The sequence below is a fragment of the Rattus norvegicus genome, chromosome 7 (assembly GCF_036323735.1).
Source record: "Rattus norvegicus strain BN/NHsdMcwi chromosome 7, GRCr8, whole genome shotgun sequence".
NCBI classification, from domain to species: domain Eukaryota; kingdom Metazoa; phylum Chordata; class Mammalia; order Rodentia; family Muridae; genus Rattus; species Rattus norvegicus.
This window is the reverse complement of record NC_086025.1, coordinates 132504571-132575101: the sequence shown is the minus strand read 5'-3', so window position 1 is coordinate 132575101 and position 70531 is coordinate 132504571. Positions and strand designations below refer to the sequence as shown.

The following is a 70531-nucleotide window of genomic DNA, read 5'->3' as shown; positions in this document are numbered from 1 at the left end:
TCTCTGTGTCTGGACTCCAGAGCATTTTGTGAATGAGGAAGCATGTTGGCTACCAGCAAGCTAACAGGGGCAGCACTGGAGGGACCAGGACAGGGCCAGGGGAACAAGGATGGGACAGCATTGGAGAGGGCAGACAGCAGTGGGACAGACAGTGTAGAGAGTCTGGCCAGAGGCCAGAGTGGGCCTTCAGTAGGGCTCAGTGGCCCAGGGGAAGCCAGAAAGGCAGCCAGGTCTCTGGGCCCAGAGGACACTGATGGTGTAGTCGACCACTGGACAGACATGGCTGACAGGGAAGGGCTGGAAGGCTAGAGTGTTCCCGGTGAGACAGCATGGTGAGGTCCAAAAGTCTTGGGGTGTGAGGGACAGACAGATGGGATGTAGCTGGAGAACAGACTATGCACTTTGAGGGTCACAGGTCAGGTGAACCTCCAGGTGCAGGCTGGGAGGCTGACAGACAAGGGATAGATAGCCTTTGCAATGAAGCAGAGGCTAGACCCTCACCAGCTGACAGCAGAGTGAGCCCAACTGGAACATGGAGCGAGGACTCCGGGACTGTACTGAGGAAAAGGAAGGCTCATCCCGGGGTGCTGTGCCAGGAGTGGAAGTGGGGGCTGTGAGAAGCAGAGCAGGAAATGCTGACGGCCATAGGCCTCCACGTGGGTGGCGGTGGCTATACACACCGTTTCCAGAACAATCCCCTCTGCAGAGCCCAGCACAAGAGGGATTCCAGCCTCTCGGGGGATAGGGGTGGGGACAGCTGTAGCTGGGACTACTCTTGAGAAAGCTTCTACCCATTCTTTTCAATCAGGCCTTGGCATCCCTTGTTAAATTTGACGGATGTAAATGGCCGAGGCTGTTGGGCTGTAGCCTTGAGTGGTTGCAACAGTGAATTTTCAGTCGAAGGATCCCCTTTCTGACTGTCTTAGTTAGGGTTTTACTGCTGTGAACAGACACCATGACCAAGGCAAGTCTTTTTTTTTTTTTTTTTTTTTTTTGGTTCTTTTTTTAGGAGCTGGGGACCGATCCCAGGGCCTTGCGCTTCCTAGGTAAGCGCTCTACCACTGAGCTAAATCCCCAGCCCCCAAGGCAAGTCTTATAAGGACAACATTTAAGTGGGGCTGGCTCACAAGTTCAGAGGTTCAGTCCATCATCATCAAGGAGGAAACATGGCAGCATCCAGGCAGGCATGGTGCAGGAGCTGAGAGTTCTACATCTTCATCTGAAGGCTGCTAGTGGAAGACTGACTTTCAGACAGCTAGGGTGAGGGTCTTAAGCCCACGCCAAGTGACACACCTACTCCAACAAGGTCACACCTCCTAATAGTGCCACTCTCTGGGCTAAGCATATACAAACCCTCATATTCCACTCCCTGACCTCCACAAGTTTCAAACATAAGTCTACGGGGGCCATACCTAAACATAGCATAATGCAAAATACATTTAGTCCATCTTCAAAAGTTCCCATAGTCTATAGTAGTCTCAACAATGTTAAAAGTCCAAAGTTCAAAGTCTCTTCTCCTGGACTGGTTCCACTCCCTGTTATCAGCTTTCCTCAGCAGATAGCCCGTGGCTCTGCCATCTCGAACATTTTTGGGGTTTCCAAAGCAACTTTAATGTGACAGCTTCTTGTTTCATTGTCTGGGATCCACACATGGTCTTCTGGGCTCCTCCAAAGGGCTGGCGTCACTTCTCCAGCTCTGCCCTCTGTAGCACTCAGGTTGATCCACACTACACTGCTGCTGCTGTTCTTGGTGGTCATCCCATGGTCCTGGCATCTCCAATCCACTGGGGTCTTCTGCTGCAACTAGGCTTCACCAATAGCCTCTCATAGGCTCTCTTCATGGTGCCAACCTTCAGCTCCTTTGCATGATCCTTTCAGTCCTGGGCCATCAACTGCAACTGAGGCTGCACCTTCACCAATGGCCTTCCCTGGCCTCTCACAGTGCCCAGCCTCAGCTGCTCTTCCTGACCCCTTCATGCCTTCAAAACCAGTATCACTTGGGCGACTCTTACACATTACCAAGTCCAGCTGCAGCATGAGGTGCAACCTTGGCCAACTCTGAAACACTGTTTCTTTGTACTCTGAGAAAACACTTCCCAGAAAGATTTCACCTCAGTGATGCTGATCTCTTCTTAATAGCTTAGCTCCAGCTGACCACCAGCAGCAGCTGTCCCAGTCATCCCTTCTATTTTTCACATGGTTGAAGGTCACCTTCATTCCTCACTGCAACCTGAACACGACGAGATTGCGCTGTACACAACGCCGTGGGTTCACCGTGTACCCAGCTGTCTGACTCCCGCAGATGCAAGTATCCTATCCTGGCTTCTGTATGCCTGGACATCACTCCCTAGGTCCTCAGCAGCTGCATCTTCTCCCTTCCTCCAACCCCATCACCCCGCTTGCTACTGCATTCCTTCTGTGGGGACTCCTGGGTCTCTGCACAGCCATGTACTACCTCTCATGCTGTGTGGAGACTCCAAGATGCAGCTCGCCCACCTGCGCTGTCTCCTCCCCTTCTGCATGTTTCCCACACACTTTCTCTGACAAAGTTTGCCTCAGCTCCCTCCTTCCCTATGCCCTCTCTAGTTTTGACTCCCTATGTCCCTCAAGTGGATTTATGGTCATGGCAGAAATAGTTGCAGGGTCAGGAAGCAGAGGGCTCTAGAAGTCACGCCAGGTCATGCTAGGCACCCTGGGATTTTTCTGGACTGGTGGGAGATGCCTGGAGCTGGAGGAGACAGTGATCATGTTGTAGAAATCAGAGCCCTGTCAAGAGTTTCCATTGTCCCCTGGAGGGACACTGGCAGTCTCTACCCAGAGAACCGGCCCAACAGTGTGGACAGGGACCTGCTAGGTAGAGTAGAGAGTGGGGGTGGGGCTGGGGTGGAGCCTGCTGGAGGGGTTCACACCGTACAGCTCTGCAGTCAGTTCCAGGGTCCCCCAAGCTCTGAGGTTTTTTGGGGATGCAAGAAAAGTTAGAGGTAGTCCATCTCGCCAGCAGTCCAAGGCTAGGGGGAGGATTCACTCACAACCTCACAGAGAGAGCTTCAGGCTCTGAGGTTTGCTTTAACTTAAACACTGCAGTCAAGTATCCCTGAACCTCAGCTCCTGGTGGGAATTCTCTCAGTGTCGGGCTTGCTATCTGCTACAGAGCTGAGTCTGCCTCACAGTCTTCTACTTAGCAGGAAATAGGGAAACAAATTAATCATTACTTGCCCTGGATCTAGAGCAGCAGTTCTCAACCTTCCTAATGCCGCGGCCCTGATGTCTCGGTGCCCCCTCCAACCATACAATTAGTTTCACTGCTACTTTATAGCTGCAATTCTGCTACTGTTATGAGTTGTAAAAGTGTCTGCGGCTTCAACCCATGTGAAAGCTGTAATCAAAGAGCCCTGAGTCTCATTGAGAACCAGAGAGGCGGCTCAGTGGTTAAGGATGCTTACTGCTTCTTCAGAGGCTCCGGGTTTGTTTTCCAGCACCCACACCAGGTGCTCACAACTGGCGGTAAGCCCTTTGCCCTCCTTGGGCACCTGCACACACATGGTGCATATAAACACGCACGCACATATGTGTAAATAAAAATAATAAATCCTTCAAAAAAGAGTAAGGGTTGGGGTTGGGGATTTGGCTCAGTGGTAGAGCGCTTGCCTAGGAAGCGCAAGGTCCTGGGTTCGGTCCCCAGCCCCGAAAAAAAGAAAAAAAAAAGAGTAAGGGTTAAAGCTGGGGTGAGTGGGCAGTGCACACCTACTGTGCACCACCAGGCTGTGGGTGGGCAGTGCACACCTACTGTGTACCACCAGGTTGTGGGCAGTGCACACCTACTGTGCACCACCAGGCTGTGGGCAGTGCACACCTACTGTGGCACCAGGCTGTGGTTAATAGAGGCAGAAGGAAGTTCCAGGCCAGCGAGACCTTGTCTTCAAAGTAGAAAGTCAGGGGCTGTGGCGTAGGTCAGTCTCTTAAGTGCTTGCCTTGAAGACATGGAGACTTGAGTTTAACCCCAAGAATCTTACAAAGGAAACAAACAGAAGCCAGGCATGATGTTCCAGAGAAAGGAAGATTTCTAGTCAGCCAGTTTAACCTACTGGTGTACATTCCAGGACAGTGAGAGGACCTAGCTCAAAAGAGGAGGTGGGAGAGAGAGAGAGAGAGAGAGAGAGAGAGAGAGAGAGAGAGAGAGAGAGAGAGGTAAATATGGATCCGAGGAACCATATCTAAGGTTTTCTCTGACGTGCACTCACATAGGTATGAACACACACATACACTCACACACACTCACACACATACCACAGAAATCAATTCCAAAAGAATTTGTGTGTAAATACACACGAATACAAATCTCAATGAAACGATCTATTCTGCTACAAGACAGGAGAAGGTCCCCTTTGGGGGAGGCTGTGAATGGAAGGAGACCCAGACTCTAGGGTGCCACTCATGTTCTGTGTCTGGACAGGAGTTCTGGTTACAAGAGTGTATTCCGCTCGTAAAAAAAACAACAACAAAAAAACCGCATGAAGTTGCTCCCTGATGATATGCACATTTTAATGTATGTTTGAATACTTTAATTGCAAATTGACAATCCAAGTTGATCGATAAAGGCTTGGCGGATGGTAGAAAGCACAACTTCCAAGCAAGGCATTAAATCCAGGACAGCAGGGAGATGCCCTCCCTGCCTTCTTGGCCTGGCTCCTCAGCCAAAGGTCCCATGAGGCGGGTGGAAAATTCTTCGTGAATGCTTCACAGGACCTGCGGCCCGTGGCTTGCTTCGCTGGGTCTTCTGGGATTTGAGCTGCAGTGTGTCTGTGGTGCAAAAGGCTCCTGAAGGAAATGTGCAGACAGGCTGGCCAAGGAGCCTGCATGAGGGGACCTGGGCAAGGAGAGCAGATGTTCAATGCCCTCCTGAGGTACTGACAGAGGTAGACAGGCTGACAGCTTTCAGGAGAACGATTGCCTGGTTCTCAGCATTCTCAGCAGATGATCTACTGAGCGTGGGCGTGAGAGTCCAGCGTGTTCCTGTGAACTTCCCTTTCTCTGGGTGTTCCTTCTGCCAGGAACACCTTGCCCACTGCCCTTGACTACAGCCTCCAGGCCTCCATAAATCCTAGGCAGGCTCCAAGACCCAGTTGAACAGGACATTACCTCTCCCCACCTCCCTGTTCCCACCCTTCTCTGTCTAACACTTGCCAGCACAGACTCAAGAGGCTTTGAGCCATCCCCTCTAGGGCAGAGCGGAGACCCCAGCCCTCAGCAGGGGATTAAGGGACAAAGAAGTGCATGCATTCACACAGCAAGTGTCTGAAGTGACCAGGACCTTCCCCTCCAAACAAAGGAAACCCTTAGTAGATGAATGGAGAGTCCTGTTTGTAGTGCTAATTTGAAGGCTGATAATCTTTTGGCTTAAGCAAGATCCGATGCTTTGATAAGAGCCTTTATTGTGTTTCGGTATTGATCGGGGTGGGCCCTGGCAGCAGAAAGCCTGAGTGTGCAATTCATGCATAATTCCTTAAGTAAGTTGGGCACATTTTTCTCTTATTGATGGGCATTATAATGACTATAATAAACCAAGGAAACCTCAGGTGAAACAACGTATCATTACCCTTGTCAATAGAGGTGTAGCCGCGGCTTTAATGAGCGTGTTTGCTAAACCCTTCTTTGTTAAGGATGTCTGCCCAGGTTCTGATGAGAATATGAACTGTGTGACTCAGGACCATTCATTCATTCATTCATCCACTCATTCATTCATTTGGCATAGCCTCAGCCCCACCACAGCCCTAGGCCCCACGCCAGGGGCCAGGGAAATAATTTCAAATGAGTAATAATCCCTCCCCAGCCGAGCTCATCTTTCTGTGACAACAGTGGTCCCAGCATCTTCTTGTACATAGGAGCCCTTGTGAATTATTAGGAGATGACAAGAGAAATGTGTAGGCTACGGAGAGTCTAGAACACGCTTCCTAGAGGAGCTGACTCTTGGGGGGTTACATTGGATACAGAGCATTATGTTAATAGGTACCTGTATTTTTCCTATCCATCAAAGTAGTTTCAAGCTTCAGAATGGCCAACGAGACAACTCAGTGTAGCTCAATGGTAGAGTGCTTGCTTGCCTGGCGTGTGCATGGCCCTGGGTTTAATCCTCAGTGCTGCAGAAACAAAAGAATGAATACACAAAATAAGGTTGCCAAACGGCCAAAACAATTTTGAAAATGGACAGAGATATAGGAGTCATGTTTCCCGATTTTAAAATCAACCGCACTGGGATGGAAACAGTTGTGCTCAATTTAGCGCGGTGGGATCAGTCTGACAAGTCAGGGGATCGGGTAAATCGGGCAATTCAGACATCTAAGACACAAGAAAGAGGAGGAAGAATTAGATTTCGCAAAATGATAAAAATAAAAATGGGCTGAGGGTGTCATTAGGAGAGTACAAACCTAGAATGCGTAAAACCCTGGGCTTATCCCCAGCACCACAAAAACTAACAGACAAGAAAAGAACACTTTGGAGGATGGAGTAGGTTTCAGTGTTCCCAAGCAGACACTGCTCTTCCAGGGGACCTCAATTCAGTTCCCATTGTTAAAATAAGTCATGGCTACAGAGAAAGAGACTGCCACTCCAGTCGGAGAGTCTGCACGAGCAAAAGCTTGTTCCTAATCAAGGGGGTGGAACATCGAACAGAAGCAGAAAGAGCACTCAGTTTTTATTTCCTCTTGGTGGTGACTTTCCCCGCTATAGCTGGTGTCCCACTTCACTGGCTTGTTGGATTGGTTACTCTTAAAAGAACTGTCACACAAGAGAGAAAAGAGGTCACAGCTCCAGGCCATTAAATTCCTAGAGGTTATCGGGTGCTTTGTGTAAACAAAGATTTTACCAGGTGTGTGTGTGTGTGTGTGTGTGTGTGTGTGTGTGTCTGAGTGTCTGTGTGTGTGTGTGTGTCTGTATGTGTGTGTTGGTAGTTGAAACACTTGCATAAAAGTCTTAGAAAGTGAGGAAGATAAGAATATTTAAATTCCTTGCTGCAAACACAGGTTTGATAGTATCTGATAGAAGAGACTTACATTTGATATTTCTTATGCCAGAACCTACGTTGGATGGCTCAGGACTACCAGGAATTCCAGCTCCAGGGGATGCAACTCCCTCTTCAGGCCTCCTAGGGTACTGCATTTACGTGCATATACCCTCGAAGACAGACACAGACATGTGCATAACTAAAGATCATTTTAACTTTTCTTTATTAAAAGAGAGAAAACTTTTGTGATAAGTGTGAAAGGTACACACCTACAACCCAGGACTTTTGGAGGCGGAGGCAGAGGATCGGGAGTTAAGGCCAGCCTTAGCCTCATAGCAAGTTTGAAGCCAGCCTTTAATACATGAGATATTTTACCAAAAACAAAACAAAAGGGGTTGGGGATTTAGCTCAGTGGTAGAGCGCTTGCCTAGCAAGCGCAAGGCCCTGAGTTCGGTCCCCAGCTCCGAAAAAAAAGAAAAAAGAAAAAAAAATAAAAAACAAAATAAAAAAGCAAAACCCTCAAGAATGAAAGGCAGCATTGTCAAATCATATGGTTTTTTTTTTTTTTTGGTTTTTTTTTTTTTTTTTGAGCTGGGGACTGAACCCAGGGCCTTGCGCTTGCTAGGCAAGCGCTCTACCACTGAGCTAAATCCCCAACCCCTTAAATCATATGTTTAATATATTAAAATATATAAGAACACTTATAACTCAACTCAAGGATTTGAAGAGATGTTTCTCTAAAATACTTATACAAATGGTTAATGGAACCACACTCATCAGGAAATTGCAAAGCAAAACCACCGGAGGACACTGCTATACATCTACCCAAATGGCTACTAAAAACAAAACCAAAAACCAAAACCAAACAAACCCTACCTATAACAAGTGGTGGCAAGGTGTAGAAAAATGGTGATCTTTGTTCATTGCTGATGGCAATGCAAAGTGGTTCAGAGAGTGTTATGATCTTTTAAGAACTACCAACCAAACAACCAAACAAACAACCAATAACCAGACAACAACCAACCAACCAACCAAACAAGCAACCATCAACCAAACAAGCAACCATCAACCAAACAACCAAGCAAATAAACAACCAAACAACCAAACAAATAAACAATCAACCAAACAAACAAACAAGCAACCAAACAACCAATCAAACAACCAAACAACCAAGCAAACAACCAACCAACCAACCAACCAACCAACCAAACAAACAAACAAACAAACCAGCAATCAAACAACCAACCAACCAATCAACCAAACAAACAATCAAACAACTAAACAACCAAACAACCAAACAACCAAATAAGCAAAACCAGCCTTGTCATGTGGTCCAGCACGTCAACTGCTAGATGTATGCTTCGAGGAGCTGTAAGCAGGGACAGTGTGCCAAGGATCAGAGCCCCATTCTTCGTAATAGCCAAAATAGCCAGGCCCCATCGCTAGACACTGGTGAGCCCACATAGTGGACTAATCGACCTTAAAAAGGGAGGGAACTCTGGATCTGCTACGAGGCAGACGAATCCCGGTGACGGTGACGGCAGGCCAAAGCCAATCAGAAAGGGACGCAGATTCCACTTATATGGGAAATCCTAGGCAGGCAAACCCAGTAGGAAGCTGCTAGGAGACAGAGGAAGGGAGACCAGGGTGTGACTGCCAGCGGGTATAGAAGGCTTCTTAAGGTCAGGACAAATGTTCTGGAAGGAAAGTAATGGTTGCTTAGCTGTATAAAAAACCAAACCCCTCTAAATTATATAGTTTGTTTGTTGAGCAGGATTTTCTGTAGCCCAGGCCGTCCTCAAACTTGCTATGTAGCTGAGGTTATTAACCACGAACTCTTGATCTTCCTGTTCCTGCCTCCAAAAACACAAGTGCTACCCCACCCGGCCTCGAACTGTACAGGGCAATGTTTACATTGTTTAAATTTTATTTCGCTAAAAACAGACAAACAAAAAAGGACAATTCATGCCTAGCAGGTTCAGTTCGGAAATAATCGCTCAAAAAACAAAACAGAGAAAGCATTCCTTGGGCTCGCTCCTGGAAGATGCTTTGTGGGAGGGAGGATGGGGTGAGTGTAGCCAGTGCTGGGTAATGTGCAAACCTGTGGAGGGCCTAGGGGCTAGCCTGGGCCACGTGTAGGACAGGAAGAGCAGGCAAGAGTTCTAAGGTGATCCAGCTGGCATCGTCTAGAGGCATAACCATGGAAATACAAGCAAGACACAGCCCTGGCCCTGGCCAAGCTAGGACTTGACTTATGAGAAACCTATCTGTCCACAAGCAAAGTAACACTCCTGGGACAATGAGTAATCCCTAACACTTACTAAGTGCTCTCAGTGTGCCCTGTGTCAAGTGCTTTCCATGGGCGAGCCTGTCAGATCCTGTGAACCAGGCTCGCCTGTCTTTCCTCCATGGGATGCCGGTCTCAGAAGCCCTTGTCACAGCCATCTTTGTCAGCACAGCTCTGAGCCTCTTGTTTACCTCCTTGACACCCAGTGAGTTGTGGGTCAGGCCAGGAAGGTGACTAAGGGAGGGCTTGCCCTCCAGCCATGCACAGCTGGCAAGCAGCTGAGGGATGGAAGTCCTGTTGTCAATGTTACAGGAAGGGAGCTTTAAGAGGCTGAGGTTTACACCAGAGTATGTCAAGGCTCCAGACAACCCACACGAATAAGGCTGCAGCCGCTGAGTCCACAGTAACACAGCTGGCCTAGGAAATTCTGTGCTCCTTCCAAGAAGAGCCCCAGTGTGCAGGTCTGAAGTTTTTACGGTCTGAGGAGAGCTCTCGCAGACACAAACAACCAATGGCAAGGTTTACAAAACTCCATGACCGCGAGAATGCGGTTAAGGTCTCCTCAAGGTCCTAGAAGCCCCGATAAGCCAGGACTTCCCCTGTACAGAAGATTGGTGCCAGCCGCCTACTTCTGGGCTCTCTTCTGTGATGGGGGAAGCATCCTCGGGCTGCTAGTGGTGGGGGCTCTGTGTTCCATGGTACATACAGGAGCACTGCTTGGAAAACCAGACCAGACAGCCTCCCACTCTGACCCGTGCCCTGCCCTGTCACAAGCATGCTCACACTCACGAGACCAATGAAAGGGCCGAGGCTCAGGAAGCAGCATGGCCTAGAACCTGGGTATCTATTCCTGTGACCAACATCAGTCGGTACCCCAGCAGGGAGCTTCCCTACATCTCACAGGTGCCCAGAGTCCGTGCTTCCCTATATCCCTCAGTCCACGCTGTGGAGTCCCAGCACAGAAGGGGTGGTGTCTGGGAGTCTTGTTTCTGGGAGGCAGACGTGTGGAGCCAGGGAGGCTTTCTGACAAAAACACTCATTCCACTGGGCATGGTGAGGTGCGCCTGTAGTCCAGCTCCTCAGGAAGTTGAGACAGGAAGGCTTGCTTTAGCCCTGGAGCTCAGTGTGCAACCTGTGAGGCTGTGTCTTAAGAGGAGGAGGAGGCAGTCAGTGACAAAGACACTGAGGGACTGAGGATGGTTCAATCCACCAAGAATTTGGTGCGCGAGCAGAAAAGCCTGGCTCTCGGTCTCAGACTCCAGCCTCAAAGCAACAAAACCAGACCCAGGCAGACAGCAAGTGTTTACAATCCCCGAGCTGGTGAGCTGGGGAGAGACGTCCCCCAGGGTCTGCTGACCAGAAAGCTTAGGAGCTCAGGAGTTCTAAGTCAGTGAGAAACCACCGTGTCTCAAAGTACAAGGGGGATGGTGCCTGAGGAACAATACCCAAGGCTGCAAAACACACACACACACACACACACACACACACACACACGCACGCACGTGCACACACACAGACACACACGCATGCACACATGAAAACACACACATGCATGCGTGCACATGAATACACACATGCACACATGCATACTCACATACACACATACGCATACACATGCATAAGTGCACACATACATACATGCAGAGAGAGAGAGAGAGAGAGAGCACTTCAAGTGTGGCTAAAATCTAAACATCTAAAATCTAGAAATCTAGAAAGAAGACCAAGAGAGTAAACACAAAGAACGAGGACCCGAGGCTCAGGGAACGCGGTGGAAGACCGAGTGGAAGGACCGTAAGACCCAGAGGGTCAGGGAGTTGGATGTGAGATGGCTACACCCAAAAATTCTCACCAACGGTGCTGCCTAAATAGAAGCTGAACAAGGACTCAAGGACTACAACGATGGACAAAACAGACAGGGAGAGACCACGAGGCCTCAACCCTACACGGAGAATTCCAGGCAACCAAGGAATGCTGAGAGTGGAAGAAATGGCTTTCCTCAGAGAACACAGCAGTAGGAATTCTCCAACAGCCAATGGTCAGGCCCTGAAAGCATATAAGGAAGTAATATACACACTCCTTGGGTTATAGTCAGATGAGCGCGTGTGTGTGTGCATGTGCCTGTGTGTGAGTGTGTGTGTATGTGTGTGCATGTGCATGTGTGTGAGTGTGTGTGAGTGTGTGCATGTGCATGTGTGTGCATGTGTGTGAGTGTGTGTGCATGTGTGTGAGTGTGTGTGAGTGTGTGTGCATGTGTGTGAGTGTGTGTGCATGTGTGTGTGCATGTGTGTGAGTGTGTGCATGTGTGTGTGAGTGTGTGTGCATGTGTGTGAGTGTGTGTGCATGTGTGTGAGTGTGTGTGTGCATGTGTGTGCATGTGTGTGTGCATGTGTGTGAGTGTGTGTGTGTGCATGTGTGTGTGAGTGTGTGTGTGCATGTGTGTGTGCGTGTGTGTGTGAGTGCATGTGTGTGAGTGTGTGTGCATATGTGAGTGCATGTGTGTGTGCATGTGCATGTGTGTGTGTGAGTGCATGTGTGTGTGTGCGTGTGTGTGTGTAAGATGTAATTATATTATAGTCTCCAAAACAAAAGTAAAAATGATGGGGAAGGATGGAAGTGTGCAATGAACACATAAGGCATGAGAGGGGACGAGACTGGGGGTGGGGGAAGGGAAGTGGGGGTGGTGTGCAAAGAAGAAGCAGGAAATGCACCTTATTTGAAAAATGTCATAATGATATCTTATAGTTTATAAGCCAACTTTAAAAAAAAATTCTGGGGTTGGGGATTTAGCTCAGTGGTAGAGCGCTTGCCTAGGAAGCACAAGGCCCTGGGTTCGGTCCCCAGCTCCGGAAAAAAAAGAACCAAAAAAAAAAAAAATTCTGAAAAACAAAAGCGTGTGTCTAATTTATTTACACGACCAAGTCTTCCTCCCAGAAAGGGTAAGGGTCAGATTCCTTCCCACTGTAGCAAGTATCATTTCCTGGTTTGGACTGGCTCTAGCTGTGTGACGGTCAGAACGGCTTTCAAGAAGGGCACCTGTGACAACCAAGGGATTGTCACAGGATGATAGGTTTGTTTGTTTGTTTGTTTGTTTGTTTGTTTGTTTTTGAGGTCCTCAAACTCACAGTCCTTCTGCCGTTAGCCTTCCAAACACTGGGGTTACAGGCGTGGTTACCCACCCCTGGCTCAGGATAAGTTCTTCTAGCTCTTTTATTTCTATGTCCAGACCTAGCAGTTCTTCACAGTCCGCCCAGAAGCATTTCTCAAGTGTGGTCTACCTTTCTTGCAGTTGCTGGGCTCTTCCACAGAGATCTGAGAGTCAAAGCCACTTTCCGAATAATTCAAGAAAGCGTTTGCCCTTTAAACAGTAGTTGAGGAATGTACAGTGGAGTTTTCCAGACGTGGCTTGGCATGAGATGTCACTAGAGCGCTGATGACTAATTGAACATGTGCTTGCCTGTGGTTTTATTTCCGATGCTAGGGATTGAACTCAGGGCCTTGCCAATGCTAAGAATGTATTCTCCCCTGAGCCACACCTGATGTCCCCCTGTGTGCCTTAAGAGAGAGCAGTTTGAGGTGGGGATGTGGCTTTATTGAAAGAATTCTTGCCTAGCTTGCACGAAGCCCTGGTCTTGACCCCTACCACTGTGTAAACTGGGTGTAGGGCACCTGCAATCCTAGAACTCAGAGAGTGGAAGGAGCGGGGGTCAGGAATTTAAGGTCATCCTCAGCTATATGAGGAGTTGGAGACAGCCTGGGCTACATTAGTCCCCAGGTGATATATAATGCTCTTTGAAGACCTCAATAGATTTTAGAAGTCTAAAGTGGCCCAAACTACAAAAAAGTATGAGTACTACTCACCCACCCATGTACATATGTACTGCGCACTCATGTGTACATGTGTACATGTGTACCGCTCGCCCACACGTGTACATGTGTACCGCTCGCCCACACGTGTACATGTGTACCGCTCGCCCACATGTCTTCACCATCTACCATCTAGATATTGCTTTAGGAATCTTTAGTGCCGCTGGAGAGAAGGCTCAGAGGTTAAGAATCTTTAGTGCCCTTTTAAGTGATAGTTTGTAGCACTGAACAAGAGCATTTTAAAATCCCTTTTTTAAAATGACAGCAATAATTCATCAAATACCACTTGATTATTTTTGCTCATACATGATACACAAAATGCAGCGATTCTCTCTGTAACCTCGTATTACTTTGAGAAGTAAGTAGTCATAAAGTCAAATTCATAAAACCAAAGAACTGCCAAATTTGATGACCAGCAGGGCAAAATTATGTAAAAATCTTTGTTATAATGGAGCAGTTGGTGACTTTATTATGACAAAGGTGAGAAGAACACATCTCATTGAATAACAAACTTGTAATAGTCTATGAATTGTGTATGTGTTTACGACTTGAGTGAACATTGCCAGCCCAACACAGGCCATAGCAGTTTAATGGAGTCTTTTGGAGGTCTGCTGCCTCCCAGCTGCACGCAAACCCCAGCTCTAAACACTCTCAGGCCCTGTCGCTGTGGAAGTATGTTGTCAGACCTGGGAAGGTAGCCCAGAGGTAGAACACTTGTGCAGCAAGTACAAGGCTCTGGGTTTGATTGCCAGCACTGCAAAAAAAAAAAAAAAAAAAGAAAGAAAGAAAGAAATGAAAGGAAAGGAAAAGAAAAGAAAGGGAGGGAGGGAGGGAGGGAGGGAGGGAGGGAGGGAGGGAGGGAGGGAGGGAGGGAGGGAGGAAGGAAGAGCCAAGCATGATGGTGCTCAATGAAATCCTGGAGGCTGAAGCAGGAGGAACCTCTGAGGATAACCTGGGCTACATAGTGAGACCCTACCTCCAAAAATAAATTTAAAAAGAAAGAGAAAGGAAAAAAAAGGTACTGCAAGGTGGGGTGGCACACACTTTTGTGTTCCTTTAATCCCAGCACTGAGGAGGCAGAGGCAGGAGGATCTCTGGGAATTCGAGGCCAGCCTGGTCTACAGAGTGAGTTCCAGGATAGCCAGGTGATAGATACATAGTGAGACTCCATCTCAAGAAAGTAGGGGAGGAAAATATTTTGTTAGCGTGACTGCCAGTACTCAGTAGGGGACGGAGTCCGGGTTCTGCAGTAGTCAACACTGGGCTTGCCTGGTACTGTCCCTAGAGTCAACTTCTCACTCAAGCAGGATGAGTTTCTAGAACGTTTAGACCTCACGCTTTTAACCCAAGTTCTGCCACCAGGAGTTCTATGATGTGAGACTCGTCTCCCTTGAATCCCATCAATTTCTTGCCTCTTTGGTGAAAGTGGTGGACATGTGGGACCCCTGTGGCCCTCACAGTGTGTAAGGCAGACACTTCCGGTGCACAGAGGTCAGAGGCAGAGCCCGCATGGGACCATTGCCACTGTACCACAGCATTTCCTCAGAGGCTGCCCAGTGGACCTGAAAACCCTGTTAGAGGAAGGGCTCAGAGTCTCCCTGGAGTGTCCTGAGGGGCAGCTAACCCCATCTTTTCAGAAGATCTCCATTTTGACTCTCCCTAGCTCAGGAGAGCCCCAGGCCTGTGGTTCCCCTAGTTTGGCAGGTGTGGTCGTGAAGCTTGGCTTGCCCAGTCAGTTACTCAACCCAGTTGCCCAAAAGGCCATCAAATGCAGGTCAGAAGGGCCTTGCCCGGACGTCAGCTCTCCTAGAGGTTTCACAGATAAGAGGTAAGGTGGAGAGTTGGGGTGCAGGGGGCAGGGGTGAGAGTCTGTGGAAAGCAGTTCGTGGTTGGATGCCACAGAGAAAGAGGCACAAGCACGAAGCCAGGCCCCCTCTGCTGTGTCCAGCTTGACTTTAGCTTTGCCTTGCTCTTTCCTCTCCTAGCATGGAGACCGTCAGGACTGAAAGGCCAGCCTGAGCGACATAGCACGGCCCTATCTCAAAAGCCAGAAGGTTGAAGGAGAGTCAGAGAGGGTGGATCTCTCAGCCTCTGCTGTCCCTGCCCAGTCAGGAGCACACGGACTCTCAGTCAAAGGGTTAGAGGAGGAGACAGCCCAGCCGAGGTCCAACCCTGTATTGGTTACCACTAATGAGCAACCCTTATTTTGGGTAATGTTCAGGGGTCAAAAGGTGACATCATTCCCTACCCCCAGGCATCTCAGGGCCAGGAGAGCAAGTGTGTGGTCTCCACCCTGGGTGAAACTCTAAAACACTTGGAAACTGATTGGACAAAGTAAGAAGGTCAACTCGGAAGGGTGGAGACAAAGGCAGAGTGACTGTTCAGGCCTGGCCCTGAGAGTCCGGGCAATGGTGGTACCAGGGTGTGGTCAGAGAGACTAAGGTCATGTCCTGCTGCCTGCCAGACCTTGTTTCATGCTAAAGTGACCCTCACCTCATAGGTTACAATGTTCTAAACAATGTGCTTGTATTAAGAACCTACCACATGCCCAATCAGAGCTGGCTACTAGGGGCTTGTAGGATACGTGGTTCTACAGAGCTTACACTACAGTGGGGATCACTTGAACACGCTGATCAAGTACTAATTAACCAATGGACACAAGTCTTCTCACTTCCTGAGGGCTTGAGTTTCCCAAACAATAAAGTGAAGGTTGATGGGCTACTTATAACTTATGTCTTCCTACTTCCAGAAAACTTGTTTTAAAAAATGATTATCAAATGAAACACAGCAATTTTTGTTAAAGTAGAGTTGGGGGCGGGCAGGGAGAAAGAAACAAAGAAATCAACTGAAGGAGGGAACGGAGAAGAGGGCTGAGGATACCATGGGTTGACCAGTCAGATACCGTAACATCCATCCTGATGGTGTCGCTACCAATGTGACTCTGAGCTTCCTGGTGGCCAAGGAGAAAGGGAATCAGATGTGTTTATATAGTTACCATTATGAGACAACATGAAATATGTCAGGTCTTCCAGAGAAAAATTTGTCCCATTTTTTTTTTGGCACAGGGTCTCCAGTAGCTCAGGGTGACCTTGAAGCAGCTCTGTAGCTGAAGGTGACCTTGAATTTCTGGTATTTTGGCCTTTCCCACCTAAACTTTGGGGTTACAGGCACATGCTACCACATCCAGGGGTTCTCTTTCATAAAAATCATAAAAATAGCACAGATTACCATGTTAGATTATGCTCTGTGTGGTCATTCTTATTTTCTAAACAGATACTTTTTTATTTATGCTCACAGGTGTTTTCCTTTTTTGTTGGAATATGCACCAAGCTGTCTGTAGTTCTCACAGAGGCCAGAAGAGGGCGTCAGATTCCCAGGAGCTGGAGTTGCAGGCAATTGGGAGCTGCCAGATGTGGGTGTTGGTAATGGAACACCAACCCCCACCCCCGTCCTCTGCAAGAGCAGTGAATGTTCTAGCCCTTAGTGGTAGCTTTTTTCCAGGGAGTGTGTATACACACACACACACACACACACACACACACACACACACACACACACCCTTTGAAATCTCAAGCTAAAGCAAACCTTCTGTCTTTTTAAGTTGATCTATCTCAGACGTTCTGTCACAAACAAACAAACAAACAAAAACTGAACAGAGCTGCTAAGTAGACACGGTTCGCCTGACCATGTTTATGGTTATTTCTCCTGCCAGCCGCCAACATACGCCAAGGCTATAACACTAAATGTCACTTAGCAAGTGCATTCGTGCCTGGGTGTCTGGTGGAAGGCAGTGAAGTCATCTGACCCACGTTCTTGGAAGGCTTGCTAAGACCTTGGCTCTTCATTTTCTTTCCTTCTAATTGAAGTTTTGAAAATATTAGTTTTTTTAATACACGTGTGTGTGGGTGCCTGTAGAGGTCAGCAACAGTGTCCAGTGGCCAGGAGATAGAGTTACAGGGAAATCATGAAGCACTGTGTGGGTGCTGGGTTCCCTGCAAGGGCAGCAAGAACTCTTCAGCATTGAGAACCTTCTTCTTCACTTCCTGGCAGCGGTGGAGAGAGCAGTCTTCCTCTGCCAAACACTTCAGTCATGGTGTGCTGCCAGCTCAGAGCAGTGACACCACACAAGCATAGACTAAAAGCTCTGAAACCATGGGCCAAAGCAAACCTTTCTTCTTCTTAAGCTGATCTATCCCAGACATTTTGTCACAGCATCAGAAAGTTAATGTAGCTGCTTGTTTAGTGCCAGGAACTGATACTAAGATAGAACTCAGGAACAATTGTATTAGTGGGTTGTTTCCTCACCCCAACACTAGTCCTGGATATTGGGGGAGAGGTGTGTGTATGAGAGAGAGAGAGAGAGAGAGAGAGAGAGAGAGAGAGAGAGGCAAAGACAGAGGCAGAGGCAGAGGCAGAGGCAGAGGCAGAGGCAGAGGCAGAGGCAGAGGCAGAGGCAGAGGCAGAGGCAGAGGCAGAGGCAGAGGCAGAAAGACAGAGAGAAGGTGTCAAGGAGCTTAAATTAGACTTGAGTTATGTAGCCGAGACTGGTTTTGAACTCATGATCCTTCTGTCTCCACCTTCCAAATGACTGAGATCACAGTTATGCATCACCACCCTCAGGTCACTTTGCCTTTCTTAGGAAACATCTTCCTGTGTAAAGATTGGCTATCAATATTTATTTTATCAGCACCCTCATATGTAAAATGGGACAATAGTCTTTACCTCCTGGACCCCTTACTGTGAAATTACACAAAATGATCTTCAAAAAGTGTGTCGAGGGGTTGGGGATTTAGCTCAGCGGTAGAGCGCTTGCCTATCAAGCGCAAGGCCCTGAGTTCGGTCCCCAGCTCCCAAAAAAAAAAAAAAAAAAAAAAGTGTGTCAAAGCACTGTGATCCCAGAAGCTAGAAGACATTTTCCATCCTGGCTGGAAGAACCTCCCAGACCAGAATTATAAATCCCCTTGCCTATACTTGCTTTTAGAACGTATGTGGTTTTACTCCACTTAAGTCTTTGATCCACATGGGATTTGTTTTGGCTCCAGGGATTGTCGACCGCTCACTTTGCTCACTGAGTTAAATGGATGGGTTTGGATCTTTCTGTTCAGGTCCCCAGCCCATGACATAACTTTCTTTCCACGTCTTTGTGCTCTGATGTGTGAGATTTGATGCTGATCCCCTGGAAGACAGTTGCTGTAGATGGAGAAAGTCCCACCTCCCAGGGAGTGAGTCTTCTGGTCCATTTTTGCTTTCTGGGCCTTTGTCTCTCCTGTGCAAATGAAGACAAGGGTAGATGCTACTACCTTAGGCCCTTCTAGCTGTACACAATTTGGTCCTAGAAATTACAGAGCACGGATATGATGGAGGGCTCTGTCAGCAAAGATAGTTATCAGCCCTGCCCTAGCCCTAACCATGGCCGCCCTTTCTTATATAAGACCCAAGGGTCTGCAGACCAACTGCCTGCCATCCCAAGATCCCCTTGCACCCCAAAGGGAAGGCAAAGGGAAGCTGCTTGAGACACAGTGGGCAGGCGGCTCCACACCTGAGAATGTTCACCCTGTCTGAGTACTAACTCCTGGGCCCTGAACCCAGGACAGCAAGGTCTGGGGAGCACTGAACAGCCCTGCTCCATAGATAGGAGAGGGCTGTGGCCTGTGTGACCCCAGCCTCATGCGGATACACAAAGGAGGCCAAAATTAGGCTTTGAAGTGGTTGGACCTGGGTTCAAATCTCTGTCTTGCCGTTTAACCCTGAGCAACTTTGCCAGGATACTTGGCTTCCAGAGTTTCCCGGTGAGTGATGTTAGGAAGATTTTTATGACAAATGAAAGCATGCCAGGGAGTAGAATAATAGGAGTCCATTTGGGGACACTCCATGTTCACACTCACTGTCCTGGATGCTGGCTTAAATAAGCTAGGGCAGCATGCAACGGGAAGAGATTTTGGTGTGTGTGTGTGTGTGTGTGTGTGTGAAAGCTACCCATGCTGGTATCCCAGCCATATAACCATGTCCATTCCTACACTCAGGGCACTTAGCATGACCCCTGTGCAGTCAGCCCACAAGATGCTGTGAAATCACTGTCCTCCGAACACGAGTGGTGTTCCAGGAGACCGAGTCCCCGTAGCATGCATCAGAGCCTCGTGTTAAGCCCTGGGGGAAGAAGGCTCACATCTGCTGGATACACCAGCTTAACACATGTGGTAATGATCGCACGGCCCCAGCGGGAATCTTGCCACAACTCACTCTCGGTTCATTCGATTAGAGTCTAGACAGCAGCCTTCGAGGGGCCGTTTCCAGCCCTACAGCTGTGCCATCCCCAGCCAATCTATAAGTGCCATCAATAAGTACCAGATAAAATTTCAGGCAGTTAAGTTTGAATCTCAGATGAGTGTTTTTGTGGTGTACGTATATCCCGAATATTGCCTAGAACGTAAATTAAAACTTAAAACAAAAAAAATCAAAACAAAACTGTTGTTTGTCTGAAATTCAAGTTTAATTGAGCCCTGGGTGTTTGTTTGCTGAGGTTTGATCGCTGTTGCAATCAACACGCCGGTTTGTGAAACATTTTAAGTGGCCATTACATCAGCTCTGTGTGGTGCCCTCTGCTGATGATGTCACACCAGAAACACCAAATCACGATGCTCCCTTTGACGGGTGTGTCCCGGTGACATAGTTGGCACAGCAGAAGCTGTGTGGTGCTGCTGGGGGTGGGACAGTCCTGGGAGCAGAGTAGGGGGGATCGTTGCTGGAAGCTGGTCGGAGTCTGCCTCTGGGGACCCCTCGGTCAGTCATTGTTATTAACATGTGTATCCACATCTAACAGAGAATCTAACCAGGACTTTTCAAAGCTCCAGTGAAGGTGACCTGAGCCCCCCAGCTCACCTGTAGCAGCCAGTTCAACTCCACAACCTCGACAGGAGGAGGGGCACACGTGGACCTTCACAGTGCCAGTCAGGGCCTGAAGATCTCACACAAGACCATGTATTTGTCTGAGTTTACACCCTCCCCTACCGGGCTCTGCTTCTCCCACAACCTCCCAGGCCAAGGACAGTCTTGTTCACCTTGAATCCCCAGGAAGAAATTCAAGAGGAGCCATTTTGTCGAAGGCTGCTTACCCGTGTCCCCTCACTAGGGCAGATGCCGGTCACATGCGCTCTAGGTGCCCTGCTTCCCTTCCCCTAAGTTACAAATACTTGGGGCCCAAGGAAGGAATCAGGAAGGGCAGGCAGATACTTGGGTGGGACCACAGCCAAAGAGAGGCTGAAGACACTGAGGATTAAGGAGGTGAGATCTGAACCTATACAAATAACATAGTTTTGACGTGAACTGTTCTGACATTTACTGTGATGGGCGGGTCCCTAAAATTGAAGGTGAGTTGGGGGAGGGGCCAGAAAGGAGTCTGTGCCAGGGTGGGTGGGTCAAGATCAGGGTCAAGGTCCTGAGGGCAGTCTGGGAACAGCTGTAGCTGGTAGAAGCCTCCTGATCTGAGGCTTGTCTCTCCGCACATCCCACCCCAGCTCTGGCCACTTGGCGTTAGCCATATCAGCTCTCCTTGCATACATACTCCCCTGTCAGGACATTTGTCATTGCCCTCGGTCTCCTGAAGCACTCTTCCCCAGTGTGTCCATTCGGTTATCTCCTCTCTTCCTCCTCGTGCTCCTTCTCACCAGAGTGGAGTGCCTCGGTTCCTGTTACTGCACTGGCCTTTCACGCCTCACCACCTTGCCCCAGCGTCTTCCTCTTTCCACAGTACCTCTCACCACTAGAGACTCCATTGGTCTGTCTTCCCACCTGTTTGCTGACCATACCCTGAGCCTGCCGAACTGCGCCTGGCCAAGGAGGTGCTTGACAAACACTGCAGGTCCTTAACCAAATGTGGAAGAAACTTGCAAATCTTATTTCTAAGCAGTGTGCCCACGAGGGTTTCCTCCGGAGCCTATTAAGACACGCCGGCCACATTCCCTATTCTAGCCCTCTAGAATTGACTTAAGACGTTCTCCAGGTTCTCGAACACTCTGGTACGGGCCCCTCACTGAGCACCTGAAGCCTGTCCTATGCAATGTCTTTTTTCTTTTTTTTCGGAGCTGGGGACCGAACCCAGGGCCTTGCGCTTGCTAGGCAAGCGCTCTACCACTGAGCTAAATCCCCAACCCCTATGCAATGTCTTAATTAGAAGCCAAGGCAGTATCCTGAGAGTTCAGTGCAAGTGCAGCCCTTTCTAGGTTTTGGGGCAAATGTAGGGGCAATCTGTGGTCCAGCCTGGAGGACCCTACATCAGCATAGCCTAGTGCCTAGTACCTAGCTCCGTGAACGTCCCGGCACTGACTCCTGCTCCCGGTTAGTAGAGAAGCTTGGGTTATTCTCTATCTCTCAGCAAGCCTGGGAAAGCCAGAAATCAAGGCTCCCTCAAACCTTCCCCAAGCCTGGGGTTTTGGAGTGATATCCCCAGGTTGCTACCACATTGTTTATTGACCTGAGCCAGGATTGTGAGCACTTGTGATCTGTTTCCTGTGTGTAATGCTGGGAAGACAGAGGATTCCTCCCAGAGATGCAGCTCTGAAAGTTCCCTGTCAACAATAGGTCCCGTGTAAACCCAAATCGCACCGACCTCATCCTCCTACTTCGCCGACATCTCCAAGCTCCGGCCTGAAACCCAAGCTCCTCCCTCCTGACCCCAGTCCCTTCCAGTACTTGCTGCCACTCCTCTGCCCACACCCTTCCCCTTAGCCAGAGTTAGTCACCAGCTTGAGCCTGACACCCTGTCACATCTCACACCTTTGCACAGACTGTTCCAGGGCCCCGAGAGTCCCCCTCCCTGCTGCCCTGAGACTGCAGCATCACCCTGCTTCCTTGTCTGTGCTTGATGTGGTGTTGGACAGCAGGTTAGATCCTGCTGCCGCCACCTCCCGGCTCAGTGGCATCAGGCAAAGTTGCTTACGTTTCTCTGCCTTGGTTTCCTAGTCAGCAAGATGGAGAAGTAAAGAAAACCAGCCGTCTCCTAGCGGGTGTGGCGATATGCGGATGTACGGAAGAGCTGCGGCTGCCCGAGGGGCTCATCAATACCTCTGAGAGTCAACTCCCGTGTTAGCCCATAGGATGCGATCATATCTGTAGAGGCAGAGAATCTCAATAGAAACAGCATTTTGAGGCAATGATGGTGGCCAGAGATAGAGGATCGAGCTAGAAAGGGGAGTTGGGGAAGGAGAGGGAGAGGGAAGTTGTGGCTGCAGGAGTACAGTCAACCCCTGCCTTGTACTGTCTGCCCGTGCACCATTCTGAGGAGCTCCTCCCTGGTTTCCATGGTGCGTCCTTCTTTGGTCACCAGTAACAGAACAGAGCTGGGTCTGCAGGGTCCTGGCAGACTGAGGGCTGTGGAGTCAGACGTGGCGCTAGGCAGACAGCAGGCGCATGCGTGCCACATGGCGCATGCGTGGCCACCATTACTCTCTTACCTCAGGCTCACAGGAACTACTTAGTGTCTGCTCTGGGGTCAGGCCAATCTGGGCTCAAGTCTCTGCTTTACGCTCTCCAGCTTGCAACCTGGGATAAAGCCTACAACCGCTGTTGGCTGGCACATGGCCGAGGTGTGAAGGAGGTACGACTGAAATTCAGGTACCTGCGACTGATCATCACTGAGGTGGGCGACGCCTGCAATTATCACATTATCCCCTCCCCTGTTTGAAGATTACAACAATAAAACCTAAAAGTAAACCCGAATATAAAACCCTGCTTCATTATGAGTGTGTCCGAAGTGTTCAGCCTCAGTTCTCCAGAGGCGAAGGGATTAAAATTATCTAATGGAAATCACAGATTTGGGCTTGGGGGACAGCTCAGTGAGTTTGATCCCCAGAATCTGTAAATTTGGTGACACACCTGCAGCGTCTGTGACACCATATCGGGGGATCGACCGAATAGGCAGAAGCAGGGAGTGAGAGGCCAAGTCTGGGGTGCACAGCAGAAGCAGCAAAAGCAAGAGAGGCTGTGGGTGGAAGGTGAGAATCAATTCCAGAAACTTGTCCTCTGATGTACCGTCATGGAATCCATGTGCCTGTGCTCACAAACATACGAAGTTAAACCTGAGGGAGCTGAAGAGATGGCCCAGTAGCTGAGAGCGCCTGCTTCTCTTCTCGAGAACCCGAGTTCAGTTCAGCACTTAGATCAGGTGGTTCAGGACTCGCTGTAACTCAAACTTCAGGGGATCAGACGCTCTCTTCTGGCTTCAGAGAGCAGTTCCACACACGCCTTCATTTACACAGACGCACACAGAAACACAGACACACAGATATATAATTTTATAATTTATTTATTTATTTACTTACTTACTTATTTTGAGACAAGGTGGCTCGATGTAGCCCCGGCTGTCCTGGAACTCTCTCCCTATGCAGCCCAGGCTGGCTGTGAGTTGTAGAGATCTGCCTGCCTCTGCTTCCCAGGTGCTGGGATTAAAGATATACATCACACCTGGCAAACTACAATTTTTTTTAATTAAAAATATAACTTGTGGGCTGGAGAGATGGCTTAGTGGTTAAGAGAACTGACTGCTCTCCCAGAGGTCCAGAGTTCAATTCCTAGCAACTACATGGTGGCTCACAACCATCTGTAATGGGATCTGATGCCCTCTTCTGATATGTCTGCAGACAGCTACAGTGTACTTATATATAATAAATAAATACATCTTTTTAAAATGTAACTTGTTTTCAGTCATTGATTTACACAGCCACCCTGGGTGGAAGGCTCGACCTGTTGCTATGTGCCTACTTTGTAATTTTAGGGATGTGTGTGTGTGCTCGTGTGTGTGCATGTGTATGTGTGTGTGGTGTGTGTGATGTATGTGCATGTGTGTGTCAGAAGACAACTTTTGAGAGCTGGTTCTCTCTTCCCCCTTACTGAGGAAGGACCTCTTGTTTCTGCTGTGTTTTAGGCCCCAAGCTTCCCTGGCAATCCCCCTATCTGTCTCACATCCCGTGTGAGTGCTGGTACTACAGACATGCGCCACTGAATCCTTCTTTTTTACTTGAGATGCTTCCGGCTTGGAGAGAAAGCACTTTTACCCCACAAGCCACTTGTGCCTATTTTAAAAAACTCATTTGTTTTATGTTTGTGAGGACACTGTAAATGTAAGTACACTGTCACTGTCTTCAGACACACCAGAAGAGGGCATCAGATCCCATTACAGATGGTTGTGAACCACCATGTGGTTGCTGGGAATTGAACTCAGGACCTCTAGAAGAACAGTCAGTGCTCTTAACCGCTGAGCCACCTCTCTAGCCGACTTATGTCCATTTTTAAATTAGGGAAACTAAAGTCTGAAGAGGACAACTAAGTTGCCTGGCTAGTGGAGTGGCTGAGATGCGAAGTCAGGCAGTCCATCCTGGACTACTGTCCTACACGCGTTGGGAGCCGCTCTGGTGGCCTACCCTCCTCACATGCTCTCCTGATCCTCTGCATCTCTATCTGGCCAACTCCTGTTCTGGCTAAGCGGAGTGAAAGGACAGGAGACTAAAGGACAGGAGGAAGAAGGAGAGCCTTGCTGGGATACACTTTCAGGCAGATACAATGTTTGTAACCTTGAGTTTTTACCACATCAGCACTTCTTTCCCACCCTCAATTATAATCCTGTAGATACTTAGTAAATCATCGCCTTTGGTTCCATGTAACTCCCAAAACTCCTTCTGCAGCCTAATCAAGTGTCTGGCCTTAACTGAGTGGAAGTCCCTAAGATAGAAAGTAACTGCTCAACCTGTGGGTGACTGTTGGATGGTCTCTCTGTTGCTGATGACAAAAAGAGGCTTCCTGAGGGTGGGGACCATGGGAACTTGTCAGTCGGACCCCACCTCGAGAGTCAAAGCACTCGAGGACACTGCCCCTGAGAGTTGCTGACCTACGAACTGGCCAAGGGTGGGGCCCGGACTTGAAGAGAGCACTGAGTGTGCCAGGCTGGGGTTCCTGAACTTTCCTCCTGCCTGGCTGCTAGTACAGTCTTCACCGCCCTGACCTGTTCATCTGCTGTGCAGTCTCCTAGGTGAATGCATTTGTGGAAGACCCAGGCACAAGAGGCCCAGTTGGTGGCTGAAGACCATCTGTGGGAATACAGATGTCCTCCTCAGATAACAGGAGAACAGGAAAGGCTGGATGCTAGGCGCTTAAGGCTCCTTGTTTCCTACCCTCAGCATCTCCCAGCTACCCTGGGGTGTATTTGCGGGTGCAGAGTAAGGTGTCTTTGCTTCTGGATGATTGTAACTGAAAGAATTCATAGATTAACATCCCCAAATAAACCCAGCAGTGGTGGCACATGTCTTTAATCTCAGCAGAGGTAGAGGTAAGTGGATCTCTGTGAGCTAGAGGCTATACTAGCCTACCGAGTGAGTCCCAGGGCAGCCAGGACTGTAGCACAGAGAAACCCTGTCTCGAAACCCCGCCCACCCACCCCAAAATCTTCAAATACTGGGAGCCACAGAGCCACCCCTGCCTCCACAGCCTGGCAACTTCTCAGTCTTTGCTGTCCATGTTTTCTCTCCATCTCATCCTTCACCTCATTGTCGAGTGTACAAGTGTTTCTAAGCCCTGTGACAGGAACCATGTTTGGCCCGGCAGATGCTACGATGAATGAAGCATTGGTCTCCAAGTTCCTCACAGCTTTGGAGAAGCAGTCACATGAACAGAGAGTATGAGGGCAGAAGAGAACATACCCGACACATTGCCCACCATTTTCCTCCTGTGCCTCCTCAGGCTTGACTATGCCCTAGCTTCTGTCTCATACCCGGGATGCTGACCTGGTCTGGACAGATTTATTCTAGTGTGTGATAGGCTATGAATCTCTCCACATCTCCTTATGAGTTTACCCTAAAATGAATGAGAAGTAGGGAAGGGGTGGGTGCAATTTAGATCAGTCGTGTTCAATGGAGAGAAATACAATATGAGACACAGACCCACGCACGCAATTTAAACATCTTTTACGACTACATTGAAAAAAAATTTTTTTAAAAAGGTAAAATCAATTTCGGTAATGTGTTTTATTTAACTCAATATACCTGAAATATTACCCTGCCAACGTGCAATCAATATGAGAAGTTACTAATAAAGTGATTTCTGCTTGTTTTTCAACGTCCTTAAATCTCGGCGTACACTTCTCATCTGTGGCTCACCTCGCTTGGTGTTAGCCACAGGTGAAGTGCTCAGTCGTCTCACGTGGCTGGTGGACGTCATACGGGGCAACCACATCCACATGTGGTCTCTCAGTCTTCAATTTTGTTGTGCAAGAAATAGCGTCTCTCCTTGGGAGACTTTGCAAGAAGAAGAGGGTGACACAGCCTCTGATGATCCCTACCCAGAATCCCAGGCCAGAACACAGGCTTAGCCAACCAGAGGCTCTTAACGCTAAAGGCGTGACCCATTAACCAATCAGAGAGCTGAGAGGCTGGGAACCGAGGGAGCTCAAGGGTTGCTCTGCCTGGGGCTCCCCTGTGAATGCATCCTGCGCCTTGAGACCCCCCCCTTCTCTGCTGTCTCTTCCCCATAAAATGCGTCCACTCAGAACTCAGTGAGCAAAGAAAGCACTCCTGTCCAGAGAAAAGACCGGAAGAGAACATGTCTTGGTTTTAACGGACTTCACTCTGGGTTTTAGAACTGAATAACTATTTTCTTCTTTTTAGTTTTCTACATTTTCTTTTTTTAAAAATATGTACCCCCTCGGGCTTGAGCCAGCCCCTTCAAAACTCTTAAACTACATAACTTAGTAATTTCTTAACATTATGAGCATGTATTCATTACTTATTAATTGGAAAAGGTAATTTGTATTCATATTTGGTTTTTAAATTCTGCCTTGCCTTCGAAGACCGTAAAAGTGCTCAGTTTGGAGGATGTCCAGGGTCTTGTGTGCCCTGTCCTCTGTCCTGCTGTGGCTCTCTGAACTGCCCAGGCTGAGTTTGAATTGACCTATTTACTTACTCCCCGGGATTCTTTTTTTAAATGTCGTTTGAGTGAGTGTGTGTGTGTGTGTGTGTGTGTGTGTGTGTGTGTATGTGTGGTGTGTATGAGTGTTTGTGAGTATATGTGTGTATGGTGTATGTACTGGCTGGTTTTGTGTGTCAACTTGACACAAGCTGGAGTTATCACAGAAAGGAGCCTCCCTTGAGGAAATGGCTCCATGAGATCCAGCTGTAAGGCATTTTTTCAATTAGTGATCAAGGGAGGAGGTCTCCTTGTTCGTGGTACCATCCCTGGACTGGTGGTCTTGGGTTCTATAAGAGAGCAAGCTGAGCAAGCCAGGGGAAGCAAGCCAGTAAGTAACATCCCTCCATGGCCTCTGCATCAGCTCCTGCTTCCTGACCTGCGAGTTCCAGTCCTGACTTCTTTGGTGATGAACAGCAATGTGGAAGTGAAAGCTCAACTAAGTCCCCAAAAATTGTCCTCCAGCCTCAACATGTACTATAGCATGGGTATTCACACACATACCACATACACACACACCACATACACACACACATGCACACACACACACATGCACACACACACATGCACACACACACACACACACACACATACACCAATGGAGCAGGTTATCGTATCTTAGTCTAAATAGAACTCTCTGTCTTATTACATAGAAATGGGGTCTTTCATGGATGCGCACTCTTTTGGCTAGGCTGGCTGGCTGGTGAGCTCTCCTCTGGTCTCTGCCCCTCAGCGCTAGGTCACGGGCATGAACAGGAACATCTGACTTTTTATGTAAATGCCAGGGGTTCAATCTCAGGACCTTCTGCTCTCAATTGCTACACTGTTTCCTCAGTCTCTCCCTTTTATTTATTCTAACAGATATATAAACATTTTTCCACACCCCTCCTGAAATATCCAAAACCACGGAGTCTCTTATAGGAGGACAGACACCTTGAGAGGTCACACTTTCCTTCATGTGCACCTGGCACACCTCTTTGCCTCTGGATCGGCAAGTGTCCTCCTTAGGGAGGCTGGACTCACACACTCTGGTCATTTTACCTCATTTATCAATTTGTCTCTGTCTCTCTCTGTGTCTCTCTCTTGTCTCTCTCTGTGTCTCTCTGTCTGTCTCTCTCTATCTCTGTCTCTCTGTGTCTCTCTGTCTCTGTGTCTTTGTGTCTCTGTGTCTCTCTGTGTCTCTGTCTCTCTGTCTCTGTCTTTCTGTGTCTCTGTCTCTGTGTCTCTGTCTCTGTCTCTCTGTCTCTCTGTCTCTCTGTATCTCTCTGTCTCTGTCTCTGTCTCTCTCGCTCTCAGCATACCACACTACACCACGGTCTTCATGGGTCTCCTATGACAGAGTGCCATGCTTGGCATATTGCTTGAGTGTGAGCTGACAGGTGGGGAAAACCAGGGATGGAGGGCATTGGCTGTGGCCTCATTCATAAAATGAGACCCTGAGCTGAGTCATACAGGAAAATTCTGTCACTCTGTCTCTCTGTGTCATGCCAGTGACTATCGGCTGTGCTGCAGAGGTCTTCTTTTTTCTTCTTCTTTTTTTTAAACATGCTGATTGAACACCTGAGACAGGCCCCGAGCTCTCTCCCTGCTTCATAGTCCCACACTGCCAGCAAATGTCACACTACAGAGACACCGCTGAAATATTTATGAGGCTCATGGCTGGCTCTTCGCTCAGGAAAAAGGGGGAGATGCTGTACTCGCTCAGTGCCTACGGCCTTGTCACATCACACAGAGAGCCTCTTAGCTCAGTGAAGGAGCTGTCATTAGTTCCACTTAACCTCAAGAACCCGGAGACACTGAGGTATGACTGCACAACGGGTGGCCCTCGGAGCCCTTACCTCTGACTGCCAGCCTAGCTCCAGTCCCTCTGAAGGCAGAAGCCCTGGGCACCTTAGCCCACCTCTGTAAGGCTAAGGTGGAGATCAGCAGAGGCCTTCCACCGCTGGGAGATGACTGGGAAAATTCGTAGTATCCTTCAGTAGATGTAAAGCCTAGCTCATATGGAACAACAACACAGCTTATGTGTTGGCTACTGGCACCTCCAGTTGTATCATACAGGTGGGTAGTGAAGGGGTTGGGAAGGCACCGTGTCCCTCACTATAGGAAGCACTTCAGGACAGGACATACTTCTTAGTCTCCCTCCTGTTTCTCTGGAGCTTAAGCCTGGGTGGCTCCTTCCTTCACCATGTCCTCGCCTTGGAAAATAATCTGTGCACCGTTGTCTTTACTGTCCCCCATAGGTGCAGGCTGCAGACAGCCCTGCCCTGCAGGCATCAGCCTTAAGCTCAGTATCATCTCTGTCCCATAGCAGAGAGGACCCTTTCAGCTCCTCCTTATAATTTCCAAAGTCTTCTTCAGCCCACAGACCCAGGAGGGGTCAGCTCGTCCCAGAGCCTCTGTGCTATGAGGCTCCCATGGCTTCCAGCCCTAGAGACACTTGGTCTGTCTCACAGGTCTCTGGAGGCTTCCCTAAGCTGCTCCCTACCATCTATGCCACTGTTGTTCTCTGGGCAGAGGTTTCAGGCTGAGTCTGCATCAGTGTGGGACCACTGTTCCTGCCCCCTTCCCCTTTACCCTCCCCCACTGTCTTCCTCACTTCTGCTGTCCCAACATATCATAGGGCACACAGGTTGGATATACTAAGTCGAATGAGTTAGGCCAAGTTCTCAGGCAACCCACAATGCTGCTAGGCCAAGTGATGCTGAGAAAGGTCCCAACATCTCCCACCTTTTAGGGGACCAGCAGGAAGAACGGGAGAGCTTGCTGAAGGGGGTGTGGTCATGAAGACCACACCAGCACCGATCTATCTCTTCCCAGAGACCAGGTCAGCCTCCCGGCTTCACCGTTCCATCAGCTACGGGTGCTCTTCCGCCAAGGTCATGCACAAGATCTGACAGGGGGAGGCCTTGGCCCTACTGGCCTAGCCTGGATCTTCATTCTTCCCAGCCACGGCCTTCTTGAATCAGAACCAACATTCTACTTATTCCTCTGCAGCTGGAATTCCTTCTAGATGCCTCTTGGAGTCTAAATGCTTACCCAAGGAAATGAATTTCTTGTTCTTATTCGTGTGTGTGTGTGTGTGTGTGTGTGTGTGTGTGTGTGTGTGTGTGTGTACAGGCTGAGGAGGTCACAAAGTAAGAAAAACATATTTGCTAAATTCTGACCTGACCTCGGGCTAAAGAACTAAGGTCATCCTGACCCTCATGCACGGTTCTTAAGAAACTTCCCCTCATAGCTCTGCTTCAGTAACCACAAGGCTTTCTGCTCCTCCGTCAAACAGAAACATCTTGGTAACACAACTGTGCCCTATTCTTATTAAAGTTCATATCCTTTCCTGCTTGCTAACAGCCATCACCAAACATGGTTTTAACCTGCCGCTCACTCAGCTCAGGGCCTCTAGACTTGTCGTCACAGGTGTGTGCGCCCTAGGTCTGTGCAGTTAATAAAAACCTCCAGGGCTGGAGAGATGGCTCAGCAGTTAAGAGCACTGACTGCTCTGCCAGAGGTCTTGAGTTCAAATCCCAGCAACCACATGGTGGCTCACAACCATCTGTAATGGGCTCGGATGCCCTCTTCTGGTGTGTCTGAAGACAGCTACAGTGTACTTATACATAATAAATAAATAAATCTTTAAAAAAAAATAAAGGCTTCTAATTCATAGTGAGCTCATCTTGATCTCCTTTCCTTGTCTGAGAACAGCCCGAGGACAACTTACTTTTGAGACTTGGTTCTCCAACAGCAGACTCTAGGGATCGAACTCAGATCCCCAGCAGTATGTTGTGCTTTAGTAATAATGTTTTACCAACTCATAATGGTCTATGAGTCTTTCTGACCTTCCACCCTGTCACAACAGCTCTTTCTGCTAAATCGCCTGACATCACAGTGCTGGCAGGTGCCAAGCACGCACAGACAGACATCTCTGCTAGACCTGACATAAAGACTTTTATGGTTCTTTGTAGCATGAAGTGCTAGTTGGTATTGGAGCTAAACTTCTGAACCCTGATGAGGGGTCCCTCAACACGTAGTGGGGACATTTGACTGTGGGTCCCTTGAAGGTGTAACGGGTGTGCCACACCTCAGTCTCCTCGGAACATGGAATGTGCCAGAGCATTGTGGGCCCTCGATGGCTGGTTGTGAATCAATGCTTGTTGGGCTTACCATGTTGCAAGCACTGTACCATGTTGCCTTATCTATAGACCTCCTTAGTCTTCATAATCAATGCCCGTGGCAAGCACTCAGTCTTACCAAGGGAGCTTTACATGCTGGGATCTCTGCATACACCTCGGTTCTTGGCATGCAGTGGACCTCCATGAGTAGTTACTGAAAGCTGGGTGTGGTGGTACCTACTTATAATCTCAGCACTTGGGAGGCTGAGGCAAGAGGATTGCCTTGAGTTTGAGCTTAGCCTAAGCTGCCAGTATTTTCGCTCACTTTATAAAGTCATTGGATTGGTATGTTTGCTATACATCTACTTTACGGAGGAGGAAGGAAGCTCAGAGAGGTCCGAAGGTCACCTTAGGTCATTCACTGAGTTAGTGAGGAACAAAAATCCACACCCACGTTGATCTGATTCCAACACCTATATTTTTCGTTACTGAGCTCTGTCAGGTGCCAGGGACAGAGCAGGGATGGGAGGACCGAGACTCACAGCCTGTACCTTTAAGGCACATTCCGTCTGGTGGATAAGCAGAAAGGTACACAGAGCAGGATGCATGATGGGAAGGGAACTCATGACTATTCCAGGAACTGCCAGGACTGGAACCAAGACCCAGAGGAAAGAGATGATTTGCCAGGGCTTTCAGAAGTGAGTGGCTAAGCCTGGACCGCGTGGGCTCCTGGAAACTCTTGGATGTGCCATTATTCTACTGTGCAAAGGACCTAACCAGGCTACGAGGGGGTGGAGCAGAATAGATGGGCACCAGGCTGCCTGGGCAGAGCCTGCAGTAAGGACCTGCTCCAGTCCCACCTGCTGGCTGACTTCCTCCTGCCTAGAACCCAGTAGAGCCTAGGCACAGGGGCAGAAAGAAGGTCAGGGACGCTGGGAAGTGGTGCATCCTTTAATCCCAGCACTCAGGAGGCAGAGGCAAACAGATCTCTGTGAGTTCAAGACCAGCCTGGTCTACAGAGTGAGTTCCAAGACAGCCAGGGCTACACATAGAAACCCTGTCTCAAACAACAACAACAACAACAAAAGAAAGGTGGGGAGGGACAGGAGTGTGGGCCCACATCCTTCAGGCAACTCCTGCAGTGGACTGAGGGGGTTACAGCTTGCTAAAGCCCAGGCTTTCTATGCTCCGTGTTTTACAGACTGTATCTGGTATCACGTGTCATGAGGTGAGGGACGGGAAGACATCAGTGGACACCCTAGCAAAGAGGGGCTGTGCAGTCACATGCTTTACCACCGAGCTGTACTCCCCAAAGAGAAGCTCTGGCTGGCGGAGCACAGGAAAGCCTCCGTTCTTCATTAGGGATGCAGGGTGAGGTACATATGTTGGGCAGAAGCTATGGAGGAGTAACAAGCTTTGGCATTTGTGGGGAGCAGCCATGGATGTAGGGGGCTGTCAGTACAACATCCTGGCTGAACTGCCTGGACCACCCCAGTCTGTGGCCTGCTCTGTTCTGCTCCTCCCCTGCTTACCCGTCGGTGCCTCAAAAGCCTGGGTGGGAATGAGGTTTGTAGAGACTCTGCCTCAGAAAACAGGACAAAGGGAAGAAGAAAGAGAAAGAGGAGAGCAAGAAAGAGAAAAGACCCAAGCTCTCTCTCCCCCACAGGGGATAGTGGGGGGAGCAGGAAGTGTGTGACAAGCATGTAGTGCTGGATAGCTATGCCACCCAAAATATCTGAAGCCTTCCTACCTCTCTCTACCTGCCCCTGACTATGTGTGTCCCCCTGACTATGTGTATCCCCCTGCCACTGCCTTGCGTCGAGGGTCACCGGGCTGAGAACTCTCCTCACCCTGGCTTGGCCCCTAGCAAGTCATGTTACTTTGGGTTAGCCACTCAACCTCTTGGCCCGGAACTTCCAAGTCTGTAAAACGAGAAGTGGCTTCTGTCCACACCTTCATCCCCCTCCCCTCCCTGGCACTGGCCTCAAACAACCTGGCTGGCAACCTGAGCAGAAAGCAGGGCGAGGGAGCTGGGATGGGCTGCCACGGTGTGGAACTGAAAGGAAGAGAGAGGAAGTGGCTAAGCTCACTCACACCTCCTGCCCCAGCAGGAGCCAGAAGATAGCTGCCCTCTCTCACCCAGTTAGCCTGCTGGAGATATGGGGGAGGGGAACTCTTCTGCCTCAGCCGCTGCCTCTGCCTCTGCCTGCTTATGCTCTCCTAGGAGGTCCTCATGTATTCTGAGATTCAGCTACTGTCTACATACTATTTAGCCAGAGTCCAGAACCTTACTTCTATCCTAGACTGGCTGCCTGATGCTTCTTCTGAGTCCTGTGTCTGGGCTTTAGAGCAGGAAGCAAGTGGCTTCCATGCACACAGAGTGTATGGTGTCTCCCAGGCTGCACAGGAGGAGGACCTGCCAGGACCGCTCTCCCACCTCTGTGAGGCTCTCTGTTAACGATGGCTCAGTACCCAGCCTCCAGTTCCACATCCCTCTGATGTTCCCTCTTTCTTTATTGTGTACGGAGTCCGCCAAGGCCTGACAACCCTATTCAGGCTTTTTCTAGTCTTAGAAAACTTATTTCCAGTCCCCACACCTTACAGAGATGTGCTAGATGCATGGCTCTGCCTGAAGTGCTTTGCCGATCCTAGCCAGCTTGTTACTCACAACCCTCCATGCGTACATGAGGAAACAAAGATCAAGCAAGTGTGTCTTGTCCAGGGCCAGCCCCGGGGCCCCAGAAAGCTGTTCCAGTCCCTAGGCTCTGAGCCTGCCACCAATTCCATTACAACATTGCAAATCTAACCCAGTGACTTCTTACTCCGACCATACACTGCTTCAGACCAAACCTGCCCCCTTCCCTGTAGAAGACAACGCTCTAACAACCAAACCACTATATCAGTTTCTTCTTTGTGAAAGCTGTCTTTGAACATGTCATTACCTCGATCAAAAAACTCCCAACTCCCCTTACCTCTCCACCCCCAAGTGTGAGAACAATCACTGGCCAGGTTGAGGACCCAAGGGTGGGGCCCCAGGGCCTCCTCAGCTGGGGTCCCCTTGCTGGCCATGTTCTTTCCAGCACTGGTTCCTCTTAGCTGTTCTGTCCTGCATTCATTCCCTCCTTCTTGCTCAGTGAGGGTAGACACCTGAATGAGATGGAAGGCTCCTTGCAGAAAGGCTGAAGGGGAATCCTCCCAGAGTGGTTCACCCTAAGAAGGGCAGAAACATGAGGAACGAGTGTCCGGTGCATAAGGTGTAGCTGAGCCACCTGAGGGTGGGAGCCAGAGACTTCACTGAGCACCATTAAGGAATTCGGGTTAGCAACACCAAAGGCTAATTGCATACTGGATATTCTTTTGGTTAAACCAGTGGTTCTCAACCTTCCTAATGCTTCAACCCTTTAATACAGTTCCTTATGTTGTGCCAACATGACCCCCCCAACCATATGATTCATAATGTAAATAGCTGTGTTTTCCGCTGGTCTTAGGGGACCCTATGAAAGGGTTGCTCGACTCCCCCAAAGGGGTCGAGACCCACAGATTGAGAACCACTGTGTTAAACCCTTTCCACTCACAGACATTGACTCTCTCTGTGGGCCCCCAAGATCAACTCTAAAGAACAACAAAAAAAAAGCCTTAAATATGGAGGAAATGGAGACTTTGGGGGGGTACCTTGTTTGTCAGCTTTGAAGTACAGTGGCTCTGGCTTATGCATTGACCATCACACCTAACTGCCTTCAGATTCCAGGGTCCACACTATGACAGGGTCACTTGTACTGGTGATGTCAAAACATCTGAAAACATGAGGCTATTCGTAACATTCCTCACTCAGGTCACTTGCCTCTAGCCCCCAAATGTTCACTTACTATTTCTGTGCCATACATTTTTTTTTTTTTTGGTTCTTTTTTTCGGAGCTGGGGACCGAACCCAGGGCCTTGCGCTTCCTAGGTAAGCGCTCTACCACTGAGCTAAATCCCCAGCCCCCATACATTTTTTTAACCTGCAGGTACATAGCAATGTAAAACTCCCCCAAATGACTCCGCTGATACCCTAGTGGGTGGAGATGGGGAGAGAGAACTAAACAAAACCAATGTGAATCTGAGGTAACCATTGCTACTGGAAACAGTAATGGTGGATGGGAACTGAAAGGAGGGTTCAAAGTGCCTGGTGGGGCCCTGTGACTAAAGAATGAGGGGAGAGAGAGAGCTCCTGACTGAGGCCATATCTCAGCAGCTGTGAAGCCAGCCAGGAATCAAGACTCACTGTGCCCTGGGTAAGAGGCCTGAGCTGAGTCTGTTTGCTCTCATCCAGGAAGAGCGCAGCCTGCACCGCTGACTTCAGGCTCCACACCATGCCAGCTGTGTGAGAAATGTTACTAGTAACAATCCACCTGAGTGCTTTTCACACACCTGCACCCGAAAAAACCTGCTACAGTAAGATCAAGGCTGAGACAAAGACTCCTGCAGAGCAGAGAGCTGCATTGGGATGCTCTATGTAACTACGTAACTACGTAACTATGTAACTATGTAACAAGAGTAGTAAAGCCCTTGCAGGAGCTTCCTGAGCAAAGGATGCAAAGGTAGAGAGGAAGGACATTGGTTCAGCGTGAGGAGCAGTGCTAGGAACCAGGGGACAACCTGGCAGAGGAGGGCTTGACATGCAGGGGCTCAGAACTATATGACTGATGGGTAGAAAGCTATTGGCCACTCCTTTCCAGGATTTATTTCCCACCTTCTAGGAGATTTGACCCTCTGTCCTGCTCTCAGTGCCGGCCCTGGGCCTATGAGAGACAGGAGACAGGAGACAGTGTAGTCGGCTTCCTCAGCCTCTCACAGCCTCATCCTGGCAGAACTTGTGTTCAGTGTGCTCTTGCCACCACTACCCATAGGGCTTCGCAACCGATGGAGAACACTGCCCTGCTCTTAGCCTCCTTCTCATAGAGAGATGCTGCAGCTCAGAGAGGCTAAGAGCCTTGCCAAGGTCACACAGCCAGGAGCTGACTAAACTAGGGCTTGAGCTGAATCTTGAGAGCTGAATCTCACAGGGGCACTGTGGGAACTGCAGAAAATGGGGACTGGTGTTGACTGGGCCCAAGGACAAGGCTGAAGAAGGGGGAAGGTGGACTGTGGGATGGAGAGAGGATGGGATTAAAATGATGGAGGCCTCAAGGCACAGGTAGCAAGGACGGGCTTTGAGAAAGAACTAGCGGTGTCTCCAGAAGTACCTGTCTCAACAAGGCTGAAAGACACAGAAACTGCATTCTCCCAGACACACCATGAGACAAGGTGTGTGGGGGTGGGGGGGCTTCTATTGCTTCCATTTTACAAGTGGGAAAACCAGAGCAAGGGGAGATGGGGGGAAGGGCTGGCTAAGGTCCGGGAACCCTGATAGAAGGCAGAGTAGATAATCCATCCAGAACTTTCTCAGTCAATGGCGAATGATGAAATAGACGATGAAAGGGTTGTGGAGACGGAGACAAATTGAGGCCATCCGAGCAGGGAGGGAGAACAAGGCCGAGGCTGGTGGCTGCTTGCGCTGAAATGAAGCCCTTATACAAGCTCTGTACACTGGCAGAGAGAATCAGCTGGTCGGGTGTCAGGGAGTCCTGGTGCCTCCTCCCACCCCCGCGGACCCATCCACCTGCTGCTCCACAGTGCAATGCTCCCCGGTCTCCTGGGGTGGCTGAAGTGTGTGGGAGACGCAGAGGAGGTCAAAGCGCATGTCTTGCCCGCTCTCAGGTCCGCAGCATCCTGCGTCCGTCCGCAGCAGCATCCTCTCAGGCCCTCCCCCTCCCCCGTGTGCGGATGGTACGCTCCGCTAAGCCTGGCCGGGTTGCAGTGGATGTTGCTAGAATCCACGCGGAGGAAAGAAGAGACGCAGGCAGGCTGCGGTGACCCAAGCGGCCACCCCCCGCTTCAGGGACCCCTTCCTCGAGAGACGACACCATGACCCAGGGAAAGGTAGGGGCGTGTCCCCGCCGCCTGCACCACCCTCCACTCGCTGGACCCCTACTTCCCTGCTATTCTGGAAAAGCTTTCCGAATCACTTTAAGCATCCTCTCCTGACTCCGGTGCAAAGGTCCTTGTGGTCTTTTGCTGATGTCAAGAGGACCAAACAGCCCGTTTCAAGGAATAGGCTTAGGACTTTTCCCAACCCCAAGGCTCTCCTCCCCTCTTCTGTCTCCCACTCCTTGCTGTAGCATCACAGAACTCAGTACCCTGGGCTCTGTTAGGAGCCAGACTGGGTGAAAAAAGGAATGAAGGAGGAGAAAGGGAGGGAGGGAAAGGAGGAGGAGGAGGAGGAGGAGGAGGAGGAGGAGGAGGAGGAGGAGGAGGAGAGAGTGAGCCCCCTTCTTGGGGGCCAGGGTGAGCCTTGAGGGGCAATGACTGAGTGCCGGACCCATCCACTTTAGGGTCATCTTTCTCTCCCTCCAGACACCCCCCACCCCAACTCTTTCATTATTCCACTCTGGATAACAGCATACATCTCCTATGACTGGGAGTTACTATGGCAACCCCACAGAAGGATGCTTTGATTTTTGTTTTGGCCAGACATGGGACTGACTGAAATAAAAACATTCTCCTGCCTCCCCACATCAATACACCAATTTTAGGTCTGAGCTACAGGGAAGGGCCTGGGCAGGCTTGGGTGGTGCAGATGGCTTATGTAACATAAACAGCCTGTGGAATTATACAACCGCCAGGGCCTGGGGTGAAGGGGGAGGGTCCCCTAGCCCTCTGACTAGAGGTGCTAAGGATTCAGCAGGGAAGACAGAAGAAGGCCCTCCCGACACCTTACTTTTTTTTTCCTTTGATACCGGCCTCAGGACTAATGGCATCCCTCCTCAGACCCTCAGACCCTTCTGTGTTCAAGTTCCTCAAAGGCCTCACAATGATGTCATTGGGTGATAGTACTTCCTAACGTTGGCCACTTGGGAATGCCTTATGTGACGGGTGGTAGGGTCCCAGATGTTCTGGGGTTGGGGTGAGTGGAAAGGGGGGGGGCTAAGGCAGCTTCCTTAGACATGATCCCTTCAGTCTAGGTAAGGAAGGGAGTCAGGGAGCCTGGAGGCAGGAGACACAGAGCTGAGCCTCAGGAAGTGGAGCCTCGCCTTGCACACCCACCCCACTCTACCAGTTAGGAACTAGCTCCTCTTTCTGTTCTGGTGGTAAGGCGCCTTAGTTCTTCAGCCCCTTGCTCCCAGACTCCCACAGTTTGTTTGTTTGTTTGTTTGTTTGTTTGTTTGTTTGTTTTTAAGGGGGTGGGGTGCTATAAGGCTCCTGAGATCCAATTGTCTCTGAGCTGTAGAGGGAGTGAAGTCGGGGGGGGGGGGTCCTCCTCAATTGTCTGCCTGCAAGGACCATGGTCTTTTCCTTCCTGGCACACTACCCCTATGCCACTCCCCTCCTGTATTTTCAACCTGACAGAAAGCAGCCAGTCCCCAGGGACTGAGCCTGAACCCTGCAGCCCTGGGCGCCACGTGTGGCCCTGGGACTTTAGACGTCACTGTGATTCTGAGTTTCCTAGATTGGTAGACCGGCTGGGCATGGTGACACAGCTTTAATCCCAGCACTTGGGAGACTGAGACAGGTGCATCTTTGAGTTTGAAGCCAGCCTGGTCTACAGAGTAAGTTCCAAGACAGCCAGGGCTATATAGGGAAACCCTATCTCAAAAACAACAAACAAATAACCAAAAAATAATGATCATGTGAAATAAAATTGGTTGAATACAGTGAGCGAGTTGGAAAGACGATGAGATAGGAGACCCTTTTGTTCAGTTACAGGGTCTCCTATGGGTCAGGCCCTCCACCAGAGCGCAGGGCAACTGCAGGACCACAGAGGTCCAGTCCCTTCCCCAGGTGGCTCTTTGGCCTCCATAGGCACGATGGTGGGTTTCCTGCTTACTGTCTTACCTATCTTTTCCTTGGCTGGCCCCACCCCTCTGAGATCAGTTCCACGGGCTCAGAACCCAAGGGAGGGTCTTGTCCGTCCCACTCCCTATCACAAGTTGGAAGAGCACCTAGGTAGATTCCAGGAATCAAGGGGCTGGTGGGGAGGACTTGCGAGTCTCTGCCCCTGGCAACTGTCTCTCTCTCTCTCTCTCTGCCTCTACTCTACAGCTCTCTGTGGCTAACAAGGCCCCTGGGACTGAGGGGCAGCAGCAGGCAAATGGAGAGAAGAAGGATGCCCCAGCAGTGCCCTCGGCACCACCCTCCTACGAGGAGGCCACCTCTGGAGAGGGGCTGAAGGCAGGGGCCTTCCCCCAGGGTCCCACAGCTGTACCACTCCATCCAAGCTGGGCCTATGTGGACCCCAGTAAGTCTCTAAAGGTTGAAGGGGTAGAGGGAGCAGTGGGCACAGATGGGTAAGAGGAAGTTGCAGAGATCACATACTTGGTGTCGTTGTGCAGAACATTAGACAGTGGCTTTGGGGGGGGGGTTGTTCTGAGGACGGCTAAAAGGGAGGAGAGATCCACTGCAGGGTGCTCTCAGCAAGAGAAGAGGAGACTCTTTACAAATCACGGAAGCTCAGCCAATCGGAGAGGACCATAAGGGACAAAAGCCAAGTTCTAGTCTAGTCTAAAAAGGCCCTCATAGAGCCGGCAGTGGTGGTGCGTGCCTTTAATTCCAGCATTTGGGAGGCAGAGGTAGGCAGACCTCTGTGAGTTTGAGGCCAGCCTGGTCTACAGAGTGAGTCCAGGACAGCCAGGTTTACCCAGAGAAACCCCATATAAATTGATGATTGATTGATTGATTGATTGATTGATTAAAATGGCCCTCATAGAAGGGACACAGACCAGGGGTTGGCAGAGAGCAGAGCAATCAGGAGGGGTTAGTGAAAGTCCACACCACAGACATAATTTTGACCGTGCAGGTGCCCTCTACATGGGGTACAGCATTTATATACTGGCTGTTCTGAAACTGTGGTGGGATCAAGCCTGTAAAGCCTAGGGCTATCAGAGAATAAGGGACAGGGGGTTCCCTTCCCAGTTTCTCTCATTATTTCCCATCTTTCCTCTGGGTTTTGCAGGCCCAGGGTGGGGTAGGTGTGTGGGAACTAGCTACCTGGCTGGCCAGACGTAAGTCACCAGCACCTTTATCAATAGTGACAGTTCCAGGATCCTAATAGTGGCACCTTGACTGTCTGGCTGAGCAGTCTACCAGACCATTGCCACTGGCTGTGAGGAGGGATCCTTAAGTCCTCAGCCGCAGGCTGGTGAGATGGCTACACAAGTAAATGTACCTCGCTCAAAGCCTGATGACCCCAGTTCTATCCCCAGGTTCCAGGGCAAATGAAGAGAACTGACCCCTGAAAATTAGCCTTTTACCTCCACATGTGCTTCAAAGCATGCATACACCCAAATCATACACACACACACACACACACACACACACACACACACACACACACACACACACACGTGCATACATGGTCACTCATGTACTTGCATAAACAATAACATAACTTTTTTTTTAATTTAATTTTTCAGACCATTCGGGGTTTCTCTGCTGCTCCTCCACTGCCCCTCCCCCGTTATGACTCTCACTGCCCGTAAAGTTCTAGAAGGGGTCTGAGGACAATACCCCTCACAGAGCCTCTGCTCGTTAAGAGTGAGCGACCACCATGGTCCGTGTCTCTTCCAAAAATGCCCCTCGGTCCAGGGCGCAGATGCCTTACTCCAGTGCGGCCTACTGGAAGGCCCGTGCAGGTGGGGGAGCTCTTTGCCCTCCCGTCTCTCCTGCTCTGGTTGCTGGGGTGGATGCTTTATTTAAGGACTACCCTCTAAGCTGTTATGGTGGCAGGGAGGCTGATCCCTGCAGTCGGCAGGTGACACGAATTCGCTCCGTGGGAGGTGTCACATCTGAGCTCATCCCCGAGGATGCAGAGTCCTGTCTGTGACTCTGCTCCCGTGAGCTGACTGTCATGCTTGTCTACCTCAGTGACTCAGGTATGACAACAGACAGCCGGGTAGCTCCCTGCCCTACCTATCAGGTTCTCTGGGCTTCTGAAGTCTTTCTCTCCAGCCCCTCTGTCAAATACCCCTTTAAGGCCCTCCTGCCCACACCACATCTGTCTTCCTGGTCACTTACTGCTCTCCCCACTCTGATTCCAGAATAAACTATCACCCAGCCTCTCTCTCCATGATGACTGGGGCTCCAAGAACCAAGTTCTGATATATAAATGTCCCTTCCCTCTTGTGTCCCCATTGCCTTCCCCGGACACTCCAGCTCCTGTGACCAGGAATCAGTAAGGGACACCCAGTCCTCTCTGCTGAGCTATCTCACCAGCCTGCAGCTGAGGACTTGGGGTCCCTTCTCTCAGCCAGTGGCAATGGTCCTGTAGTCTGCTCAGCCAAGGTGCCACTGCCGGGATCTTGGAACTGTCATTATTAGTGAAGATGTTGGTGATTTACACCTGGCCAGCCAATCAGGGAAGATTTCCTGTATCCATGTGGAGCTCTGAAGAGCATCTCGAGTTAGCGTGTGAGGAGGAGATGATGAATGTCCCCCAGAAAGCACCTGGTGGGCAGGGTTCAGGAGCAAGTAGTCAGGTAGCTGAACAAATGTAGTCAAGTCTGAGAACGCAGGATGGAGGACCACTCAGGATGAGGGGTGGCTGGAAGACTCTGCTCCCCCTGGCATCCTTAAAGGAACTTAAACTCGCCTGGTGTGGTAGCATATGTCTATACCCAGCACAGGAGAAATTCGAAGTCATCCTCAGCCGTATAGTGAGTTCAAGACCAGCCTGGTCTGCTTGAGACCACGTCACGGAAAACGAAACAAGGAACTTGAACTTGAGGGACGAGCAGGAGAGGAGCCATTGAAGAGTCCCAACAGTGCAGTGCCACAGTCATCTCTGAGAGACTACGGCAGGGGCTGTTGCCGGGAAAGAAGGGAAGATTAATCAGACCTGATGGGCATAGTGAAGGGGACCAGAGTGGATTCCTTCAGGGCTTGAGAATGGCCCTGAGGAGGGGCACAAGGGCAAAGACAGTGTAGCCTCCACTAAGCACAGATTATGCAGAGTCTCTGTTTTATCCAACTTGATCTCTGTGAAGGGGACCCTTGCCCAAACCAAAAGAGCCTCAGAAGGCACAGGGTCACACGGCTTGTCCCACAGGTTGGTAGATCCACCTGTGGGTCCATTTGACTGTAGAGTCTTTACTCCTGCAAAAGCCAGAGCTTTGGGATCAGGCCTGGACCCCACCCATTGTGTTCTCGCTCTTTCTTGACCTCTTTTCCCAGCAGCCCCTGGTTTACAGTTGAGCATCGGCAAGCCCAGCCCTTCTACCCTAGCCTTCAGTCCCGACCCATGGGCCTTAGAGCAGCCAGAGTCAGGCAGGATGTCTGGTCCCAGGACACATTGTCTGACCAGGAGAACTGGCTGTTCCTTGCTGATTCGAAGCAGCCGGACTATCCAGGGAGGGAGATGGGGACACAAGAGGGAGGGGACATTTGTATAACACAGCTTGGTCCCCAGAGACCCAACCATTGTGGAAGGAGAGGATGGGAGATAGCTCATTCCTGGAATCAGGGAGAGTAAGAAGTGACCAGAAAGACAGATCGATGTGTGGTTGACAGGGGTGGTCAAAGGGGTATTTGACAGTGGGGCTGGGGAGAAAGATTTCAGAAGCCTAGAGAGCCTTTGACACTGTCACGTTACATTGCAACCTTGGCATGAAGGCCGGGTTGGCAGCGAACTCTCAGAGCCTCTCCCCACCTACCCAGGCAGCAGCTCTGGCTATGAAGGTGGTTTCCCTGCAGGACACCATGAGCTTTTCAGCACCTTCAGCTGGGATGACCAGAAAGTTCGTCAGCTTTTCATCAGAAAGGTGACCACTTCTCCCAGGCTCTGGGCTGGAGAGAGGGCAACGAGGGGTTTGGGACCCTATGCGGGAACCCCTAAAATGACCTTGGTCCCGCCTCTGCCCGCAGAGGGTTTTCCCTCTCTCCCGCCATCCCAGCTCATGGCTCCTCCTGGCATGTGTTTCTGAGGTCTCACCCGAGGCCCCTGCTCTTTGTCCTCTGGGGTCTGGCACCCTTCCTGTCCCTCCACTTGTCTGAATCTGCCCAGCGACCCTGTGAAGAAGGGCGGAAACATCCAGTAGGGAGGTCTGGATTCAAATGAATCCCTGGGAGCTGGGGTCTCTCAGAGATTTGCTGGGGCTCAGGGCTCCCTAAACGGGTCATTGCCTCCCTTAGGTCTATACCATCCTGTTGGTTCAGCTGCTGGTGACCTTGGCTGTGGTGGCTCTCTTTACCTTCTGGTGAGTTAGCAGTGCAAACAGATGCCTTCTGGGAGGGCCATGTGTTAGGCCTGGAGCAGGGGGACTCCATCAAACCTCCCCTGGGCTATCCATTTGGAGAGATGAGGGGCTGTGGATATCCTCGTGCTGGGGAAGGTTGGGTGTGCAGCACGTGAGAAGTTCCCCAGACAGTGTGAGGTGGGTCCTGCGGGTGTCTGTGATGCTTCATTTTGTTCCAGTCACCCACCCAGGCTCCCCTAGGTCCCAGCCTGCCCATCTAGAGCCCAGTCCCACCTCCTTCCTCTGAGTCCATGTGGGGAAGGTACAGACATTGAGCAGAAACAGACCTGGGGTAGCCTCTGACTCTGCCCATCTTTTTCTACAGTGACGTCGTTAAGGACTATGTCCAGGCCAACCCAGGCTGGTACTGGGCATCCTAGTAAGTATTCCCCACCCCAGGTTCCTTCCTAGAGATGCCCACTGTGCTTTGTTGAAAGATCCAAGCCATGATATTCCCACATCCGAGGGAGGAGGGCCTCAAAGACCCCCTAACATGGCCAGGAGCGACTCTTGGATTGTTCAGATGTGACAGCTGGGGGTAGGGTGGGGGAGGTGGGAGTCCCTACACAGGTTGGCGAGGGTTGGGGCTAGGACCCTGAGATGAAGAGAACTGGTACCTTGACCCTAGGAGGGAAGGGGCTGGAATACTTTGACCTTCTCTAATGATAATGTTGCCTCTCCTATTAACATTGTTATTAATACTTATGAAATTATTAATCATAAGAGCCACCTCTTAACGAGCACCTAATTAAGGGCTGGGCATTGTTTTGTGTGCTCCGTGTACAGTATTGCATTTGATCCTTAAATCTAGTAGGTATGATTACCTCAGAAGACCTTAAGACTCAGAGAGGTTGGGTAATTTGCCCAAGATCACACAGCTAGTCTGTGGCAGAGTTGGGTTCAAGTTAAGACTTGCACTTTTAATCCCTCTGCCTGGCAGTCCCTCCTGCCCTCCAGCCACTTGGCTGACAGTAGTCCTGTACTGTTTAAGGAACATGGAAGGCAATTTGCAAGAAAAATCTTGAGGCTGTAAGTGACTCGGACCCTCCTCCCTAGTAACTAAGGAATAATTTTGGGTATTCCCAGGCCAGAACCATCCTAGACTCAGAAAACGCTTCTCTTTGTGATCCCCATTAGCGTCCAGTATGAGCCAGCCCTGCACTGGGGCTACTGGGCAGGAGGCCTCTGCATGTAGGAGAAGGTGGTGGATGGTGTGTATGTAAAGGAGCTTGCGCAGGGATGGACGATGAAGACTTCACAGGGTGGACAGGATCAGGAGCATCGATGCAAGGGGCTAGCCTGACAGACGGACAGGAGGACATGTCAGAGAGCAGCAGGGCCCTCGGGACTAAGCACCAGGACAGCATGGCAGAGGAGCCGGCACACTGACTGGCCCAGCCTGTTCTTCAATAGGAACAAACCCCCGTGAGCCTCCAGAGCCCAGAGCAGGCTCATTGTTAGCACAAGTGGGCCAGAGACTTAGCAGTGAGGAAACTTCCCAGGATTCCAGGAGTGAAGACATCTGAACAGAGTCTTTCCTAGGGCCCAGGACAGAGGGACAGACAGCAGCCCAGGAGGGGTGACTGAGTCCTGGGAATTGGGAGGTGCTGTGCGTACATCTAATGAGGCCCCAGGGATGGCCACCTCGGCCAGCCCACACAACAGGTTGGCATGGTTCCTATCACGTCAGCACCGTCTGGTAGACGTAGGTCCCCCTGAGACCTTGGAAATGGTGTCTTGGCCCCTCTTCTGTGACAGTCTGTGGGATTCCATGTCCCGAGTTCCTGATGGCAGGGACAGCTCAGGGAGGTGGGCAGAGTCCATTGTACTGTGCCAGAGAGGTAGGGATGGGGAGGGAGGGAGCATCTGGCCTTGGAATGGTGACATTCAAAGAGAAAGCTGTGATGAGCAGGTGGGGAGAGGTGGGAAATGGGTGTGGCCTGTGCTCTCCTGGGATAGCCACAAAGTTCTTCCACCAATCTGCCACCTCTCCCTGCAGACCTGAGGGTCTACCCTGCTCTCCACACCCCTTTAGTCTCCCCAATCCTGCCTCTGAGTCTCGCCTCCTTACCTCATGTGTATCAAATGCTCCCTGAGGGCTCCTTTGTTGTCTCTTCCTGTTGGGACAGCATTCACAACAGTGAGAAGAAAACAGCTCTTTTTAATGCGTGGGGCGCCATGCCAAGTGTTTCATGTATAGTGTTAACAACCCTGCCAAGCAGGTGCTGCCATGATATCTCCATTGCACAGATGAGGAAACTGAGGCAGAGAGAAGCCCCCCCCCCCCCCAGCGTCAGAGCCAGGGTAGAAAGCAGGAACTGCCTGACAGCCACATGCTGGCCTACTGTCACCTGCCTGCTGGAGCCCCAGGCGCTAGGGCAAGTCAGCTGGGAAAGGCCAATGGGGTTTAGTACCTGGTCTTTTGCCTGAGTCTCAGTCCCTGTCCTGACACTGAGCAGACTGTCTCAGGCCCCTGGGGCTGAGGCCTCGACAGGAAACCAACTGTTCTTGCTCACACAAGAACCCCTCTCTTTGGGCCCCAACAACCCTGGCTTCCTCAAGGTCCCTCTCCACTGGGTTCTCTCCTAACTGTCTGATTGCTCCCACTGAGCATGGTGTCTGTGGTAGACCGGAGAGCAGCAGGCAGAGGAGGAGAAGCGTGAGGTCAGGGCTGGGGTGGCTCGGCGAGTCCAGCACGGTGCCAAGCCTGTGCTGCAGCTGCACTTCCCACCAGGCCTCCCGGAGCTGGCAGGCGGTCTTACTGTTCTGCAGTACAGGGGGCTGGGACTGGCTGTTGCATCCCTGTCCATGGCCACAAACTTGTGGGCAGGCCTGGGACAGGACTTCTGGCACGGGCTCCAAAGCTGTATCATAGTCTTTGGAATCCTGAGTGTCTCTGGCCTTCCTTCTGATGCCCATCTTAAGGGTTGAGGAACTAAGAGAGCAGAGAGAAAAGAACAGGAGGCCCTTGGTCCCTGGAAGCTTCTGGGCTGTCCAGAGTGACAGGAGACACACAGCCAGGGGTTCTGTTACTGTCATAGTTGTTGCAGTGACTGAGCCGTGACCCAACCGAGACCCTATGGAGCAGGTGCCTGAGTACTTCCTCTAGGGTCAGGAGGGATCCGTTGTCCTCCATGTGCAGGGCAGCCACAGCTCTGGCACCTGGCATCCGATGGCAGTGGAACCTCAGGGGCCCGCAAGCTTCGCATTCCTGCTTTGTTACTGTTTTGGTTTGGCCTTTTCATTTCATGCAGAAATATTTGAAGAGCACTTCCTGATGCCAGGCTCCAGGTTAGATGGCAGGAAAAAAGAAGTAAGCCGCAAGCTGGCCTCTAGGTGCTACAAGGCGAGCAGGGGCCACGTGAGCTGAGTCGCCTGTGCTCCAGAGGAAGCCATGTCAGAGGGAGTCTCGGTCTTGCCAGTGGAGTGATGGGCATGTTTCGAGGGTGCAGAACAGGTTGGGATGAGAAGCAGGAGGGTGGATGAGGTATGGTGACCGTAGAGGTGAGGAGCCAGCAGTGGGTGGACTGTACCGAGGGCATCGCCAAGTCACTGGGGGAAACGTGTATTGTGGAGGGGGGGAAGGCTGGGCTGCAGGAGGGCTATAGTCCCAGCCAGAGAGAAAAAAAGAGGTGGCCCAACTTCAAAGGGAGATGGCGAGGACGGAGGGGAGAGTGAAGTCTGAGTGGGAGGCTGTGCAGACAGAGGTGATTAATTGGGTGTGGAGGGAGAGCGAGTGCCAAGATGCTGATGCTGAGGCCTCTGGCTGTGAGGCTGAATGGCTGGATGGCATCCTCCGCAGTGGGGGGCTGTGGGGGAGGGGCGGGGGCAGAGGGAGTGCAGAGCTCAGCTCTGCCCCACCACATCCGATACATTTCTGAACAGCTGTTCTGTTCCCTGGGCAGCCAAGTAGATGTTCCAGTCTAGTGCTGAGAGGGGAAAAAAATGGAGATCTAAAGTATGGCCTCATCCGTTTGGGCAAGCGAGGGGGGCGGGGGAAGAGTCTGCCTTGAAGAACCCAGGTCTTTTAGAGGTGCCTTAAAGGAGACTGAGAAGGAGTGGCCAGGAAGGGAGGAGGAACCCCAAAAGTGTGTCATTGTGGAACTGAGGAAACAATGGGACCAGACATCAAGCTCAGTTAACGCAAGGACCAAGTGACAACTGGACTCAACAGGGTCACCCTGATGTGACAAAGCCAGCTCTCGTTACATGGGGCTGAGGCCAGGTTGTTAGGCCAGTTGAAGAGATGAAGAGACACTGAGTAAACTCTCTCAGGAGAGCTTCAGAGAGGCAGCTCCTGGCTGGAGCTAGAACCAGGGAAGATGCTGAATGAAGAATGGGGAGTAGTCAAGGAGGTTAACGTGGGAGACCAGGTGACCCTAGGAACATTAAGTAAGCTGCCACTGGGCTTTTGAGGGCCTGGAACCCAAAGCCCAGACTTGGGCATTGGCCTGGGAAAGGGTTGAAGGACAGGACGCCTGGTAGTGCTACGTGAGGTTTGCAGATGGTGGTCCAGGAGCGGCAGGATCCTCCCTGGTTATCTCAGATCCTTCTGGAACAAAGCAGAGAGTGAGGCAGCCTGGGAGATCTGGGGAAGGAGGAGGCGGTTTGGAAGAATTGCCGTCACGGAGGGCAGGCGAGATTCCGAGGGGAAAGGACTGCAAGGCCACGCTGAGGGGCTGCCGAGGGTAGAGTCCACGTGTTGGTAGTCAACGGTCTTGAGAGCTCAACCCCCGTCTTCCATCACCTTATCTTTGACCCTTACTCTCCAAACAAACAAACAAACAAACAACCCACCTGCTAGCCACTTCCCACTGGGCGATGCGGCTGCTGCAGCCTGGTAGGGAAGAAGAATAACAAAATCAGCTAAGGAGATGGCTCAGGTAGGGGTGCAAGAGGCAGCTCGTGGTGGAGGGAAGGCGGCCCCCTGCAACCGGAGCACCTTGGTTTCAGCCCTTCCGAGAGAGGATAGCTTCATGACAGCGAGTCGCCCGACCTCATCTGTAAACAAAGTCCATGAAGAAGGGAGGATCTTGTCAGTATTTATTAAACACAACCCAAAACAAACATCCACCCAGTTCCCCTGGCCCACGTGGATAGCTCCAGGCCAGCCAGAGGTGCATGAGGAGATCTTGCCTCAAAAGCTACATAAGTAAAAAAATAAGTATCTACCCAGTAATATTTTATAGTAGCTTTTAATTTGCCTTTTAGTTATCTATTATTTCTGAGGCAGAGTCTCCCACGAAGTAGGCTAGCCTCGGACTCTGTAGTAGATCGAGATGACCCTGAATTCTTGGGTTCTCTGACCTGTACTTCCTGTGCACCAGATTGCGTCACCACACCACGGTGCCCAACACGAGGTTTTTTTGTTGTTGTTTTGGGTTTTTTTTTTTTTTTTGGTAATGCATGTGTACGTGTGGGAGTGCACATGCATTCATGTGGATCTGTGTGAGCGTGCATGTATACATGTGCATATGGAAGACAGAAGCCAGTTTGGTGTGTCTCCTCACGAAAGCCATCCACCTCCTTTGAAAGCCTCATTGGCCTGGGGCTCCCCAGTGAGGCTAGATGGCCGGCCATCAAGCTGAGCCCCTGAAAGCCCCATTCCTGTCTTTGACTCTCTGAGAGCTGGGACTCCAAGAACGTGCTGCCATGCCCAGCTTTCTACCCCAGGGGACTGAAGGCAGGTCCCTCGTGCTTGCTGGCTACGTGCTTCTCCCTCCCAGGCCCTGTGTGTGACTGAACGTTTTAACTGAGGTCTCTTAGCCGACCGAGCAGGGTGATGAAGTCTGCAGTCTCGGGACACAGGAGGCTAAAGAGGGAGGCTCACTGAGAGTTTGAGGCCAGCCTGGACTACATAGTGAAACTGTGTTTCCAAAACGAAACACACAAACACCACAGGTCTCTGAGGCCTCTTGGGTTGCGTGGTAACAACAGAGTCTGTAGTTCCTAAGATTTAATGAGGTGGGCTTGTCCCACCCAACTCTACCTTCCCCTTTTGGAATTGAACCACCATCCTGCCCATTGCCGAGTCCTAGGATGACCATCCCCTTCCTTCTGCTCTTGCCATCCTGCCTGGTGCAGTTTGGGTAGAGGTGGCAGCATGGAATCAACTGCTAGGTGGACGGCCTCAGGAGAGACCCTCTGATTGCCCACCTGTCTCTCTCACAGTGCCGTATTCTTTGCAACATACCTGACTCTGGCTTGCTGTTCTGGGCCCAGGTAAGATCGTGACTCGGTGAGGGAGGGGGCTGCCTGTGGGACTATTAGTAGGATCTTGAAAATCTGCTCTGAGCACTGCCCTCCACCAGGGTGCTGTGCAGCCCTGAGAGGGCCTCATACCTCTCTGAACTGGAGTCAAACTGGCCAGCCCTTCTGCCCTTCACTTTGCGCCTCTGAGGCAGATGGGGCCAATGGGAACATGAGACGGTTTCCAAGGGCAGAAGAGGCTCTGCGGAGTGCAGAGTGTGTATCCTCTGAAGCCCATGGCTTGCCTTTCAGGAGACACTTCCCTTGGAACCTGATTCTGCTGACCATCTTTGTAAGTGACCGGGATGACAGATGCTGAGTGGGAGAGGAGGCAGGACAGAGGCAGCACGGGTTTCGAAGGCCAGAGTCTGAACAGGGGACATCCGATGTGAGGGCCCCTGTGGAACAGGTGTTGAACCCTTCAACTACCAGAGCATCCCGTTGGTACCTCTCAGTGGGATGAACATCCCCCTCCCTCTCCCTTGCCACCCTGTGTTCCCAGTCTCCTGTCCTTGGGAGATTGTGTGGGAGTTCCAGCCAAAAGCAGGATAATGAAGAATGAAGGTGCTCCCTGGGAGAACAAGGCTGCCTAGGAGATAAAGGGACAGCTAGCCGAGAAGCCTGCAGGCTAGCCAGGGAAACACTGTTTAACTGGGCCTCCGTCCTGAACGGAAACCCGTATGGTGCAAGAAAACCAAATGTAGCAAGGCAGGCTCAGCACAAGGATTCTATGCATAGGGTGGAAGCCTGGGCTAGAACTTGAGGGTGCCTGGGGCCCCGGGTAACATCCCTTTGCCCTGCTCTTCTTGCAGACCCTGTCCATGGCCTACCTCACTGGGATGCTGTCCAGGTAAAAAGGACAGGAGCAGCCTAGGTAGTCATGCAGCCAGGGTCTGGCCACATCTGAGGGAAGCTCTTCACAAACCCCATCTTTCCAGGGAGCTCTTAGATGGGGAGGGACCCAAGCAGATGGGCTGCCTTGGCTTAGATGACTTCTCCTTAGGCACTACAGGGCCAGGGGCTCCAAGACCCAAGTAGGCTGGTGGGGTTGGGATTAGGGATGGTGGCAAGGAAGATGATATCATCCACGGGGTTTTAAAGCCCCACGTTCCTGGTGACGTAAACTGCCCTCAGACACCAACATAAACTTGCCTCACTCTCTGCCTATTCGAGAGCTTCTCCCTAATAGTGAGTGGCAGAGAAACCTGAGAAAGCTGTGAGTCCTGGGAACGGGATGGGTTGGGAGCATAGGTCATAAGGTCAGCTTCTGGTGGGACAGGTCGGTCCTAGGAGAGGAGGGATGGGGATGGGGATCCTACTGACCGATCGCCCACCTGCCCATCCTCAGTTACTACAACACCACGTCTGTCCTGCTGTGCCTGGGCATCACAGCTCTTGTCTGCCTCTCAGTCACCATCTTCAGTTTCCAGACCAAGGTCAGCCCTGGAGCTGGTGGGCATGGGAGGGCACGTGGGCCAGGGGTCTGTGTGGAGCTGAGGAGAGGCAGAGTCGGGTGTGGGGATACTGCTGGGAAGAGGGATGCACCGGGTTATGGGCGCGAGTGCAGAATTTTCAGGTCTCAGCCTCTGGCCCGCACACTGCCGAGGCCACACTGCCGAGGCCGGGTGCTGACGGCCTCCCTGTGTCCTGCAGTTTGACTTCACCTCCTGTCACGGTGTGCTATTTGTACTGCTCATGACTCTCTTCTTCAGTGGACTCCTCCTCGCCATCCTCCTGCCCTTCCAATATGTGAGTCTCAGCCGACCAGTGGGGGGGGGGGGAGAAGGCCCGATGCTCAGGGTGCACGCTCCCCTACCCCTGCAGGGCAACCCAGGGCCAAAGCCTCACAGCCTGCCACCCCGTCCAACCCTCCTGGCACCTGCCCCCAGGTATGTTGGCAGCATACGCAAGCAAACAAGGAGGCTTTTCTTGGCAGGCCTGGGCACCTGCCCAGCTCTCTGAGCCGCATCCGGCTTCACTTTCACGGTCCTCTCCTGCAGGTGGAGGAAGGGGCAGGGGGAGAAGGACTGTAGCTGAGAAAGATACAATGGGGCTCCAGGGCCCAGCGGGTTCAAGGGCCCTTCTGAGAAACCAGCTAAGTTCAAAGAGGCAGACTCTGGCTAGCCAGGCAGGAGGGGAATTAGTAGATTCCCAACCCCATCTTGCAAATGCCCACCCACCAGAGGGCTCTTCCCGGGGACTCCGATTGGCATCCTGCCTGCCTGAAAGAATGCCTACTGTGTTGCAACCAATGCTGGGGAACAGATTGGAGACAATGGCAGGTGATTTAAATCCTAAGAACACAGGAAGGAACGTGCTGGATCTATTAGGGAATCAACAACGTTCTCTCTGGCCACATCCGGTACCTGTTCTCCCATGGCCTCTTATCTGCCAGGCTGGGATGGCATTCCTTATCCCCTCTAACACACTTCCATACTGTCCAGTCCCCGCCTCCAGGCAGCTGGCACCCAGTCTAGGCTGTCAAGATTGATTTTGGCATTTTCTTGGCTCTTCCCAGGATCCTGTTGACAAAGGGAAGGGCTGGAGCTGGCCTGGGGGCCTCTATGTATCTAGGATGGGGAGAGGGCTACAGGAAGGAGCCCCAGAACTTCAAAGAACCCTTTATTGACCCATGTTAAGCTGAGGGGATGCCTTTGCTTCCAGGAACCTTCTAGAAAGTTTTCTGGAAGGGATACGCAAGGGGTAGTGCTAATATGGCACCTTACAGTTGAGACGTTAGCGTTCATAGTCGGGGTAAGCACAGGCTGGAAAGAGTACTGCTCTGGCCTCCAAAGGCAGGACCATCATGCCCCTCTGGTAGAGACCCCAGATGTCTCCACATCCATACCCACCCTGACTGACTTTTTCCCCCTGAGCCCCGGTTTCCAAGGCACAGACAGATAGCTCTGTGGAGGAACAGGCAGACCCCAGATAGAACAGGGATGAGCAGGGACAGCAGGAGGGGCCTAGAGCCAGACTGGCAAACAGGAGGAGTCGCCCTGAGCCAGCCTGAGCCTTGGCTGTGCTTTGAGGGAAGGCATGCCAAGTCTGTCTCTCCATCCATCCACAGTGAGCACCCCAAGAATCACAAGCTTCCCTCAGACTGGGGCTTCTTAGAAAGGAGTAACCCCAATTCCTCCATCCTCCAGACTGAGCCTTACCCCCAACTTCTGGCACCTCTGCCAGCCCCCTCTTTAGATGCTAAGCCTGTCTTTCCTCTCCACAGGTCCCCTGGCTCCACGCCGTCTATGCTGTGCTAGGAGCGGGTGTGTTCACGTTGGTGAGTCTGGCTGGGCTCCTGGGGCCACCTTCTCAGCTTTGTGACTCTTTCTTCAAGCCCTTCCACCCTGTGTGTCTTCCTTACAGTCTGTGTGGAACCTTTCTACAGCATCTGAGGGTAGGGCTGGTGTGACTTTACATTCCGGGAATTCTGTCTCGTGTCCAAGGCACACTCTCTGAGCACGGTACAGGAATGTTAGAGTGTCAGGGTAGAAGCTGGTGGCCAGAGGGGACTTGGTGACCAGGACTTTGGGCATAGCACAGGGATATCCTGCAGTGTGGACCAAATTAGTCAGTCCTAGAACAGTGTGGGAAGAGTCACGTGCCTGGCAAAAGGGGGCTCATTTTTCTCTATCCTCACCAAATTCAGTGAACAGTGAAAGCAAACTCATTTCCTTACATGTGCACAATACTTATTTGTCTTTTAAAAAACGAACTGGCGGAGGTTGGGGATTTAGCTCAGTGGTAGAGTGCTGCCTAGCAAGCACAAGGCCCTGGGTTCGGTCCCCAGCTCCGGAAAAAAAAAAGAAAGAAAAAGAAAGAAAAGAAAAAAGAAAAAAGAAAAAACGAACTGGCCTTGAACTTGCGATCCTCCCACCTCAGATCCTAGGGTCTGGTATTATAGGCACGCACCACACCTGGGGCTCAGCTAATATTTATCCAGCACTCATTCGTCCTCCGCCGCCGCTGGCTCTCTCTCGTTCCAAATTCTCACACCACACCTAGCAGATAGGTCCATCTCTGCCCAGGTTACAGTGAAGAGGAAGTTCAGAGATGTCAGATAGCATGCTGAAGTCATCCCGGGCATCCTGGGACATGGTAGGACCAAGCTGGGAATGTGGATCTCTCATTCCAGAGGCCAGGTGGGGAGTGCCTAGAAGCAGATGCTCAGGCAACATGGCCAAAGATGGACCCAAGGCAGCCCAACATATCCTCGAGTCAGGTGGACCCCAATACATGCCTCAGGATCACCCAAGAGTCAAGCAGGTACCCATGACATCATGGGGAGCCATCCAAAGAGATATGTCTTCACGGTGAATCAATGGCTGGCTGGACCTTCTCTCTCTCTCTCTCTCTCTCTCTCTCTCTCTCTCTCTCTCTCTCTCTCTCTGGTTTGCTCAGTTACCCTAAGTGGCTAGAGCCCCAGGTTTGTCACAAATCCTTGCACTGTGGCTACTCTGTGCCATTCCCAGTCCCTGAGGAACTTCTCCTGGCTGGACTTGGGCAAAGGATGGACAGAGCCCTCTCTCAGTCTTCTATGGAGGGGAACATGACAGGTCAGAACGGTCAGAACGGTGAGGTCAGACAAGAATCAAGGCAGGGCAGAGCTCTGCCGGGCTTACGGGCTCATGCTGTCCCGCATCTTTATTGAGCATGTGCTGTGTGTGAAGTGCTGTGCTACCTGCCCAGAAGCCTTGCCCAAGAGGAGGAGCACAATGTTTGGGTGAATCTATCAGGTCTATGGGAACTCCTTATGAGTGTCTCCATGGTTACCAGAAGCACTGGGTGAATATCGTGAATGATCCAAGGCCACCCAGTCTAGGAACATGAGGACCAGAAGAGCTAGACACTCAGAGCCCTCCTCTTATGAGTGTGAAAAATGACTTCTAGATAACCAGGTGAATAGTCCAAGGTAGTGGTTCACGACCTGTGGGTCACGATCCCTTTGGGAGTTGGACAAGGGTCAGCTATCAGATTTCATGCATATCAGATACTTACATTACGATTTCTAACAGTAGCAAAGTTCCAGTTATGAAGTGGCAATGAAAATAATTTTGTGGTTGGGGGTCACAATCACATAGGGAACTGTGATTGTGTGCTACATTCCCTGTGTCAGTGGGGGGTCCCTCTTCTTGGGAACCCTAAGTCCTAAATAAATGAGATGGCTGGTTACCCCAGGATACCCACGTCTCCTGGCTCCTGGACCAGTGTCCCTCCTTCCAGGTCATATTTTCTCAAGCAAAGATCAATCTCAGAGAATTGGAGGGGAATCAGGATGGGACAAAGGAAGAGAGCAAAAGTCAGGGCCACCAACCCCCCTGGGGCAGTAGCATCAGGAGGCCTCAGGGAGCAGCCCTGGCTGGGGGCAGGCGAAGTCATGCCAGTGCGAGGGAGGCCGTGGAGCTGGAAAACAGCCTGTGGAGGGACAGGTTACAGCACATGTGGAGGCTGCAGGCAGGTAGGGCTGGGTGGATGGTAAGCCTTTAAATCTGTTTAATAAACCCTCGTGTTATTAGAGTAGTGAAAATAATCCCAGCCGTCTGTCCCACCCATAGCGTTCTGTAGGACCCTTTCACACCCGCGGCTTCATTGTGTCTTCTTACCACAAGGAAGCAAGGCCCGTACTGCTCTAATGGACAGGTCCAGGCACGGGTGTCCCAGGACCAAGGTGTCCTGAACCTGGTGTCCAGTGCCTCTGTGGCCGCCTGCGGAGAGGGTATACCTTTCCCGTCCTCTTCGTCAACACCACCATCATCGCTACCACCACCACCACCGTCTTCATCATCATGTGCTGACTTCTCTGCTGGACCCTTGTGTCAGCATGGAGCGTAAACCCCACAAAATATTCCTAACACACATCTCCCTGAAGCTCTTGTTCAGATAGAGCAAAACCTCCTTAGGAATCTCTGTTCATCTCCCACCCCAGTTCCCCCTTCCCCCTGTTGTCTGCTCCCACACTCTCCTGTGTGCCTTTTCCAGGGCAGGGACTGAAGTCTGCGTTTGTGCACTGCACGCTGAGGGTGAGCTCTTCCACCAGGCTTCTTCCCCAGTCCGCTGAGCACTGTTATCCAGCTCACCAGCAACCTCCAAGGGGACAAGCCCAGCAGGCAGTCTCAGCCCCCCTCAGTGTAACTCAGCAGAAGCATCCTCCAGGCCTCTGGGCTCCTGGTTTTTGATTAGGCGGCCCCATCACGGCCTTCCCTGGGTCCCTGAGTCTTTCCATTGTTTTCCCTCAGGACCCCAGGCTGACCCAGTACTTTGGATTTTAGGCTTCATTCTGATGACTATGAGTTGACATCTCGAGCCCTGGTGTCTGAGTTCCAGACTAGAATGTCCGGTTGAGTAGTCAGGGTGCCCATTTGAAATCTGACTGACCCTTGACCCTAACATGCCTGGGTCCCTCTGCCTTTGTGGCCTGTCTCAGAGTTCCCACTCAAGGCAAATTCCTTGGCAGCTCTCTCCCTTCCGACACCCCACACATCAGACTCAGTTGGCTACAGGTCTCATGGCTCTACCTCCATTCTGCAGGCTAAGCACTCTGCCAACCTTCGGGGCCCTTCTTTTCCAGGCTTGTTGTGATCCCCCTACAGCCTCCCCTGCTGTGCCCACTGTCTCTGGCCCAGGCGGCAGGCAGGGGTGGGAATTCCCCTGCTTCACATCCAGCAGATGGCTGCCCCCCTCCCACCCCACAGGCCCCCTTTGAAGAACTACTCTCCAGCTCTACCGAGTCCCTTGCTGCCTAGGCAGAGCAGGCTCGCTTCACGCCCAGGATCCCACACCGATCTGCTCCTCTGTCCCCTGAGACCCTCCCAGCTTGCTTTCTTCTCACTGCTTTTTTTCCTTTCCGACTGAGCACTTCCACACTCAAGGGCTGCTCCCTCCTCCCAGAGCCCTAGCCCTGGAGACCCTTTCTCTTCCTGGGATGGACGATACATTCTGACTTTTTCTGATCTGTTTGCTTTTCTCCAGCCACTCTTGTCTGTACATGGGTATAGCCCCAGCTCCCGGAACAATCTAGCAGACCCCAGGTGTTTGTGGGGTGAACGGATGCCTAAGGAGCGAGTGGGGCAGGGATCTGAGGTGCTGGGATGGCCCAGCAGTGTCCCGTGAGTCACAGGGAGGAGGAGGAATTTTGGTGCCCAGTGACCCCCATAATGTCTCATTCAATTAATGCAAGACGGTTCGGACAGTCTCAAAAGTTACATAAGTTGAGAGAGTCCATGGGTGGGCCCTTCTGCTTAGAGAAGAGAAGACATGCCCTTGCGTGCTGTCAAGCATGTAAGAATCCTGTGTCTTCAGCTTACCCCAAAGAAGGTCCGACCAGGTTAAAGCAGAGTGGATCCCTGAAGCCTCGGGTTTTGCTAGTGGGAGACAGGCTTTTGGCCCCACCCTGCACAGTTTCTGCCCAGCCCTACAGCCTGGCCCATGAGTTTACCTCTCAAGAAAGCACCCAAGGAGAGAGCACTGGTGGGGAGAGCATGTGAGAGCCACTCGGAGCCAACACCTTTGAGCTGACTCACCCTCTTCTGCTAGCATTCAGACCTGGCATCCAGCAAGGGGTAGGGGTCAAGCTGCAAACTCAAGGCTGAGTGTGGGAGAGACAGATGTAGGAGGGGCAGCCTCTCAAGGCCTGACCAGAACCCCCAGAAGCCTTGGCCTCCATGATGGGTGTCCCTACCCTGAAGGACGGAAGAAGCTCTCAGGATCAGATCTGAGGGTTCTAGGAGAGAAGTTCTGCATAGTCTTGGTGTCTGTAAAGCCCAGGCTGGTGGGAATGGGGAACGTGCCACGGAGGGTCCAGGGCCTCATCAGACACTTCCTGTTGTCCCTTCCTCGTGCATCGTTGACGGGGCAATGATCGGGTCACAGCTGCGCTGAGTGCCCTTGTTTTGTCTGACTGCAGCACAGAGAAAGGGTCTCTTTGTGTCACTAACCCACAGAAGGCGAAGTGGGCGGAGACATCCCAAAGGCCAAAGTCAAACCTCCAGTTGTACAAGGGGGAGCAGGGCACCCGATGGGACCAGTCCTGGGTACCCTTCAACTAGGAAGCCCGGGTTTTTCTAAGCAAAGTGCTGTGTATGCATCTCATCTTACCTCACCCTTACAGCACACACACACCCCACCTTGCATCTCTCGGCATCTGGGGACAGCTGTCCTCTTGGCTATGCGATGGGGGCAAGTCTGTGCCCCCATGACTGTCTGTGCCTCAGTCATGTCAACAGATGATAGGGGACAGTAATGTGACATTTGTCACAGAGGCTTAAGCAGGTATTTAAAAAAAAACAGTCACAAGACTGTGCTGGGTGTCATCTTAACCCTTGTGTTTATAAACTGTACTTTGTAATATATGAATAATCTATTCCTGGGTTTCCACTTTTAAAAATCTTAAATGCGGATGAAGCTAACATTTTGAGCGTGCCCCTTGGCTTCCCGAGTGGCGACCATGACGGGCAGCTGCTGTCTTCCTCGACTATTGTATGGACATGTTTGTCTGCAGGCTCCTGAGTCATAAATGTACTTTTGGGTTACAAAAGTTGTGTGATAAGGTCGTTTCCGCAGGTCGCTTTCTTCTCGTGGTAGCAGATATCAGAGAGGTTTTCCGACTCCGTTCTGCGTCAGTTTGATTAACTGGCCCCTGTTGACAGGCTGGGTAGTTTCCAGTAAAGCTCTGTCAGAACCTGCCCTGTAAGAGCAGCCCAGGGCTCACAGCTCCTGCACTGCACTGCGTTTCGGGTTCTGTAGGACGGACTCGGTTCCGGACGGGTTCGTTTGGGGTTGGGGGTGGGGGTTGTCCAATGACCTTTTCACAGGGGTCACATATCAGATACCAGTTGTTTACATTATGGCTTATAACAGTAGCAAAATTAAAGTTACAAAGTAACAGCGAAATTTTGTGGTTGGGGTCACCACAACGTGAGAAACTGTATTAAAGGGTTGAAGCATCAGGAAGGTTGAGAAGCACTGGTGTAGGTGCAGTCCTACTGTGTGGTGGATTAAAACAGACACCCTCAGCTCCTCTGCCCTGTGAAGGTCCCTCTTAGACCCCTTGCAAGCCTACTCTGTTCCCGTCCCACCAGAGAAGGGGTGAGGGTCAGGTTCCGTCACCAGACAAGATACTATCAGCCAGCCATTTCGTCTCTAAGACCCCTGACATTATAGGCCAAACAGTGCCATGCCCACCTACCAGGGCACACAGGGACTGTTTATACATTTGACATATATTACTCCTGGTCCTGCACTGCCTCCCCATCCCACACACTCATGCAGAGTCCTGTGTCCAGCTGGCCTCCAACTCAACCAAGGGTCACCCTTCCGGGTGTCAAATAGTCTGCAGCTAGTGTGTTAACTGTGAATGGGGTAACCTGCTGTCAGCTCAGGATGTTGACAATACTCCCCATTGCCTGGGGAGATGCTAGCCAGTTATTTCTCCCTTGTGCTTATGGTGGGACTTTTTTTTTTTTTTTTTTTTTGGTTCTTTTTTTTCGGAGCTGGGGACCGAACCCCGGGCCTTGCGCTTCCTAGGTAAGCGCTCTACCACTGAGCTAAATCCCCAGCCCCGGTGGGACTTTTTTTAAAAATTATTTTACATTTAACTGTAGTGTGCTTGTGTGTGCACATGCCGCAGCGTGTGCGTGGAGATCAGAGGGCAACTTCTAGAAGTCAGCTGTCTCTAACGTGTGGGTTCTGGCGATCAGATTCAGGCCATCAGGCTTGCTGGCAAGTACCTTTATCTGCTGAGCTGTCTCTCTGGACCTTATGATGGATCTGATGATGTTTGTGGCCCTCATTAAACTGTTTCTTCAAAGTCAAGTTCCCTGGAACACAGTAGGTCCTCAGTTCTGTGAGGGCAAGTTCCCTGGAACACAGTAGGTGCTCATTAAATATGAGTGTGTGCAAATAAGTAGAAAGCTCCCAGTTGGCTCTCAGGAGTGAGGCACAGTGTGAGTGGTAGCCCCTTTGGGATGGGCCTCCCCAGCTAGTGTCATGTGGAGGAGAATCCAGGGCCAGGAGCCAAGGGATCAGGCAGCAGTGGGTCCGCTTTTGTTTGCAGCCAGCTTCTGGGAGGCCACTGGGTGGGTGCTCCTTGGAGGGGCACCCCCAGACCTGATCAGGTCCAAGCCTTCTAGGTTGAAAGATTCGGTTTCATGAGCTCACCCAGGGGTGACCAGGCTCTGGGAAAGCAACCAAGCGCTGCTGATTGATAAGCCAGCTCAGCAATTTATTAACTTATGCTTGGCAGCTGTGCCTGTTAAACAGCTCGCAGCATTTGAGCTGGCCCCTCTGCCTGCTTGCTCTCTTTCCAGAGGAAATTTCACTTAGAAAAGCCGGATCTCTTTGCTGAGTGCGACCAACGGTGGCGTAAAATGATAGTTTAAAGTAATGAGAGTCAGGGATTGTGTGACCGTCGTTGCTCTCCTGCTCTGTGAAGCGAGGGCTCTGAGGTCACATGATGAAGTTGACTGGACCCTCAGCCTTCCAGACTCAGTCTGTGTCCAAGGGGGTCCAGCCCTTAATGCTGCTGAGCTCAGAAGCCCAATCCATGCAAACAAGGCCCCCTCAACCCTTACCACAGCTCGTTTTCCTCCTGTTAAGGCCATGCAGATTCCCCTCAGAATCTCTCTGCCTCTCCGACATGATGTGGAAGCCACCTGAGTCTCATTAGCAGCATCTGCCTATTCCTGGGAGGGTACCGCTTCCACAGATGCCTCAGTAAAACCCCAATAACAGCCACCATTCATTAGGTGTCGGCTGTGTGCCAGGTGTCCTGCGCACAGTATGATTATCACGGTCTCGGAACAGCCTCGGGAGACAAGCACCCTCATCTCTGTTCAGCGCTAGGGAGTCACAGGCCAAGAAGAGAGTCTGAGGGTTGTTCATTCTCCCAGCTGGGTGGGTGGCGGCGGCAGGACATAGTCTCCAAGTGAGGCGGCACAGTCTGAGCTCAGAATCACCCTCCACATACAGCACATGCTGGACTCGCTCTTTGATGGAGTCTCTGGTCCCTGTGTTTTGTGATGTTGGCATAGAGAGCAGGGACCCCCCCTGGGGTGCTCTATGGGCTACATATAACACAACTCCAAGGAGTCTAGGTCCTGGGTTAAGGAGGGAGTGAGAGAAAGGGCTTAGGACGTCCTTCAGCCTCACTCCAGCCAAACACAGGCTTCAAGGTCTGGTAACAGCCCCTTGTCACCTACAATGCTCCCTACCTCCCAAGCACTTAATTCTTCTCTGTTCACAATGGTCCAGCAGGTCCCCAGGGCTTTCCAGGGGTCTATCCCAGGCCCACGCCTCCTTTACAGCTGAGGGGAAATGTCACCCCTTCTAGGACACCTTCCCCCTGAATGATCAAGAGCTCCCCCTCCACAGCCCTAATTATAGCATAGACCCGGGTTCCACACAATCATCTCGTAGTTCTCCCTTCCAACATTAGGCAGTGGGCCTAGCCTAACTCACAGACATGTCCTCTGTCGGTTCCGACTCAGTTCCTGGCGGGCAGCATTTGTGTGACTGTGTGGGCCTTCTGAATACGAATACGTGTGGTGGAGGAGCTAGGCACAGAACCTGAGTGAATCTAAAGAAATCTTACCGGTGCCGATTGATGCTGCTTCCCCTTTTAGACCCCGGGAGACTCTGGGGCCTCGGTCCTCTGAAAGATGTCCCTGCCTGCCTGATTTTATGTGTGGCACGCAAGGGGTTTCTGCAGCCAAGACTGAACCTAGAGTAAAACCATGGGGAGGGGGAGGGTGTCTGTGGTCAGAGGGAAGGGCTGGGGACAGAGAGGAGCTGTGGCTAAGGGAATCTGTTAGGCCCGGAAGGTTCCCCTGGGAGAGCAGAAAACTCACTGGTGACCCTGGGTGCTACAAAGGGTGGCAGGGTGGAGCAGACGCTGCAGCTAGCCTGCTCAAAGCCTGGATTTGCCATTTCCCCACATGGGTGAACTTAGATAAATATTTAACATCTCTGGCCTCGGTTTCCTCTAGTAATGACAATTCTATTCCAAGGAGCTTGTGTCTGGAAAGTGTATAACATTAACCACTCACACCCCAGGTTACCGGGAACGTGCATTCCTCCCCCCCTAAAAAAATATGTAGCAGTGCCTAGAAAACCAGCACGAAGTCTGTTTGACAGAGAAAGCCCCCTGCCTCAGGAAGCCCTCTCTAGCTGCAGCCACACCCACACAGGGCAGCTCCCTCTTAGCCCTCAGCACTGCAAGGGGTAGCGGGGAGCACTTTGTAATACTCTGGGGTCACTCTCCTCTCACTAACACCTCTTCCTCCCCCCTGCCCCGAATTCCCTCAGCGGGCAGAGATCCTACCCCTTTGCTGTATTTCTGCCTGGAACAAAATAAGTGCCCAGTAAACGGGGGCAGGGGCAGGGGGTGGACGTAATCAGGGAGGAAGGTGTTGGGAAAGTTCTGGCTGTTGCAGCCGGGTCACTGAACACCCAGGTAATAAGCCAGCAGCTCAGCCCCTCAGGGTCGCAGACTGAATATGTGACTCTTATCCTTCCCTCTCTTCTAGTTCCTGGCATTTGATACCCAGCTGCTGATGGGTAACCGTCGACACTCGCTGAGTCCTGAGGAGTATATTTTTGGAGCCCTCAACATCTACCTAGACATTATCTATATCTTCACCTTCTTCCTGCAGCTTTTTGGCACCAACCGGGAATGAGGAGCCCTCCCCCCACCCCCGCCCTCCTCCAGAGAATGCCCCTCCCCTGTCCTGTGACCCTCTCAGAGCTCCTGCAAGACCAGACATAAACTTGCTGCAGCCAGCTTGTGTGCAGCCGCTCCCTCCTGCAGCCAGCCCTCACCTCGAGCCCTCTGCAGCTTGTACATATGCCATCCTTGGAGCCCCGCAGATCTGAGGCCACACCATCCCCTGTGGTGCCCCCAGCACCCGATTGCATCTTCCAAGTGGCACAGTCATGGCTGAGGGCATCTCTGGGTTTGCAGAGACCCCAGAAATGAGTGGGAGGAGCCCAGAGGTGGGAAGGAGCCCCCAGGAAGCCTGGCTGAGACTGTGACTCCCCACCACCAAGTCTTGTAGGGCTCCATTTTCTCTTTCAGTTCAAGGAACCAAGCTTTGTAAGAAAAAAAGAAAAAAGACTGAGGGGACATGGCTGGAACTTGAGAATGGGCTCTGTGGTACAGGGCAAAGCTTTTCCCGCCGCTGTCACTCTCTCAGCTGTAGGCCAGTTGCTTGTTCTAGGGATCTGAACAATATAAAAGGAAGCTGCTGCTTTCATTACTTGCCTCAGTTTGCCCTTCTGGGTCATCCGGGTCATAGAACAGGGGGATATGCTAAGTCTGTCCTGAGCTCCCAGGCAGGGGAAGGCAAGGAGAAGCTGGGAGGGTGAACTGGGGCTGTCAATCAAATCCCATCCATTGGAAAGGCTCATATGACTGCAGGACTAAAGCCCATCTCTGTTTCCCCACTCTGTGCTGTTACCACAGGCCTGAGGGGAAAGTGGGGTAGGAGGTCTGGTGGAAGCAGTTCTGTCGTCTGGACTAGCCCTTACCGGGGGCTGCCCTTCAGTTCCCTCCACACCGATTTCCTAGGTCTTCCCCTATCTTCTGCAGCATTCTGTCTTATCTCCAGCAGGCCTCCTGCGGCCCTAAGAGCAGAGGTATCCATCTTTATCCCTCCCCCAGCTTCCCTGGCCACTCAGCCCAGAGTTCCTGGGCCCTTGCCCCCTTATCTCCACATCTCTGTAATTTGGAAGCTGTCCAGCTAATGGTCACAGCAAGGGCCAGTCCCCTGAGCCTGTCCCGGGTGATGAGGCCAGAGCTCCTTCCTTATCAACTTCCAGGCTGCTGGGATCTCAGGCAGAATTGTGCGTCAACCATCCTGCCCTGGCTGAGTGCCTGCTGCAGTGGGGACCAGGGACCCACACCTGGGGCAGCATGCAGGCTGCACATGCACACGGCCAGCTCTAGGCCAGTGGAAAGTTACTGGGTGAAGGCGAGAAGGTTCTGAGTGGATGTAGAGGACCCTGTTTACCCCAGGAAAGGGAACTAGGTAGCCTATCCATTCCCACCCCAGCCCCTGCCTCTCCCCACTCTGCCTACTCTCTAGCCTTCAAGAAATATTACAGAAGCATTTGAAGTTTTGTTCGATCTCGGCTATTTGAGGAGGGAGGGTGGTATGGAGGGGCGGTTGGGGTGGGTGATGGTGTAAATGAACCCACTGCTGCAGTCCAGGGTTATCGACACATCCCCATGGCAGAGGTAAAGCTGAGTGGCTGAGAAAGTCTTGGACAAACCCTAGTAAACCCGAAGGACAGCCAGCTATTTCCTCCAGTCTGAGTCTGGGCTGCACTGAGACTCGTCCGTGTAGCCCATAGATGTGTGGGTGGACAGGCACTGACATCTCTGGGGATTTGTGACACCCCCACCTGCCCCTATCACCCAACCTGGCATCCGGAGACGCCAAACTCTTAGGTTTTCCCTCCCTGGAAGTCAGCTGGGAGGCAGGATTCCTGGCTTCTAGTTCTGGCCTCACTGCCAACAGACTTAATTCCTAAGCGAGGGCAGCTTTCTGTCTGTGGCTGTTTTCCTATCTGCAAGCTGGAAGTCCCCAACGAGTGCCAGTGTGGGGCAGGGAGAGGCACCAAGACACTTGGCTGACTTCCTCATCTAGTTGCTCCCCTTTTGAGTGCCTCTCCTAATCTCTAGCTTCAGTTCTAGAAAGGTTTAAAGCCCCTCCCCCACCGACATGTCGCCCTCACTCTGGCCGGTTTCCCAGAATCCACTTGTCCAAGTCCTCTTCTGAGACAATTTATGCAGAGACGGAGGATTGAGAAAATTTTCCAAGGCTAAGTTCCAAAAGAACTGGGGGGGGGGGGGGCAAGCCCTCAGCCATAAATAATGTGACCGGGGCACAAGTCACAGTGATCTTAAAGATGGCTGGTGAGGGTGAAGAGGCCCAGCGGGGTTTTCTCCTGTCAGCTACCTAGCCCACCGCTAAACGGACTCCAGGGTTGGAAAAAGCCTTGATGTCGACCCCTGGTGGGGCAGTAAGGAGTCCCGGGCATAGCTGGGTGGGTCTTGGCAGGAGGAAGGGCGGGGAAACAAGAATGGAGGATTATGGGGAATGCGGGATTATGAGAAACCGAAGCAGGGCAGGTGCGGCAAACTGTGAAGGAGGAAGGACTCCTTTGGTCCCTTGCATTTTTGGCTTGGGTGGGAACGGACCTATGACAGGGTTGGTTGGATTTCATAAGGCTTGAGGGAGCTCTAGAATCTGTGATGTGAGGCTAAAAGCCCTCTGAAGAATCGTGACAGACCAGGAGGTTCCCCTCCGAAGCTCAAGATAGGACGAAGTAGAGACATTAAGTCCCTCACTCCCCACACCAATTCCTGGGTCCGTGCACAGCTCTTTCGGTATAGCCCGAGGAAACCACAAGACTTCCTCGGGTATGGTGTGGTTCTTCCATTCCATGCCCTTTCTTCTGTGTGAGCCCTGCAGGATCCCTCAAGCACCCTTATTCCAAAAGGCCGAGGGGGGGCAAGTTGGGAATTTTACACACGGACTCTGCTGCCCCCTTTCGGCTATTAGAGGAAAAGCGGAGTCTGGTTTTGCAGGAGGAGAATCCGTCCCGGTCCCCGGGGGCACAGTGACGTGGGGCAGGACTCTGCTTCTCTTAGACCTGTCTTCCCAACAGACATCTTTTTGTGCATTGATTGTCACATCTCTCAAGACACAATTGACCTGCCTGCCAAAACCCATCTCTACTCAGTCCCCTGCCCTAAGTTTTTCCTGAGTGCCTCAGGGCGGGGATCTAGCACGAGACACAAAAGGACTCACCTGCCACACACTCAGACGGGGCTGCCCTTTTGTCAGCAACTCCTCGAGTTCCCTGTTAGTCTCTCCCGAGTGCCCATCTCTGGCTTTGCCTGTCCAAGATCTGTGACTGACCGGAAATAAGAATAAAAGCAATCAGGGTTGGGGATTTAGCTCAGTGGTAGAGGGCTTGCCTAGGAAGCACAAGGCCCTGGGTTCGGTCCCCAGCTCTGAAAAAAAAGAACCAAAAAAAAAAAATAAAAAATAAAAAAATAAAAGCAATCACTAAGACACAAACTGTTTGCTTGAGGCCTCAGCTGGCTCTGTGGAGTGCGTGAAATGTCACTGAGCCACGGGGTGGCTTTCCTGCAGAAGCCACTTGAAATCCCCATCTGCATGCAGACTGACCCAAACTTGTTGGTCCATCGGAGCCTGCACTTTTCCGGGCCCTAATGCTAGAAGAGTCTTTACTTTCAGCAAAAGTGTTTCCTTAAAGTGGAGAGGGTGGACACACCCCAAAGCAGCAGCTTTGAACCTATAAAGTTAGAGCTTTGAGGGGCCATCTCCTGCATCCCAGAGCCACAGAACTTACAGCACACGGGCAAAAGCACCCTTTGAGAGGAGGGAGGAGGAGAGGGGGAGGGATCTACTCCCCACTCTTTTACATAGGAGGAAGCTTAGAAGCCAAAGTTTTCAGTGGTCAATTACTGATGGAGTGGGATCAGAAGGCAAACCAGTTAATGATTATGTCAACAGATTTCCCATTGTGTGCTGGATAGTTTTATGTCAACTTGACACAAACTAGGGTCATCTGAGGGGTTATGCCTCCATAAGATCAAGCTGTAGGCAGACCTGTAGGGCATTGTGGGTGGTTCCGCCTCTGGGCTGGTGGGCCTAGGATTCTATAAGAGAGCAGGCTGAACAAGCTGTGAGGAGGAAGTCAGTAAGCAGCACCCCTCCATGGCCTCTGCATCAGTTCCTGCCTCCAGGTTCCTGCCCTGTGTGAGTTCCAGGCCTGACTTCCTTTGACGATGAACAGCAAGGTGGAAAGTGTAAGCCAAACAAACCATTTCCTCCCCAACTTGGTCATGGTGTCTTATCCATGCTGTAGTAACCCAAACTAAGACACATGGGTGGGTGCCCTCGTGTGTGGGAAGGAACATGGTCACACTGGAAGGGGAGAGGGAGCATTATCTTAAAAAAAAAAAAAAGGAAAAGGTCCCAGTGTGTACAGAGCACGCCACAGCCATGAAGAGCAGAAGGAAACAGCAGCGAGAGCTTGTAACCTCAGGGCCTAAGTAGACACTCCACTCTTCTTTCCTTCCTGTAGCCCAGGCTGGCCTCAACCTCACAGTCTTGTCTTGAGCTGGGGTTATATGTGCGTACCACCCTTTTTGGTTCACTAATGGAACCTGAGGAGGAAGCAGTGCCGAGATATGGTACAGGGGACCAGGAGACTTCCGGCGGAGCAGAAATGGACAAAGTTTCCAAGTTGGGGAGAGGGAACTCTGGACTCTCGTGCTTCCTCCAGCCAGCACAAGTCCTACAGCCTCTCCTACTCATCTCTAGACGGCTGGAATTTCATCAGCTTCCTGAGGCGGCTGTAAGAGATGGTCACGAACTGAGCAGCTTAAACCAACAGAAGTAGTCTATTCCACCATGACTGTGGAGGCCCGAGCCTTGCTCGTTCCTTGGGAAGCTGTGACGACTGCTTGTTTTCTTCAACATCATGTTGGAACCTTCCAGTCTCTGCCTGCGTATGGACTCTTCCCCGCCTCTCCTCCTTCCTTTACCGAGCGAGACTGTGTCTGGACCTCTAGCCTGCAGCACACCCAGGAGAATGGGCTTATTCCCAGATCCTTATTCTGGTAAAATATCCAATTTCCTGTACAGGTATAGGGGTTTAGGACTTGGACATATCCAAGTGGCCCACTGTCCAGCCCACTCCATGCTCCCCTCTGGAAGCAACTGCTGATTCCACACAACACAGCTGAGAGAACTTTCGTTCCCATTGCTAGGCCCCCACCGAGGCTGGGTAAATTCACAACCTGACCCAACTCACGTACAACCATCCATCTCTACTCAAGGGCGTGTCTACTCCCAGAAAATCCATTTGCCAACTCCGGGACTATGCTACCCCCCTGCACCCCACAGATGGCTAAGACACTTTCTTCCCATCACACAGCCCCAGCTCTCTCCAGTCCTTGCTTGGGAAGCAGCCAGTCTCTTCTATCCCTTACTTTAACACCTCTAGTGCCTTTGGCTGGCTTCCCTTCATTTCTTAAGCCATTCTATAAGACCTCCGAGTGCCCGGGGGCCACATGCTGGAGAGACCGTGGGCGGGTACGCCGTTGCCAGGGGCTCAGTCTTCCTGCCATGCCCACCAGGGTGGCAGCCACGTAAGGGAGGAAAGCACCTTAGAAGTGGTCCCTCGGGCTGGAGAGATGGCTCAGTGGTTAAGAGCACCGACTGCTCTTCCAGAGGTCCTGAGTTCAATTCCCAGCAACCACATGGTGGCTCACAACCATCTGTAAAGAGATCTGATGCCCTCTTCTGGTGTATCTGAAGACAGCTACAGTGTACTTATATATAATAAATGAATAAATCTTAAAAAAAAAAAAAAAAGAAGTGGTCCCTCTACTTCAGCTTCTCCTGGCTCCAGGCATCCGAGACTTCCAGGTTGAGGTCCAAGCCACCATGGCGCGTGGGCAAGTCTGTGTCCTGTCCAAATCCCTAACCCAGGGATCCTACAAGCGCAGTTAAATGGTTTTGTGGCACTAAGTCTGGGGTCATTTGCCAGGCAGTGGCAGGAACATAGAATGTAGCTGGAATTGAAACGAAGGCCCTGGGAAGGAAGATACCTAAGGGCTCCCCTAACTGCCCAGGAAAGCCAGAAGGAGCGGAACTGGGGATGGAAATAGGTAGATTCGGGAGCCACTGGCTGGCCAGCCTAGAAATGGTAAGGGAATAAGGGGCAGAGACGCAGAGCAGTGGTTCTCACCCTGTCGGTCATGATTCCTTTGGAGGCCAGATATCAGATATCCCACCTATCAGATGTTTGCATTATGATTCGTAACTGTAGCAGGATTACAATTATGAAATAGGAACAAAATTAATTTTGTGGTTGGGAGGTCAACACAGCATGAGGAACTCTGTTAAAGGGTCACAGCTTTAGGAGGGTTGGGAACCCTTGCCTAGAGGATGACATCCACTGTCCTGCTTAGTCACATGTGCAGATATCTGCACACCCATGTGCGTGCACATACATCACACATGCACACCCCATACTCACATGTACACACCACACACATTCATACACACTCTCTCATACACACATACACATACATACATACGTTTCCCCACACACCTATACATACACACACATATATTCCTTCTCTCTCTCTCTCACACACACATACACACACACACTATATTCACACACACACACACCACACACATTGACACACTTTCTCACACATACCCACACATCATACACACACACACACACACACACATTCCTTCTCTCTCTCTCTCTCTCTCTCTCTCTCTCTCTCTCACACACACACACACACACACACACACACACACACACACACCACTAGGGTATGGCTAGCTGCCTCTTGTCTTGTAGTTGGAGTGCTCTGGATATGAAGGGGTAGAGACCTAGACCTACAGAAAAGGCAGGCTGTTGTGAACAACCTACCATGCCTATCAAGAAGGGAACTCACTTTTGCAGGCAGGAGGCACATAAAGGGCGGGGCAAGCAAAGGAGTAATGAAGCCAGATCTGTGTCTGGGAAACAACTCTGTGAGACAATTTATTCTCTGGCTAGAAATCACACTTCTAGGTGTTTATTCTAAATAAATATTTCCAAAAAGGAACAGGGTTGTTCACAGAAATATTGTTCATAGGAGTAAAAGTTGGGGGAAAGTAAACATTAAATAATGAAGGCCTGTTTAACAAATTGTGGTGTGCGTTCTATTAAATATTTAGCAGCCACAGAAGGTGACAAAATGGGTAAACATTTACACTAAGTTTTATGGTTTGAATATGAAATATCCCCCAGAAGTTCCAGTGTTGGAAACCTGCTTCCCAGGTGGTAGTGATAAATTTTGGGGAGATTGCCCGAGGCTTTGAGGTCAGGGCTAGATGCAGAAAGTAGGAACTTGGGGTGCATTGCCAGATGTGACGGGAATAGCATCTAGTCTGATTCCCAGTAGAGCTCTAATTTCTCATGTCCGGAGTCCTTCCTGTCCACAGCCCCATCAGCATCCTTTGAGCTCCCAGATCACCCATGAAGCCCCCTTACAGTATTCTAAGACACAGGGCTAGATCTTGCCCCCAGCCTCTTCCATTTCCTGCTTCCTGCCTGCCTGTGAGGCAGGTTGCTCTGCCACGTGCTCCCACCACGTGCTCCCACCACGTGATCTCACCACGTGCTCAGCCTTACTGGGGTTCACAGAAATGGAATCAGCTGACCACGGGGCAAGGCCACTGACACCATGAGTGATACGGCCTTCTTGCCTTGAGCTGTTTGATGCTGGGTAGTTTGCCGCAGTGACAGAAAGTTGACACTGAACCGAGTGCAGGAGACCCTGAAATATCTACAGGGAAGGCAAAGGTCCCATCAAGGCCTCAGGAAGCAACCCTGGAATTACTTTGCTTAAGGGGAGCAAACTGGACCTCCTGGCACTCACTGCTGGTGGGCATGTGAGGCGGTCTGTATTTGTGCCAAAAGTGCTTTCCGGAAGTTAAATGTTTCCAGAAGTTAGATGCTTCTGGAAGTTAGATATGCCATTGGCACCCGGCATAGGGCTCCTTCCCTCAAGTGTAACTGTAACTCTCTCATCACAAAATAACAAACACAGACCTTTGCAGAATCGTGAAAAGCCCACAAATCCAAGGAACCCTCTGAGCACCACGCACTATCATCGAGTCCTGAAAAAGCCACTGAAAAATCTGAGAATCACACTGACGTTGAGCCTG

General features: G+C 51.1%; 1 protein-coding gene and 1 long non-coding RNA gene across 3 annotated transcripts; one reads left to right on the top strand and one right to left on the bottom strand.

Moving 5' to 3' along the window:
* Positions 1-35909: 35909 nt before the first annotated feature.
* Positions 35910-63007, top strand: Faim2 (Fas apoptotic inhibitory molecule 2). 2 transcript variants are annotated; one of them, XM_017594665.3, is made up of 12 exons: positions 35910-37164; positions 39325-39520; positions 42970-43037; positions 43408-43472; positions 43837-43890; positions 49683-49733; positions 50013-50052; positions 50573-50610; positions 51109-51196; positions 51414-51509; positions 52987-53040; positions 62282-63007. In XM_017594665.3, exons 1-12 carry the CDS (start codon positions 37150-37152, stop codon positions 62429-62431), a joined length of 915 nt encoding a protein of 304 aa, XP_017450154.1. In that variant the 5' UTR covers positions 35910-37149; the 3' UTR covers positions 62432-63007. The 2 variants fall into 2 exon arrangements, with proteins under 2 accessions (XP_017450154.1, NP_653357.1); NM_144756.2 differs by having other exon boundaries at positions 37076-37164; positions 42934-43037; positions 62282-62893.
* On the bottom strand, positions 43034-59185 carry LOC134479571 (uncharacterized). Its single transcript, XR_010053090.1, has 3 exons — positions 57065-59185; positions 48454-48512; positions 43034-48348 (listed from the first exon to the last, which is right to left on the bottom strand). It is a non-coding gene; the product is annotated as an uncharacterized LOC134479571 (long non-coding RNA).
* Positions 63008-70531: the final 7524 nt, after the last annotated feature.

Coding starts and splice junctions, on each gene's coding strand:
- Faim2 (NM_144756.2), top strand. Junction 49,734..50,012: donor GCTTGCTGTTCTGGGCCCAG/GTAAGATCGTGA, acceptor CTTGCCTTTCAG/GAGACACTTCCCTTGGAACC. Junction 51,510..52,986: donor TCCTCCTGCCCTTCCAATAT/GTGAGTCTCAGC, acceptor TCCTCTCCACAG/GTCCCCTGGCTCCACGCCGT.